This window comes from Chionomys nivalis, chromosome 2 (assembly GCF_950005125.1).
Source record: "Chionomys nivalis chromosome 2, mChiNiv1.1, whole genome shotgun sequence".
NCBI classification, from domain to species: domain Eukaryota; kingdom Metazoa; phylum Chordata; class Mammalia; order Rodentia; family Cricetidae; genus Chionomys; species Chionomys nivalis.
In genome coordinates this window covers 78,753,405-78,821,321 of record NC_080087.1, presented here as the reverse complement: position 1 = coordinate 78,821,321, position 67,917 = coordinate 78,753,405, and the positions used below count along the sequence as shown (strand labels likewise).

Below are 67,917 nucleotides of genomic sequence, written 5' to 3'. Positions count from 1 at the left end.
GCCCATGTGACTGGAAATAGAAAGGATTCTTGGGGCTGGGGAGATGATGGCTCGGTGGTTGAAAGCGCCCGTTCTTAGAGAGGACCAAGATTCAGTTCCCAGCACCCTCATGGTGGCTTACAGCCTCGTCCAGTCTCTCGGGGCACCACCGTGCACATAGTGTACATGCAGGTAGAACACTTATTCACATAAAATAAAATAAAGCTTTTTTTAAATTTTTATTTATTTATTTTTTTAAATAAAGCTTTAAGGATATTTTTTACAAAGATTCTGGAAGGGGGCTGGAGAGATAGCTCAGCAGTGAGGACAACCTGAGCTCGGTTCCCAACACTCGCTCACACCCACCAGTAACTCCAATTCCAGGGGATCCAATGCTCTCTTCTCACCACCTCTGGGTGCCCACAGTCATGCAACACACACACACAAGAACACATGAACATTGTTGTGTGTGCAATCATGCACATGTGTGCACACATGTGTTTGCACACACATACACTCATGTATACATACACATGCAAATAGCACACTCGCACGTGCATGCGCGCATACACACACATACACTCATGCACACAGTAAGGCTACAGGCCCCTGCTTTCTTGCACCCACTGTTCTCTCCACCCTGCTCTGCTCCAATCTTTTCATAACAGTGAGATAAGCCGTATTTCGTAAAGATTCCTTCTTTCTACGCAGGATGTGTGCGCCTCTCGCAATTGGGCATCTTCCTGTGGTTTGTGTGACTAACCGTGCTACCACAAAGAACTCTGTGTCCAGTTGTTGCAGTCTAAACCATAACCCAGCATTGAGGAGTCTGAGGCAGAAAGATCGGGAGCAGGAGATCCTCAGGATTACACGATGAGAACACCCCTGCTTTTCTTCACCCTTGGTTTTCAGTTCGGGGAGAGAACGCCTCTCCACTCTACCTCACTGGCCAACCGTTTCTGCACCCTGGAGCCTGTTGACCCAGTTGTGGGACCACCCCAGCAAGCCCTGAGAATGAGAGACCTCTCACGGAATCTCCTCACAGCTGGTCATGGTCCCCCTCTCTTGGTTGTTGGGACTCTCTCTCTCTTCTTTCCGGAACCAATGTCTCTAAATTGGTAAGATAAGATGGATGAGTTGAGTACCCAGACTTCTGCTTCCTAATGCTCTCTGCAAAAAACCACCAGATCCCTATAACAAACACTCCTGTCTGAGTCTGCTCAAGGGCTGGGTGACCTGGATCTCACAGTTGAGGGGCCAATCTTAGCCCGCCCATTTACTGGTCCTCATCTTTATTGCTAAGATGATGATGGTAACACTATTAGCAGCATCTGTAGGCTGCTGTTTGCTTTTGTTTAGTGCTGGGGATGGAACGTAGGCCCTGAGTGAACTGCTGAGAACTTTACCACTCCTGGGTGGTGGTGCACGCCTTTAATCACAGGGCTCGGGAGGCAAACGTGGGTAGATCTCTGTAAGTTTGAAGCCAATTGGTCTACAAAGTGAGTTCCAGCATGGAGAAACCCTGTCTCAAAACAACAACCACAAAAGAAAAATAACACAACAGAAGAACTCTACCACTGAGTTACTAGTCCTAATTTTCTCATTCATAGCCCCTCCCCCCCGCCCCAACAGTTTTCTCACATAGCCTAGGCTGGCTTTGAACTCCTACTTCGACTTCCTAAGTGCTGGGATTGCAGGCAAGACCCATTCCCTTTGGTTTTATAAAGATAGAATTCAGGGCAATCTGTGTGTTAGGCATACACTCTACTGAATAGTACCACCATCCCCTTGACCTCCCAAATAGTGTTGTTATTGTTACCATTTTGAGACAGGGTCTCACTTAATGTAGCCCTGGCTGGCCTAGAACTCGTTATGTAGACCAGAATGACCTTGAACTCAGAGACCTGCCTGCTTCTGCCTTCTGAGTGCTGGGATTGAAGATGAGTACCACCGTGTCCAGCCATTATTATTATTATTTGTGTGTGTGTGTGTGTGTGTGTGTGTGTGTGTGTATGTGTTCCAGATAGGTTTTTCTGTGTAGCCCTGGCTGTCCTGGAACTCACTCTGTAGACCAGGCTGGCCTCAAACTCAGAAATCAGCCTACCTCTGTCTCTCCAGCGGGTGTCACCACACCCAGCTACTACCACCATCATTATAAACATGAGCTTCTCTCTCTCAGGTAGGGTCTCACTGTTACAGGTAGCCCACCAGAGATGACCCTCACACACAGTTTCTAGCCCGAGGGAAAGTAGGTCACTGGCATGTCACTTGACAGTTGCATGGGGGCTTCACTCTATGAATCTAGTATTACAGATGTGGACCACCTGCATCACTCTATGGATCCAATATCACAAATGTGGACCACCTGCTTCACTCTATGGATCCAGTATTACAGATGTGGACCACCTCTTCACTCTATGGATCCAGTTTTGCAGATGTGGACCACCTGCATCACTCTATGGATGCAGTATTACAGATGTGGACCACCTGCATCACAGATGTGGACCACCTGCATCACTCTATGGATCCAGTGTTACAGGTGTGGACCACCTGCATCACTCTATGGATCCAGTGGGTTGACACCTGCGCGGAGTCATGAAGCAAACCCTTAATAATAATCACAATGAGGACTGGGTCACTTCCAAGTCACCCACATGTCTCTAGACTCAGTTTCCCCATCTAGATGTTTCCTGCGCCCTTCCCCAGCATCTCCTTATCACTCCCTGCTATTTGCTCACTCTCTCTGTGGCACTGCTGGCCTGGACCCAGGGTACCTTCTCCCGCTTCCTCCTAGGTGGCCGAAGTCCTGGTGTTCCTCAGAGCCCTATGCAGGTGAGCATTATGGTCTGTCTGCCACATAGGGAAAGAGTCCAGTTCAAACTCTGCTGTGTGACCTCCCTGAGCTGGTCCCTTAACCTCTCTGGACTTCAGTTTCCCAGCCCCTGAAAGGGGGGTGGGGTGATAATGGACTTGGTATTGTTGTTTGTTTTTTGAGATAAAGTCTCGCCCTGTAGCCCAGGCTGGCAGTCTGAAACTTACACCAATCCTCCTGTCCTGTCCTTTGAAGACTGTGTGCAGCTGCCTGGTTGAGGGCTGCAATTCAAGGGCAATTCATAGGGTTTTGCCTGCCGTGTCTACTTCCCTTTGGTTCTGATTCTCCCAGCTCTGTCCTGGGTTAAGAATTAAGAGGTCTGCACACAGAATCAGCTGACCTGAGCTGGTGGGAGCTCACTGACTCCGGACTGACAACTGGGGAACCTGCACAGCACTGAACTCCCTGAATGCAGGTGACAACGGTGTGGCTTGGACAGTGTGTGGAGACACTGGCAGTGGGACCAGGATCTAACCTAAAGCATGAGCTGACTTTGCGGAGCCCGTTCTCTATGGGGAGAGAACTTGCTCAGCCTAGGCATGAGGTGGGGGGGGGGGGGGGCTTGGTCCTTCCTCAACGAAGAACCAAGTCTGTGATGAGAGAGACTTGGCTGACTTCCCAGGGGAGGCCTTACCCTCTCTGAGGAGTGGACGGGGGATAGTGTGGGGGAAAGGTGGAGGGAGGCAGGAAGAAAGGAGAGAGGGGAACTGGGATTGGTATGTTAAAAAAAAAAAAAGTTAAGTGGCCTGGACTTCAGTGAGGAAGTCAGTGTTTGACCTTGATTGAGACCCTAAGCCCTGGACTCGATTCTTCATCTAGAATGGGAAGGTGTGTATGGAGGGGCTGCACATCTCCCAGGCTCTCAGGGGTCTCTCTGGAGGTCAAGTTGGAGGTTGGCTGGGGTTCTCTCAGCTTGGCCTTTGGGGCCAACTCTATCTCCACAGCTTAGTCTGGGCAGACAGTGGAGCGCCATGACTTTGCCTGGAGACTGCCACTGTGGGAAGTGAGGTGGGAAGTGAGGTGGCTCTGAGAGCAATCCCCACCAGTGCCTTTGCCTCGTATCCCTGCAGGAATGTGGTTCCTCTCCTTCAGGAAGACATCCCCTGTTTATGCGGGATAAAGGGAGAGGTTCAGCACCAGATGTATAGAATGATAACATGATTGTTCTAAAGTGTGATTGAGGGGAAGGTTTTTATTGCAGATATGAGGGAGAGACAGCCGGAAGCATCTGGAAGAGTCCGGAGCAGGAAGCAGGGAGAAAAAAAAGTAAACTGAATGCGGCCAGCAGATTGGGGGGGGGGAGTGCAGGGGGGTAAGAGAGGGCAAGAGAAAGGACTGAGTGAAAGATCTGGGTAAATCCAGACCTCCCCAACAGGAAGAAAATAGCCAAAAATCCAAGCAAGAAGAGAAAAATCAAAAATCTAGGACTAGCCGGTTCGTGACTGTGTTTCAGGAACTAGCTGAAGATAAAGTTAGATTGTGATCTTGAGAATAATTTTGAGAAGCAGGGGGTTTCCCCCTGTGATTGTCATTGTACTGTGTTTTAGGAACTAGCTGATTATGACCTTGGGAGTGGTCCTGAGAGGCAGGGGGTTGCCCCCTTGTGATCTTCACTGGTATTTTCAGAATTTTCTGTGACACACTCCCTGCCGATTCCGGACCACTGGGCTGTGGGTTTTTTCCCTTAAAAATCGGTTCTCCCGGTCACTCGGGGTCGAACTCTCCCCCTGCGTGGGTTCTGAGTCTCGGCCCCAGTGCACTGGTCCCCGTCTCATCATTAAAGCCTCGTGTGACTGCAGCAAGGACGGTCTCTCGTGAGTTACTGGGGGGGTCGTGTTATCCCGAGACTTGAGTGAGAGTCTCCCCAGCACTGGGGGTCTTTCATTTGGGGGCTCGTCCCGGGGATTAGCGACCACCCTCGTCTCCGAAGACCCACTTGGGGGCTTGGAGATGAGACATTGTCTGTATGTCTTTGTCTGTGTGCCGGCAGGTCCTTTATGTTTTTGTGCCAGATTGTGCCAGTTGAATTCAGGTTCAGGTTCTGTACATTCGAGTTTACAGTCGTGCCTTTGTGTTTCCGTGCGGTTGAATCCAGGTTCAGGTTCATGTTCTGTGCTTTCGGGTTTACAGTTGTGACTTATTTTGTGTTTCCGTGCTGTTTGAATTCAGGTTCAGGTTCTGTACTTTGAGGTTACAGCCGTGTCTGTGTCTTTGTGTTTCAGTGCGAGCTGAGTTCAGGTTCTGTATTTTTGGTTTTGCAGTCACTCGTGTCTCGGGAGGAGACGAAGGAGTGATCAGCAGACATGCTAGATCACCGACTGCTTCCCTGGGAGACGTCTTGGGAGGTGAGAAGGGACCCAGGGATGCCTGGGAGATTCCCGTCTGGGTGCTGGTGAGGATACGGAAGTTCTCCTGGATTGGAAGAACTATGTCCTCTCAGCCGTCTGTATTTCTGTATTTCTGGAATGGTTTTGTTGTAATACGAGCGGTGGCCTTCGTTACTGGCATCCGGCCGCCCGCATGGCTAGCTTATGCCCCGAAATAATTACACGGAAACTGTATTCTTTTAAACACTGCTTGGTCCATTAGTTCCAGCCTCTTATTGGCTAGCTCTTACATATTGATCTAACCCATTTCTAATATTCTGTGTAGCACCACGAGCTGGCTTACCAGGAAAGATCTTAACCTGCGTCTGTCTGGAGTGGGAGAATCATGGTGACTCCTGACTTGGCTTCTTTCTCCCAGCATTCTGTTCTGTTTACTCCGCCTATCTAAATTCTACCCTATCAGAGGCCAAGCAGTTTCTTTATTAATTAACCAATGAAAGCAACAGATAGAAAGATGACCCTCCTCCATCATTTCCCCTTTTCCTGTTTAAACAAAAAAGGCTTCATTTTAACATAGTAAAATTACATATAACAAAACAGTTATCAAGCAAGAATTACAGTTACAATATTTATGTCTATTTTTTATCATAACTAAGGAAAACTATAACTATAACTAACCATTCTTCAACTCCATCAAAGACTCCAGAAGGATATAATATTACCTAAGCAAACAAGAAATAAGAAAATTCTAGAAATGACAGAGACATCTCGCTGCCTGTACAGTCACCCAAAGTTCTTTTGTACCGTTGGGGCATCCATCTTGGGCCTACAGGCCCATAGTATACAGCAGACATTTCCATGAAGCAGGAAATTCCAAAGACAGTTCAGTCACTTTCTGCTGTGTCCTGCAGAATGTCTCGTAGACTCTTTTATATGTCAGGAACCCCGAAAGACCATCTCACTTTTAGGCAAGTTCAACAGTCCTCTCTCTGTGGGTTCTTCACGTCCAGTTTATGCAACAGTCCAGGCAAGTGCAGTTTCTTGCCCAAATGGCTATCAAACTCCATAAGGAGCCCCTTCGATGCCCATCTTCCTCTTGAAGTAGATTGGTGCTGCCAGGAGCAGATGTGTCTCATTGTCATGAAAAGCCCTAAGTTATTGAAATATTTTAAATGCCATATTCTGCAGTCTTTGAAAGATATGAAGAATGCCTATCTGAAATATATCTCTATATATCTAGAAAATCTAACTAACATGACTACAAGCTTGACTATTATCAATGATTATCCATTAACAAACTATATTTCCTAATTAAACATTACATTTTTAAATAAACTACACAATCACAATACCTTAATCAAGATCAGAAATACATATACTTATAACAAAATTGACCTTAAAATCCACACCAATGCAAATTATTCATATCTATATCATATCCCCCTTTAAATGTAAAAAAGAACATTTTTAAACAATGTTTGGGAACATGGGTGCAGTTTTTTTCTTTCCAAACTGCTTCCTGCTGAATGGGGGCATCATTAATTAGGTCTTTTATGGTATAACCTGTGTGCCAGGTTCATCTCAGTTGGCAGTTGAGCGAAGTAACTTTTTGAGGGTGTTCACAGCAACCTTTCAGGAGGACGTGGTCTATCATACCATATTGGGATAGAAACAATCCACAGAGTCTCATCCTCTGTGAAAACAAAAGAAGACCCTCTCCAAAGCATCATATCCTTAGATCCAAATTCTGAAGTCATAATACCCTTATGATATCCATTCTTGGCAGCCCATATAATGAAATGTCTCTCTGTACTTAGCTCTTTTACAGTCAAAAAATTTAAAGAAAACACAATGTACATAATCCAGACTCTCTGTGAATTTTCCATTGTTACGTGGCTTATTTTTCTTTATTTCTTTTAATCTATAACTATTTGTACTCTGTCTCTTTAAAGACTTTACCCCCTTTTTTTAAGACTTTAACTTTATTCTTTATATTCTTTTTCTTCTCTCTCCCAAGCCTATGTACACTTACCAACACTGTGGTCTTTTATGTCTGAATCTGTTTTATTGTGAATCTGTAATTTCTTTACTCTCCAGGAGCATTTCTTAAAATGTTAAGCACTTCTTAAAAACTTAAGTTGCACCATGTAGGGGTAATATGGTACTGCCTGTTTACTGCCAGTCTAAACCTTAACTTCGCTGTTGTTATGGTAATTACAGTAGTTCCTGCCTGAGACCAGCACAGTTCAGCATGGCAGAGCTGAGCCTCTCCTGCCTCAGAGCCATTTGGTGTCCCTGAGCCACTCACAGCTCCAGACACATAGCAGTTCACATTGCCATCAAGCAAGCCATAGCACTTTACTCCAAATGCTCCATTCAAAAGCTCTGTCTCCCGCAGGAGCCAGACAGAGATAGCAATGTCAGCACAGCCCAGAAAGCCGGCATTTTAAAACAGCCAGTTTTTTTTTTTCTGCTGCTGAGTCAGGAAAATTTCTTTGTGGCAAGCCACCCACAAACAGCCAAAAGCTGTGTTAAACTCTCTCTCCCTTTCTTTTTAAAGCCCTCTCTGGTTTTTAAGTGGATTTAGTCCTTCACGTTGGGTGCCACTCTGTTGTAATACGAGCGGTGGGCTTCGTTCCTGGCATCCGGCCGCCCACATGGCTAGCTTATGCCCCGAAATAATTACACGGAAACTGTATTCTTTTAAACACTGCTTGGCCCATTAGTTCCAGCCTCTTACTGGCTAGCTCTTACATATTGATCTAACCCATTTCTAATATTCTGTGTAGCACCACGAGCTGGCTTACCAGGAAAGATCTTAACCTGCGTCTGTCTGGAGTGGGAGAATCATGGTGACTCCTGACTTGGCTTCTTTCTCCCAGCATTCTGTTCTGTTTACTCCGCCTATCTAAATTCTACCCTATCAGAGGCCAAGCAGTTTCTTTATTAATTAACCAATGAAAGCAACAGATAGAAAAATGACCCTCCTCCATCATGGTTTTGTCTGTCTCGGTGGAGACGTGACTTGTGTGTCTTCAGTCTTTTGTTTTCTTACTTGTGACGTTGACCCTGGATCAATGGTTTTGTATTTTTAAGTTTTGTTAGCCTTTGTATATCTTCGGTCTCTGTTTTGTCTTACATGCAGGTAGTGTATTCAGTTTTCTGGTGAGATACACAGGTGGCGTTTCTCAGTTCTGTGGTATGACACATGAGTGGCGTGGTCAGTTCTCTGTAGAGACATGCTTGGATAGCGGTCTCATTTGGAAACCGGGGCTGGTCACACCCGCGAAATAGCTTGAAGCTGTGTCTTTGGTTTGTTTGGCGCCTTTGTCCTGTATGTCTGTATAATGTGTGTTGTGCTTTTGTCCTGACTTAGACTGACGCTGACGTGCTCAAATCATGACTTCTTTGACTTTGGTGACCACTTACAAGACTTTAGAGATAGGGCCATAAGCATAGGGGTATATTTCATTAAAAATGTCAGCCTCGGCCCCAAGCACATGGCTGCGTGGCAGGATGCTTGTATGGATGGCTGGGCTATTCAGCTTTCCTGTTACAAGGTATCGAGGCTGCCAGGTATCGAGGCTACCAGACACAGTTGTAAAAGGTGGATATACCCCAATAGGATTTCAAACACTAAACAAAAAATCTGAGAGTAATCGCTATGGCCTAAAGAGGTTAACAATCTTTTTTCCCCAGTGCTGGATACTACCCTGCCCCCCCCCCATGCTGATGGACAAGTTCCCTCTGCCTGCCCTGGGAGCTGCACACCTCAAACCTTTGGTCAAAGCTGACCAAGGGTTGGCTCCGCAGGTGAAGAACTCTTTCAGATCCTATGGATTATAAGTATCTGTCATCATTTATAGGGGCTGGTCAAATGTTTCACACTGGTACAGGATTTTATATGCTGTTCTTGTTTACAAATTATTGTTGGTTAATGTTAAAAAAACCTATTGCTGGTCTCAAATGTTTCACATTGGTACAGGATTTTTATATGCTGTTCTTGTTTAAAATGTAGCCATAGATTCCCACTGAGAAAAACCACAAGAAAGACTTTGGTAAGAGTTTTTATGCTGTCTAAAAATCAAGAGAGGTGTTTGGTATGTTGTCTAAAAAGCAAGAGAAATTTTTGGTGTGTTGTCTCGAGATTTTGGTTTAAAAAATGTGTAAACAGTTATGGGCCTTATCTAGTTCCCCGTGTCTGTTTTCAAGGTCAAACTTAAAGCAGGTAAGGTGCAGCTGACAGTCTATCACTGCAGGGCTCTGCCATCTGTGTTTCTTAAATGTTTAAAGGAGGCTTACAGGCGTTATACTCCCTTTGACCCAACCTCTGAGGGTCAGCGGTAGCTATGGCCTTCATAGGACAGTCAACATCAGATATTAAGAAAAGTTACAGTGCTTAGAAGGGTTGCAGGATTATATCTTGCAGGATTTGGTTAAGAAGGCAGAGAAAATGTTTCATAAGCGAGAGACTGAGGAAGAGAAGCAAGAGAGAGAGGTGGGGCGTGGGAGGCAGAAGACGAGAGAGGACCAGAGGGATCATAAACAAGAGAGACAGAGACATTTTGGCCACAGTGGTAGAAAAGAAAGGAAAGACAGGGCCTAGACAGGTAAGGAACCTGGGCAACAGAAGACCAAAGATGAATGAAGAAGACAGGCAGAGGCACCCCTTGGACAAAGATCAATGTACTTATTGCAAAGAAAAAAGGACATTGGGCAAGAGAATGCCCAAAGGAGAAAAGAAGGGCCTCTAAGGTACTGGCCCTAGAAGAAGATGGATTAGAGGGGACGGGGCTCGGACCCCCCCCCCGTGCCTAGGGTAACCCTGACTGGAGGGGACCCCTATGGACTTTCTAGTGCACAAAGGGGCTGAGCACTCTGTGCTGAAACAACCATTGGGGAAGCTAAAGAATAAAAAGACTATAGTAATTGGAACAACTGGACAGAACCAATATCTGTGAACCACCTTACGAACTGTAGATTTGGGGAAGAACAAGTGGCTCATTCCTTCCTGGTTTTCCCTGAGCGTCCCATGCCTTTATTAGAAAGAGACCCAAACTGGCTGGAGTTGTTGATTGAACCTTCGCTCCCCTGCTGTCCTCAATCCAGCTACCCTACTGCCTGAGACAGATGACAACTCATCTACCCATCACTGCACTGACATTTTGGCAGAGAGAAGCTGGTACCCGAAATGATCCGAGGGATCAGCCTTGCCTGGAAGTCCAAGCTGGTATACAGACGGCAGCTGTTTCGCGGTTGAAGGTAAGCGGAAGGCGGGGGCAGCAGTGGCGGATGGGAAGCAAGTAGTCTGGGCCATAGCCTCCCTGAAGGACGAAGGCGCAGAAAGCCAAACTTGTGGCTTTGATACCAGCTCTATGAATGGCAGAGGGAAAGGTCTCAACTGACAGCAGGTATGCTTTTGCCACTGCCCATATACACAGAGCAATATACAAAGAGAACTGTTAACATCTGCAGGAAAAAATAAAGAATTTTTTTTTTTTTTTTTTTTTTGGTTTTTTCGAGACAGGGTTTCTCTGTAGCTTTGGAGTCTGTCCTGGAACTAGCTCTGTAGACCAGGCTGGTCTCGAACTCACAGAGATCCGCCTGCTTCTACCTCCCGAGGGCTGGGATTAAAGGCGTGCGCCACCACCGCCCGGCCTAAAGAAAAAATTTTGAGCCTCCTCGAGGCCATACATTTGCCAAAGAAGGTAGCCATCATACATTGTCCAGGACACCAAAAAGCTTGGGATGCTGTGGCTAAAGGAAATCAGATGGCAGACCTAACTGCTAACCAGGCGGCCCAGGGAACAATGATCCTGGCAGTAAAAGAGCCTAAAGATTATCATGACATCAGTGAAACCAACTTTAGATACATCCCCGAGGACCATCAAGTTATGGACAAATTGGGACTGGTAAAGAAAACCCCAGGGGCTGGAGAGATGGCTCAGTGGTTAAGAGCATTGCCTGCCCTTCCAAAGGTCCTGAGCTCAATTCCCAGCAACCACATGGTGGCTCACAACCATCTGTAATGAGGTCTGATGCCCTCTTCTGGCCTGCAGAGATACACACAGACAGAATATTGTATACATAATAAATAAATAAATATTAAAAAAAAAAAAAGGAAACAAAAGAAAACCCCATACGGGACAGTAGAGACAGAAGGAGGGAAACTAGTTCTTCCACAAAAAGGACACAAATATGTTACCAACTTACATCAATTGATCCACTTAGGGGCCAAGAAACTAAAAGATGTTGTTAGGGCCTCCGACTATTATGTTATAGGACTCTCTGATTTGGCAGAAGAAGTAGTCAGAAGCTGCAAGGCCTGTGCTATGACTAATGCAGGACGCTCCATATATACGCCTGGGAAGAGGCTCAGAGGCGACGGGCCTGGGGCCTACTGGGAAGTAGATTTTACAGAAATTAAACCAGCCAAATATGGTAACAAGTACTTATTAGTTTTTATAGATACTTTTTCAGGCTGGGTAGAAGCTTTTCCTACCAAGACTGAGATGGCCAATGTGGTGGCTAAGAAGATCATAGAAGAAATCTTCCCGAAGTTTGGGATACCCAAGGTAATCGGGTCTGATAAGGGACCTGCCTTTGTTGCCCAGGTAAGTCAGGGCTCTAACCACCAGAATTTGGACCTGCCCGTAGGTAATATGTATCCCTAGTGTGCCTCAAACCCTGGGTTCAATCCCCAGTACCCCATAAAACTGGAAATGGGGGTGCATATCTCCAATCCTAGCACTTGGGAGTTGGAGGCAGGAGGTTCAGGAGTCTGAGGTAATCCTCAACTGCAAAGCAAGTTCTAGGTCAGCCTGGCAGTGTAAGATTGTTAAAAAGACGATAGCTCAACTCTGTAATCCCAGCGCTGTGTGCTGGAGGATCTGGAGCTCATGATCTTCAGCTACGTGACAAGTTCAAAGTCAGCCTGGGCACACAAGACTCTATCTGGAAACCAAACCAAACCAAAACCAAACAATTCAGGCGTGGAGGTGCACACCTTTAACCCCAGCCCTCAGGAAGCAGAGGAAGGTGGATCTCCGGAGCCTGAGGCCAGCCTGGTCTACAGAGTGAGTTTCAGACTAATCAGGGCTATCTCAGAAATAAAGGAAGGAACGAACACAACTAAACAGAATAAAACTCTCCCAAAGTCGGTTACTAAAAAGCAAAATAACACCCCCAAACCCAAAATCTAAACTAGTAAAACATGTTCCTCATTGACACTCAACACTGGTGTGGGTAGGTGGTTTCTGTTCTCTCCACAGCCCACAAGGGACTCCTAGCCTGATCTCTGAGGCACAGTGTTGTGACAACCCTCAACCTTGCGTGCAAGGCTCTTTTTTGCTCAGCCAGCTGAGGTTGGGTGGGGACCCGATGGGGCAGATCAAGGAAAAGGATAAGGTTTGGGGTAAGAAAGGAAGGGCCTTGCGGTGAACCCTGAGGTTACACAGGTTAGGGTTAGGGTGGCTAACGCCGGGCCCTGTGGTGACATCTGTGTTTTCTAGAGAGGAATAGAGGGCTCACAGGAGCTTGGGAAGGGGACTAGAAAATGAGACGGTCTTGGGAACTGTCTAGCAGGTGTTTGTGTCTCCTCCCTGGTCTCTGTGACAACCGTGGTTGACTACTACCAGGACCTGGGAGTGTCTCACACATAGGAGAGAGAGGGCCAGGGGCTGACTAGCTGGGTCAAGAAGGAGGAAGCTTGTTTTTTCCATCTGGAAAATGGGTCTGAGGCTTGGAATTATAGTCCAGTTGGTAGAGCACCTGTATAGCAGGGCTCCATTCTCAGAACCCCACAAACTCAGTGTGGGGGTGCATGCTGCTAATCCCAGCATCCCAAAGGTACAGGCAGGAGGATCATGTTCAGCCACCTTTCAAGGTAAGGGCTACCTGAAGTCCAATATGAAAACAAAGCGGGGCATTAGAACTTCAGGTCCAAATGGAAGGTTTCTTCAGGACAAATGAGAAGAAGGTAGGTGGGCACAAGGACATGCACCCCTCATTCCCAGTCTGGAAGAAGGCAACTGAGGCCAGGCTAGTCAGATTGTGGAGGAACATGACCCGGATTGGCCTGGGGAATAGATGTGTGCGTCAGGGGGGTAGTCTGGGATGGGGGCCCCTAGCTCCTGCCTTCCTCTGGTCACACCCACTCTCTGTAGAGTGAGAGCCAGCTCTGGGAAGTGCCACTACTGTTCCAGGAACTCTTCAGCCCCACGTTGCTCCTGTTAGTCATGAACCGTTCCGAGGAAGCAGAGTGTGTGTCACCCTCAACAGGACGATGCAGTGTGGAGCAGGGATCGTGCAGGAGGGCATTGGCAAGCAGGGTGCTCTGTCACCTGCATGTGTGTCTTGGTTTCTCTCTTGTTAACAAACAAATCACCTGCAGATGTGGGGGCTTCAGGCGACAACGATTTTCTCGCACCTGTGGTTTCTGGGGATGGGGAATGGAGGAAGCGGTCCACAGAGCACTGGTTCTCTCTAGTGTCTGCGGTGAGAGCGGAATTAGTGGCCGAGCACATTGCAGGTGGGGCCTCAGGACTTTTGCCTTTGATCGCTAAGAACGAGACTAAGCTTCCTCCCATTGTGACTGCCTCAGGAGCTCACCCAGCTGCCTATGCTTTTGTGACCTAGCCTCAGAGGCCACACCGGGTCACTTTCATTTGCTCGGTTAGCTGAAATGATCCTCGAAGTCTGTCTGGGGAGGCTGGGGCTCGTACCTGTAATTCCAGCAACTGGGAGGGCCTTGAGGTGGGAGGAGCCCAAATCTAAGGCCAGCTGGGCTACATAGCAAGACCCTGTATCAAACAACAGCAAATAAATAAATAAATAAATAAATAAATAAATAAATATCTAAGCTGGGCAGTGGAGGCACACACCTTTAATTCCAGCACTTGGAAGGCTAACCTGGTCCCCAGAGTGAGTTCCAGGACAGCCAGGGCTACAGAGAGAAATCGTCTCAAAAACACGAAAACAAGATCTTGCTGGCTTTGGAAGGAGGACATGGATGATTAGAACTATGGCTGTTCTTCAGTCAGACACAGGGGCTGTATTTATTTATTCACTTTCATTTATCTATAAATTTTATTATTACCATGTTTTAAAATTGTGGTTGCACACAGATATCAGCGGTCAGAGGACAACTCGAGGGACCCAGTCCTCCCCTTCCACCCTGGGGTTCCCGGGGTCAGAATTCAGGTTGTCAGGCTCAGCTGCCCCCGTACTCATCGAGCCATTGCTCCAGCGCCCACATCTTGCATTTTTGGGACAGCGTTGGTATATTAATCAGACTGGTCTTGAACTCTCGATTCTCCTTCCTCTGCTTCCCAAGTTCTGGGATCACAGGCCCATGCTCAGCTTTATTAGCTTTGACTCAAGGTCTCACTGTGTATTCTAAGCTGCTCAAAACATCTGGGCTCAATGGATCCTCCTGCCTCAGCCTCCCAAACAGCTGTAAGGACTGGTGGGCATCGCTGTTGCCTGGTTACAGACATATTGTTGAGACAGAAGCATTGTGGGGAGATGTTGGCTCAAGGGAGAATATTTCAAAATTTAAAACCCCTAGTAGAGAGGACAAGATGGCTCACAGGGAAAAGGCGCTTGATGCCAAGCCTGATGACCTGAGTTCAATGCCCACGCTCTACAAGGTGGAAGGAGAGTGCCAACTCCCACAGGCTGTCTTCTGACCTCCACACACACATTGCAGTATAGACGTGCCCACTCTCCAATAAATAAATGCCAAACAAACAAACAAACAAAACAAAAACCAGCAGACAAAGAACGGTTGTTAAACGGTAAGGCTATATAGAACTGTTGAGACAAGAGCAGGAAATGGCTCAAGTGGTTTCAGAAAGAGGAAGACAGAAATCAAAACTGGAGGCTCTGCCTCTGAATCGCTCCTGTCACCTCCCCCTCTTTTGCAAGGCCCTTCTAAATCCCAGAGGAGGGCTGCTGCCTTACACTTGAAGTCAGACCTACAGGAGAACAATACCCAGGGTCCAGAGGATGCCTGGTCCATCTCACTGCTCAGGCTGGTTGAACCTGAGGCTCCTCCCACCCAGCCCGGAGCTCTGAACCTCGCTACCATTCAGAACCCATCCTCTCAACCTTTCCAGGTTCACATTCGCTCTTCCCAAAAGTATGTGTCCCCAGGGCACTCAGCGCCCTGCCACAGTGCTTTCAAGAGAAACCTCTTACACAGCGCCTCACACATTCAAAAGCAGAAGAACGCCATTGGCACTCACTACAGACTCGCAGGCTTCTATCCCAACACCCACTGCGAATCTCCACAGCTGCAGAAATTTTAAGCTCCAGCATCCTGAGCTGTGAGATTGGAGACCAAGGTTCTATTTAAGGAAGAAAAATCGCATGGTCTACTTCTTTCTTTTTCCACTTCCCTGCCTGTGTAGGAAGGTAGATTTGCTAATAGTCCTCTTTGACACCACCCAAGAGCATTCACCACTATTTTTGTGAATTATCCTTCGTCACCATTATCCTTTGGGGAAGGAATGCTGATTAAAAACAGTTTATAAGATGGAAACTCTATGCAAGGTAGAACATTTACCTAGAATCCCCCAGTGAGGGTCTGGGGTTGTGGCTCAGTGGTAGAACCCCTGCCTAGAATCCCCAGTGAGGGGCTGGGGTGTGGCTCAGTGGTAGGGTACCTGTCTAGGATCCCCCAGTGAGGGGCTGGGGTGTGGCTCAGTGGCATAGAAAGACAGAGACAGACTTAGAGATTCACTGGGCAACTATTAAGTGAATTCAGCCTGACAGAATTGTAGATATTCTAGACATGTGAACGATATTTTACTTGGGCAGAACAGCATTCTCTGCGCTTGAAGGATGCACAAGATGCCTTTGTTAGATTCTGTACAGCAAGGCCCATTCTGAGATGCAAAAAAATGTTCCATGTGCCGGATCTGTAGGCAACGCCAGAATGTTCTCACCTTCACATCCTCAAATTCCCAGCTGCTAACGCTTTACTTTCAAAACTAAGCAGCACATTAAATTAATTATCACAATGAAGAGAAAGAGGCAGATGTGGGAGCTTGGAATTTACAATAGGAAAGGAAGAGGACAAAAGAAGATTGCTAGAGGAGAGATGGGGATGTGGAAATTTTGCATATATAGTCCCTATGAATATGGGCATAAGGTGTCCATATGCCCGTGTGTTCAGTCCCAGCTCCATTCTCAGAGGGCTGAGGGTGTAACTCAGCAGTGGAAGGCTTGTCTACAATTTACCACTGAAGGACTATGACTGTGGCTCAGTGGTAGAGCCCCTGCCTAGAATCCCCAGTGAGGGGTTGGGATGTGGCTCAGTGGTAGATCTCTTAGGAAACATCCTTAAAACCTTGGGTTCTATCTCTAGTTGATGGAGGGGAGAATTACTAGCTCCCCCAGTTTAACATCCTTCTATCTCCCTCCCGCTTTCCTCCAGCCCGGATATCCATCCATCTACTTTCTGTTTCCATGCTTTGCTGACTGCCCTAGATGTCTCAAGTAAGTGAAACCACACCTTGTCCTCTGTGCTCCAAGCTTTGAGCTGGTGATTATTCATCAATAAGTCAGACGAACACAGTGCTGGGCTTGCAGTCTACACTTCCGTCTGCAGAAGCCTCTGCCTAGGTGACCACTTAAAGCTGAGGCCTCAAGCATGGGAGGACAAGGAGAGGTCCCCCTGAGCCGCAGGCCACATTCCTGTCACGGTGTTCACGCACACGCAGTGCCCTCTGTCTGAGGACAGTAACTTCTATTCTTCGGGCAGGAAGAGGGCTACAGCGGGGGAGGTCTGAGCAGGTAAAACATGGTGGCTTTGGTCATGCATCACAGTGTGCCTGTGTGGGCTGTGTATGTGTGTGTACATGCATGCGTGTGCAAGTTTTCAGGCACCTTGGTATATTCCATCAAGCACACAATGTTCTTTTTAAAAAGGTGCATTTTACTTTTATTTATGTGTATGCATGTCTGTGCACATGTGTGCAGTGCCAGAAGAGGCCAGAAGAGGGCGTTCCTGGAATGGATTCCTGGAACTGCAGTTACGGGTGGTTGTAAGCTGACTGACCTACATGGATGCTGGGAACTGAACTCAGGTCCTCTGCCATAGCTGCAAGAACCACTGAGCCCTCATCTCCTCAGACTCTTGAAAAGTACTTCTGTGTGTTTATTTCTGCAGTACTGATGTTTGCAAGGCAGACTTTGCAGGGCTGTTTCTCATGCTGCCCATCAGGCCCCTGTGGTGATGTAGAACTGTCTCAGGGAGGGTGAGGGCCCATGTGAGTAGGGTATCCACATGTCTGAACAGCTAGACTTAGGTGCTTACTGATTTCTGGCTTTGTGTAGTTCTCTAGCTGGCTGTGGCTGTGTTTTCAGCAAGATGTGGGGTGCTTGGCTGAACTGACGTGCGGCTGAGAGTGTTTAAGGGTCTCGGGGATTCCTCTCAGTAGCCTGTGTAGACTTGGTGCTTCTGTATACTGATTGGGTTTTGCCTACTTACATGAACTAGAGCTCCCTTGGAAGAGGGAATCTCAGTTGAGGGGTAGCCTCCACCAAACTGGCCTATGGACATTTTCTTGATTGCTATTGATGTAGAAGGGTTCAGCTCACTGTGGGTGGTGGCATCCCTAGCCAGGTGCCATCTGGGATGTATAAGAGAAGGAGCTGAGCAAGGTCTGAGGAGCAAGCCAGTGAGCAGTGTTCCTCCATGACCTCTGCTCCAGTTCCTGCTTGAGCACTGGGCAGCCTTGATAGTGAATTCTACCTTGTAAGATGCAATGACTGGTGGGCACCATGAGACATGCACATGTTAGGGAACGTGCTACCACCCAGTCACACACCCCTAGCCCCTCACTGAGGGATTCTAGGTAGGGTCTCTACCCCTGAGCCACACCCCCAGCCCCTCATTGGGAGATTCTAGGCAGAGGCTCTACCACTGAGCCACACCCTAGCTCCTCACTGGGGGACTCTAGGCAGGGGCTCTACCACTGAGCCATGTCCCCAGCCCCTCACTGGGGGATTCTAGGCAGGGGCTCTATCACTGAGCCACACCCCCAGCCCCTCTCTGGGGGATTCTAGGCAGGGGCTCTACCACTGAGCCACACCCCAACCCCTCACTGGGGGATTCTAGGCAGAGAGCTACTGGAGACCAGCCCAAGAGAGGGAGGAGTTATAATATGAGCCCACAGAAACAGCTGACCTGAGCTAGTGAGAGCTCACTGACTCTGGACTGATAGCGGGGTAACCTGCATAGGACCAAACAAGGCCCACAAAGGGTCAGTTGTGAGGCTTGGGCAGTCTGTGAGCCACTTGTAGTGGGACCAGGATTTATCCCTAGTGCTTGAATTGGTGTTTGGAGGGATACCTTGCTCAGCCTAGATATAGGAGGGAGGGCCTTAGTCTTGTCTTGAAGGGAAGTGTCAGACTTTGTTGACTCTGCATGGGAAGTCTACCTTTTCTGAGAAATGGATGGGGGTGGGGTGGGGTCGGGGAAAGGTTGGAGTGGGTGGAGGGGAGGCAGTGAGAAAGGGGATAGCTATTTACAATGAGAAAAGATTGTATTAAAAAACATTCTTAATTTAAAAATGGCAAAAGGCAAAAACAAGACAAAATAAGATAAAATACAAAAGAAGGAGGAGGAAAAAGTATGAGCCGCACTTGAAGTTCTCTTGAGAGTCGGCTGTTGGTTTTACACGATGCGTGTTGATGCAGACTGACTAGCGACATCCCCAGTGCTTGGAAAGTGCCTGTGGTTCCCCGTGTCCACCCTGAGTGGCATTGCTCTGGAACACAGCAGGAGCTATGGACGGAACTGCAGGGATCCTACGCTGACACTGGTGGGAAGCAGGAAGACGCCCTGCTCAGAAGTGTCCGAATGTATTCCTGTGCATGTTCTACACATGGTGCTGCACACCTACTACCTTTGGGAGGTGGAAGCGGGAGGACTGTGAATTAGGGGTTAGCCTGAGCTCATTTGTATGTCTATATATATGTGAGTGTGTTTTTATAAATGTACATACACATATGTGATAAGGATTTGTATAATCTACAGTTGTGTGAGATTCCCTATTTTCCATCCTGGGGTTAGAACCAAGGGACTTATGAGTGCTAGAGAATCACTCTACCATTGAACCATGGCCCCAGCCCCTCACTGGGGGATTCTAGGCAGGGGCTCTACCACTGAGCTGCACCCCAGCCCCTCACTGGGGGATTCTGGGTAGTTTCTCTACTTCTTGATTACAACTTGACCCCGAGGTTGTTTTGGTTGTGTTTTTGGGCAGGGTCTCACTGTGCAGGCCCAGCTGGCCTCTGACTCATGAATACCCACCGGCTTCTGCCTCCTGAGCGCTGGGATCAAAGGCCTGTGCTGCCACACCTGGCCTCGTCTCAGGGTTTCTGCATTAGACAAATAAAAACATTTTGCTTTCATGTCGTCCATCCAATCCTCTACAAACTCGTGGCTTGTTTTGAGGCATCAATCCAGGCCGTCATGTCATGAGCTCATCCACAGCTCCAAGGAAGCACAGGAGGAAGATGGAGCTGTAAAGCTGAGGTGTGAAACAGCAGTCTGGGCCTGGGAGGAGGGGTGGCCATCGATTTTTGTCAGTATTGAATAAGGGAAAGCAGGTAAGGGAGAAAAATCACAGTGAAGGAGCGAGCTGAGAGTAGCCCCTTGGTCAGTGAGTTCTCACCAAGGACAAGGGTGCTGTTCGTGTGTATACAGGTGTGCAAAGTGAGTCTGTGAGAGGGCTGTGTGTGTGCGTGCAAGGTATGCACACATGCTGGTGTGAACCTCTGCCTAGTATGGCCCTAATTCCCTTCCTTACCATCTCCTCAGGCCACCAGAGCACCTCTCTGCATGGTTGTGGCTTCTGCACCCTGCACAGGGAACTGGAGGTGACCCAGAGGCTCCAGAGCTCCCAGGCTCTCCGCTGGCCTGCCAGACACATTACAGAATCCATTCACCACCCAGGCTAGGCACAGCACCATTCAAGTGTGGTTCTGGTCATGCTTGTGATGTTCTATAGAGTCTCCTGGGTCCTCCTTGGCAGGAAGACTCCTCATCCCTTCCTGTCTCTATGGAGAACTGCTGAGACCGGGTAGCACCTGGGGACAGAGGGGTCACCAGGCTGACTTCCTCTCTGGGACTACGGCTTCCTTCTGGAAAGCTAAGCCCTCTTTCCTGACCTCATGTCGCCAACAGCTGCCTTTTTCCTTTGGACCCCCTTATATCTGAGCCGTGGGAAGCCTGCGCCTCCCACATCCAGGATGGGTTTCCCCACATCAGCTAATTTAATCAAGCAAATCCATCACTGTTCCCCAGAGGCTGCCACCTCTTAGCTGAGCTCAGATCCAGTGAAGTTAGCAAGCAGAGGGAGACTGTGGGATAGTGGGGGAGACCGAGGACAAAGGAAAGCAGACAATATGCCAGGGGAAGGGCGTTAGGGAGAAGCAGTGCGGTCAAGAGGAACGGAGCTGTTGCCAAAGACAGACAGGTTTATAGGGGTTTGGTTTATTATTATTATTATTATTATTATTATTATTATTATTATTATTATTTATTTCTTTGAGACAGGGACTTACTATGTAACCCTGGCTGGCCTCCAACTCGTGGAAGTCCACCCTGCCTCTGCCCTCAAGTGCTGGGACTAAAGGTGTTCACCACCACCAGCAGCTCAGAGTGGGACGTTCCCAGGCAGAGGGAACTATGCACTCAAAGGCCATGAGGTAGGTTGAACAGGACAGCTAATATTACATAATGAGAGGACAGAGATGAGGCGTCCCATTGACCCCGTAATTGGAAGGAGCCATAGGGAACCTTTCTCCCTGCTCTGCTGTCCTCAGCATGTTGACATTGCCTCACGAGGGCTACAGCCTCCAAACTGGGCTCTGGTGCCACCATATCCAAACCTGGAAGAAAGAACCTTCATTCTTGCCTTTCCATAAGCCCCCACAGTTGTGCAGATTTCCCCCTGAGCCTCCCTGGCTAGACTTGAGCCAGCAAGTACCTGGCAAGATGGTAGAGTTATCCTTCTTAGCATCATTTAGGTCCATTCTCAGAACATGGCTCAGTGGGTAAAGCCCGAGGATCAGATTTCAATTCCCAAGACCCGCATAGCCCCAGGACTTCTATGGTGAGGTGGGGGTGGGAGAACCTTCTTGAAGCTTGTGGACCAGCTAGCCTGGAGCATGAAGCTCCACTGCAGAAACAGACAGACCCTGCTCAATAAGGTGGAAGGTGAAAACCCACTCCTGAAAGTGGTGGTCCTCCACACAGGAACCATGACCTGAGTGTGCTTGCACTCACCCACACATACACACATCAAATGTAAACCTATCTTCATTTTATGTGTATGGCCGTCTTGTCTGTATGTCTGTTCACCATGTGTGTGCAGTACCCTTGGAGGCCAGAAGGGGGCCGTGGGTCTCCGGGAACTGGAGTTACAGAGGGCTGTTATATGCTGTATAGGTGCTGGGAATTGTATCCTGGTCCTCTGGAAGAGCAACCAGGGCTGGTAACTGCTGAGTCATTTTCTCCAGCCCTCTCTCAACCTCCCACACACACAAACATGTGTGTGTGTGGGGGGGGACACACGACTGGTGAGATGGTCCCATATAACCCATGGCTCCTGTTGCCAAACCGGATGACCTGACTTTATTTCCTGAAACCTACAATGTGAAAGGAAAGAACTCCTGGAGTTAAGTCTTCTAACTTCCATACACAGACAGACCGACAGACAGATACAGGTACATAGTGGGAGGCCAAAGCAACATACCTTGCAAGTTAGAGTCCATTGTGTTAGGCCCTATACCCTACAAAAAAAAGTATAGATTTCTATTTAAGAATAAGTCTCTGTTTCTTAAATCTGTTGTAACCTGCAAAACACGTGACCTCATTTACATGAGGCATATCCTTGCCTTCCTCTTTCATTGTATCTTTTAACAAACTCTAACAGCCAGTTCTCACACCCCTGTAAACATACTTACAGCTGTTAACCTTTTACCTCACCCCATAAAAGGGACCTCAAAAGGCCAGAGGACACTGCAAGGCAACAGTCAACCAGTCCTGGGTGCACCTATAAAATAAAGCTTGCTTTATTGGATAATTTGATAATTCTGGGACTGGTCTTTTCTTGTGGTTTTCAGGTTTAACGACATAGCCAGGCAGTGGTGGCGCATGTCTTAATCCCAGCACTTGGGAGGCAGAGGCAGGCAGATCTCTGAGTTCAAGGCCAGCCTCGTCTACAGAGCAGCCAGAACAGCCAGGGCAACACAGAGAAACTCTGTCTTGAATACAAAACAAAGCAAAACAAACAAACAAAAACCAAAAGCTAGCTAGATGGATAGACAGATAGACAGATGGAGATATGATAGATGATCAATAGATAGACAGATGGAGATATGATAGATGATCAATAGATAGACAGATGGAGATATGATAGATAAATGATAAATAGATTGATAATAGAGACAGACAGACAAACAGATAGACAGATGATACAGAAAGAATCCCTCCTCTAATCTTTCAGGAAGTCCCCACTTGTTTGTTAGCAGAAGATTCTCTTAGCAAGGGACAAAGGGGACACCAGCAGGAACCACAGGCTTTCCCAGTGCTGAGATTAGTGTACACCACCACAACTGATTGGTTCACCATCTTCCTTTTTCTCAGCTTTAGTACCTCATGGGAATCTTCCAACTCTTCAGTTCCTCCCCGGTCCTCGGTTGTATGGTGTGAGCCTCATGACCATGCATGGATGTCCTGATTCTCACTCTGTCATCTCCTTATCAAGGGAGGGAGGTTCACAGGGCTTCCTCTTCCCGCCTACCTTTGGTAAGGATTCATGCAATTTCCTCTCATCTTCCTCTGACGAGGAGAGACAGGAGTTAACATCCTGTTGACAGGACACGGACTCATGTCTGTTCCGTTTCTGCAAGTCACAAATAATTTGCAATAAATCTTAGACACTGGGATGACATACCTCTCCTGTGCACTGAAAGAAAATTCTAGCTGGGTGTGGTTGAGAGCACCTGTCATTCTGGGAGCTGGAGGCACGAGGATCAGGAGGAGGGAGAGAAGAAGAAAGAGACAGGGAGGCAGTGAGGGAGGGAGACAAAGAAGTCCTAAAGTGTACAGAAGAGGATTGGAGAGATGGCTCAGTGGTTAAGAGTGCTTGCTGCTTTCCAGAGGACACACACTTGATTTCCAGAACCCACAGAGGCTATTATGCCCTCTTTTAGCCTCCTCCGGCATTGCACAGAGGCTGCGTTCATCTGGTGTCCCCTAGTGGCTGGAGTGTGCTAGCCAGCTTTGGGTCATGCAGCAGCTGCTGTCCCTGCCCGACATTTGTCCACAAAGGCAGGTCAGGATGCCAAGAAAGTAATAAAATATGGAGCCAGCACCACTCACAGGCTAGCACTGAAGTCCCAATTTCATATAAAGGATCCTCCATGTCTCCTGAGAAGCGTGGCGTTTGCCCAGGGAGGAAGGGAGTCACGTGTGGCGGTCCACCACATCCACGTCCTTGTGATTTCCTTCTCTTCCCTTTTCTCACCCTTTGGCCTCATCGTCATTGTTTTTGTTATCTATATCTTTCAAAAATGTAAGCTCCACAAAAGCAAGAGCTAACCCGCGCTACATAGCGAGTTTCGGGACAGCCTGAGATATAGAATTTTATTCACTACTGTGTCCTCTGCATCTATATGGCAGCCAATGTTTGAACGAACGAATGAATGAGAGAATGAGTGAAACCCTGGAGGCTAATTCCATGTACACACACACGCACACACACGCATGCATGCACATGCACGCATGCACGGACACACACACGCATGCACGCACACACGGGTGCACGCACACGCATACATACACACACACAAACACACACACATACCTGTAATTCCAACCCCCAGAAGATGCCAGCAGGAGGATCAGAGTTCAAAGTCCTTTAGCTACAGGACTCAAGGTCAGTCTAGGCTACAAGAGATTTTGTCAAAAAAGAAAGAAAGGAAGAAGGGAGGAGGATGTGGGGGCTCCAAAGAAACCAAAGAATAAAAAGATGTTCTATACAGTGAACACCTGGGAAGGGTAGAGCATGCAAGGTTGGGTCGCTGGGAACGAGGGACAATGACACATGTTGTACAGATGTGCTTAAGGAAGTGTTCTAGGATTTTTTGTTGTTGTTGTTGGCTTTTGTTTTATTATACATAAGTGTGTATGTGTGTGTGTATGTGTGTGTGTGTCTGTGTTAACAGGGTCTCTTACATCCCAGGCTGGCCCCTACTCACTATATGGTCTTGAGTTTCTGCCTCCCTTCATTTCTCAAGTGCTGCGATTACAGGCGCTATTTTAAAGTATTATTATGATGATGATGATTATGCATTGCACAGTGATGTGTGTGTACATGTGGAGGTCGAAAGGACACCGGGGAGAGTGGGTTCTCTCCTAGGGATCCAACTCAGGTCTCCATGCTTGCTTGGCAAATGCCTTTAGCTACTGAGCTATCCCACCCTCTCATTGTTCCTCTGCTTTGTTTTCAGAAGGGGTCTGTGTAGCCCTGGCTGTCCTGGAACTTGCACTGCAGACCAGGCTGGCCTCGAACTCACAGAGATCCCCTTGTCTCTGCCTCCCGAGTGCTGGGATTAAAGGCGTGTGCCACCACTGCCCAGCCAGATGCTATTATTTTCTGATACAGGGCTCACTGGGTAGCCCAGGCTGGCATTCTATTAAAACTCATTCCTCCCATCTCTGCCTCCCGAGTGCTCGCATGGCCGACGAGCACCAATCTATTCTCTGTACACAGGACTGCTGCGTGATAAGATCTGTGTTTTCTAAATAAACTCCCGAGAGCTCTTTCAGCTGTCTTGGAATAAATATTTGAAGTGATAAGGAAATGTCATGTTGTGGTTTTATTGGCAGCATTATTTTTTCCTTTGTCAGCGGGATCAGAAAAGGACATGTCTGACAACCACAGGCGTCTTAGGTTTGATTATGTGTGGAAGGAAGGAGTGAGTAACCGTGACACTCTCATCTGTCTCAATCACCTCCTCTGGACCCAGTTCCTCCTCCTCCTCCCCCCACCTCTCTCCCCTCTCTCTTCTCTCTGGTGCCAAGAATGGAACCCAAGACCCCCTGCTAACCATGTACTCTAATCCTGAGCTCTTAAAATATTAAATTAGAAATAGTTTAAATGTGGGCTGGGGAGATGACTAAGTAAGAGTCCTTGCTATACAGATGAGAGGACCTGAGTTTAAATCTCAACACCCGTGGATGAAATGGGCATGGCTACCTGAGTTCGACCCGTGGGCTAGAGTGGCCGACCAGTAGCCCCAGGGATCCTCTTCCTCCACCTCCCGAACACTTGGATGACAGGTGGGAATGCCAGGCTGACCTCGTTTCCTCACGTGTGAGTGTGCATGTGTTCGTATGTGGGAGCGTGTGTTTGTTCCCAAGGTGTACATGTGGAAGTCGGAGGATAGGTTGTGAGAATCGGTTTTCTCTGTCTACCTTGTGGTCAAATCCAGGTTATCTGCCATGTCAGCAAACACCTTTATCCAGTTTTTTGTTTTTTTGAGGCAGGGTTTCTCTGTAGCTTTGGAGCCTATCCTGGAACTAACTGTTGTAGACCAGGCTGGCCTCGAACTCACAGAGGTCTGCCTGCCTCTGCCTCCCGAGTGCTGGGATTAAAGGCAGGCACCACCATGTCCAGTGCCACTAAGCCATCTTGAAAGTCCCTTTTCTTTTTTACATGTGTATGTGGTGTGTTTGTGTGTGCATATATGGTTTCTAGTGCTAGATTTCACACTTACTAAGTCAGCGTCTATCACTCCTGTTTACCTTTTAAAAATTTATTTTTATAAGATTTTTAAAAAATGTCTGTGGGTATTTTGCCTGCATCCATGTATGTGCTCCATGTGTTTGTGTGATGTTTGTGGTGTCAGAAGATCCACGGGAGCTGGAGATACAAACGTTAGCAAGTTGCCATGAGGATGCTGGGAACCAAAGGGGAGTCCTCTGCAAGAGTCACCAGTGCTCTTGACCGCAGAGCCGTCTCTCCAGCCCCATGGCTCGCTGTGCCTGCGGATCTGTTTGACGATTCTGTGTTTGCTGGTCTTCTAGAGTCCCTCCTTCCCCTCATGGGCCTCACACGTGTCTGTGAGTTTCAGGAAAGAGTCGGGGACGTGCCACAGTCTGCTCAGTGTTGGGGAACGTCCGAGACTATTTTTGACTCCATCTCTGCAGTTTGCCAGTCAGCAGGATCCCACGGAGCACGCAGCTGCTGCCCGAGGTTTGGAAATGTTGGACACCGTGGGCAGCAGTCACTCCTGCCCTAGCTCCAGCCAATGTGTCCCTTCTGGGACCTCTGTCCTCAGCCCTGGAGGCTCCTCAGATGGCCAGAACAAATCTTTGAGCTGCAGAAGCTTGAGGCACATCCTAGAAACTGCACGGGGGAAGGAAAGCCCTTGGAGCCTGGTTGAGGAGATGTTAGGAGGAGGACAGGCAGACAGGCATCCATGAGCCGGAGGGGAGAGGAGCTTCAGCTTGACAACAGGGTCCTGAGAGCGGCTGGAATCCTGAGGTTCCCTGCACTGGGTGCCTCAACCTTCACCTGTGGGCGTCTTGGCCCCACCTATTTTTTATGGTATCGAGAACTGAACCTAGGGGTTTGTGCATGTTGGGCAAGCACCCTACCACTGCACTATATCCCACCCCTCTCTTTAATTTTTGTTTTAATTAATTATTGATTTTTTTTCATTTGAAGTAGGACCTCATGTTTGCCCCGCCTGACCATGAACTTGCCCTGTAGCCGAGGCTGGCTTTGGATACGTGGTGGATATCCACCACGTGGTGGATAGGTGGCTATCCTTACCTTTCACATCTCCCCTTGATTCACAGTCCGCTAGCTCTGAGCCTGTTCACTCTGTGCCTGGCGTCTATGTCTGTTCCGTCTCACCTTGACTTTTCCTTTCCTGGCGCCCTCTACTCCCCTGGGCCCCCTCCCACCAAAGTGGGCCTTGCCTCAGCCCATCTGCTGGTTCAGGGCTCTCCACTTGCTCTTAGCTCTCACGGGACCCAGACTGGCCTCAAACTCAGCTAAGTAGCTGAGGATGCCTTTGTACGCACAATCCTCCTGCCCCCACCTCTGAAGTGCTGGGGTCACAAGCATGGGCTACCACCACCAACTCATGTCTACTTTCATTTCCCTCTTCGTAGCCTGGATGCGGCTTCCCAGCGTAACGAGGAAGCAGAGGGGACAGAATGAAGCAAGGCGTGATAGACACACGGGCCCTGAGCAAAGACTGACAGGTGGCAAAGGGGCGGGTAGGTAGAGAAGGGAGGAGGAAAGCGAGGGTCAGTGCCCTGTCTGCTATGGTCTGCAGGTGGTACAGCTAGACCACGTGTCAGGATTTGTTTATGGTGCATGTGTGACCCAGAGCACAACCTCGGGTGCCATCCACTTGCCTCCTTTGAGACAAAGACCACCCGTGGGTCTGTGGGACACTAATTAGGTGAGACTTGCTGGCCAGGGAACCCCAGCGATTTTCTGTCTCCACGTCTCCAGTGCTAGGGTCACCAGTGCCCACCACCACACCCAGCATTTTGTACACGGGTTCTGAGGATTGAACTCGGGTCCTTGGGCTTGTGAGACTGGCCTCCAGTTCACTATATAGAGGAGGCTGTCCTTGAACATGGAATCACATGGAGCTGGGATCACAGGCACGAACCACCAACCACCAGGGAAACCGGGTCCTTCCGTCCCATTGCCTGTTTCCTCCTGTCCCAGCCGGTGCTAGCCAAGCTCACCCCCACCCCCACCCTGGCCCTCATGTCCCAGAGCACATGGGACACCTGAGAGCTACATAGAGACACGAGTGACTATGACAGGCTGGCAAGCAGCCCGCTGAAGAGTTCCCTCGATTGCAGAGTGGTGAGCGAGACCAGAGCCTCAAATGTCCAAGTTATTCATGTAGGACTTTGTCCTGGGGGTGATGGAGACCACAGAGAGTTTCTCTTATTGATTTGGGGCAGCTTGTTTGTTTGTTTATATTTGTTTGTTTGTTTGTGATAGGGTTTCCTGAGACCCAGGCTGGCCTCAGAACTTGCTATGTGGCCATGGATGGCCTTGACCTCTGATCCTTCTGCCTCCAACTACTGAGTGCTGGTTTACCAACCGAGCGCCACCACGCTGGGCGTGACTGGTGCTGAGGATGAAACCCAGGGCTTTGCTGTGTTAGCCAAACCCTCTATGCACCCTCCATCCTCAGCCAACAGGGGACTCTGAACAAATCTGTTAGAAAAGACCCCTTGAAAGGCCAAAAGTGAGCCCATATGACGGCTCTAGGGGCACCTGGGGTTGGAGTCTCTGCTCCCTGGGACCCTGCCCTCTGATGTCACTGCCTCATTATTACATGGCGCCCGACTGACCAATGAACTGACACTCACTGTTATAATGGGCCCTAGCAACAGGTTGTGATCTTGGGCTAGCTGGGGAGGAGACGCCACCAGCGGGGAGAGTGTGGAGGGGAGAGGGAGAGCCTGCAGGCAGGTGAGTCCCTGAGGGGCCGGGCTTTCCAGCTGGGCCCTTTGGGTCTGTGCACAGAAACCCGAGCTTCCCAAAGTTCCCATCCGAACCCCATCACCACTGACGACTGTTCTGCCTCGGGCTGCTGGGACCTGTCCCAGATCACACCTGAGGTAGGTGAGGTAGGTAAGGGAGGGGCCTGGGAAGGGGAGGCTGAAGCTGGGGAAAGAGGGTCAGAGAGTGGGGAGGGCAGTGGAGGAGGAGGTGGGGGTACAGGAGGGCTAAGGGGAAGGGGGATGTGGCAGAGGGGGAGGTGGCTAAAGGAGCCCATGGACCTGGACTAGAGTTCTGACTGCATCTCTGAGCAGGGAGATATCCCTTGTGTTATCTGAGCCTAGATTCCTCTCCTTGCCAGATGAAGTGGGCCCTGATTCTAAGGGAGTCTCTCTATAAGCAAGAGATTTCATTACTTATTTGGAGGGGTTTTTTTTTTTGGGCCGGTGGGGGGGATTGCTTGTTTGTTTGAGACAGGACCTCAGTATGTAGCACAGGCTGGCCTTGAACTTATGCTAATTTCCCTAACTCAGCCTTCCCTGCTAAGATTACAGGTGTGTACCACCACAACTGGGTGAGTGGCTGCATTTTCGAGGCTTTGGGTCACATGGCTCACAAATGAGAAGAGGGGGAGCTGGGTGTTGTCAGGGCTACAGGGAGGGGTATGGAGAGACCATCAGCAAGGAGATCTGAGGAGGCAAGAGAGTGGGCCTGGCAAGGCCACCATGGCCTGGGTGGGGGTTGACGGGAGCCTACAGGCTGAATGAAGAATGCCTCCACTGTTGACTGGGGTGACTTGGTAACATAGGTGGGCCTAAGGGGGCCCAAGAGGCCTTTGAAGGTGGCTCAGAGCAGGCAGGTAGGCAGGGCTCAGGAGGACACAGGCTCAAAGTTACAAGCCTAGCCAGGCACGGGGACATTCCTGCCTCTCACGAGGCTAAGGTGAGAACCCTGCTCTGGATTAGAGGCTAGACACAGCCAGACCCTGTCTTTAGAAAAGAAAGTTGTAGGTCACAGATTGTAATCACAACGCTGGTGGCTAATAGCGCCTGCTGCGTGTCTGTCATTGTTTCATGAATGTCATAGTTCATGGGAGTCTTCCACTCTTAGGAGGCATTGTGGTGAGGATGGTCACAGCCACATCTCACAGGTGAGGAAAGCAAGGCAGTTCTGGGCCAGTATGTGGCAGAGCCACCTCTTACTGGCTCCTGGTGACCGCAGTAGTTGAAAAGTAGTGACTCTCCAGCTTGGCCAGAGCCACAGGCAGGTCCTGCTACCCAGGATGGGAGGCCTGGCCACCGTAAGACCGGGCAGCTTTGGTTCAAATATTTGGAAGCGTCAGTTGGGCATCGTAGCTCATGCCTGTAATGCCAGCACTCAGGAGAACTGCTGTGACTACAGGGCAGCCTGGGCTACACAGTGAGTTTTGGGCCAGCCTGAGCTATATAAAGATACCCTGTCTCAACCCAGATATTGTAAGATTTTGGTCTCAGCAGGCCACCCAGCCTCGCTCTGGGCACAAAGCATCCCTCGCAAAGTTGGGTCCTTCCTAGGTTACTCACAGACCCCGACAGTGTCTCGGTACGTTGCTTGGTTATTATGCCCACTGACCGTAGAGACAAACAGGCCCAGCGTGGTGCCTGTCCATTTTGTCCCAGGTCACATGGCAAGCCAAGTGGCCCCAAATCCTTTAACTCATGTTGAATAGACCTGGATTCCTATTTTGAGACAGGGTTAGCCTTGAACCCTCCCTGTATTGCTGAGGGTGGCCTTCAAATGATCCTCTACCTCCAGTTCCCAAGTACAAGGAATGCAGGTGTGAGGAACTAGACCTGAATTGTTGTTATAGTTTTTTTGAGATAGAGTTTCACTATGAAACCCTGGCCAGCCTGGAACTCTCTGTGTAGATCAGGCTGACCTTGAACTCATGTAGACCTGTCTGCCTCAGCCTCCCGCTATTAGAACTAGAAGCGAGTGTCACCACACCCGGGCATTGTTGTTTTGAGACTGTGTAGCCCAAGCTGCCCTGGAACTCATGCTGATCCTCCTGCCTCACCCTCCCCAGTGATGAATTGCAGGTGAGAGCTAGAGTACCCCAGTTCTTGAGGAAGAGAAAGCTGGTGGTAAAGAGACTCTAAAGAGAGTCCTTTCACCTCCCCCTGTCATATGAACGTCTCCCCTTTTCCTCTGCAGACGCTGAGAGGTCACACGTCCCGTGACTGTCCCCCATCTTCCTGTCCAGCTCTGAACCATGGCAGCTTCCAAGTTGCCCGGAGTGCCTGAGGACGAGACCACCATCCTCATGGCCAAAGAAGAGCTGGAGGCCCTGCGCACTGCCTTTGAGTCTGGAGACATCCCTCAAGCCGCCTCTCGCCTCCGGGAGCTGCTGGCCAACTCAGAGAGTACCCGGCTGGAGGTGGGCGTCACGGGCGAGTCGGGAGCCGGCAAGTCCTCCCTCATCAATGCCCTGCGTGGCCTGGGGGCCGAGGATCCTGGCGCAGCTCTCACAGGGGTCGTGGAGACCACCATGCAGCCTTCGCCTTACCCGCACCCACAGTTTCCCGACGTGACCCTGTGGGACCTGCCGGGGGCCGGCTCTCCAGGCTGCTCAGCAGACAAGTACCTGAAGCAGGTGGACTTCGGCCGCTATGACTTCTTCTTGCTCGTCTCCCCGCGCCGCTGCGGCGCCGTGGAGACCCGCCTGGCCTCCGAGATCCTGCGCCAGGGGAAGAAGTTCTACTTCGTGCGCACCAAGGTGGACGAGGATCTGGCGGCCACCCGCAGCCAGCGGCCTTCGGGCTTCAGCGAGGCCGCTGTCCTCCAGGAGATCCGGGATCACTGCGCGGAGCGGCTGCGGGCAGCCGGCCTAAACGACCCACGCATCTTCCTGGTGTCCAACCTGTCGCCAACCCGCTATGACTTCCCGATGCTTATGTCCACCTGGGAGCATGACCTGCCCGCCCACCGTCGCCACGCTGGCCTGCTCTCCCTGCCTGACATCTCGCTGGAGGCTCTGCAAAGGAAGAAGGACATGCTACAAGAGCAGGTGCTTAAGACAGCCCTGGTGTCCGGGGTCATCCAGGCCCTGCCTGTCCCTGGACTGGCAGCCGCCTACGACGACGCCCTGCTCATCCGCTCTCTGCGTGGCTACCACCGCAGCTTCGGTCTAGACGACGACTCGTTGGCCAAATTGGCCGAGCAGGTGGGCAAGCAGGCAGGGGACCTGCGCTCTGTCATCCGTTCCCCTCTGGCCAATGAGGTCTCACCAGAAACTGTCCTGCGACTGTACTCGCAGTCCTCGGATGGTGCCATGCGTGTGGCCCGTGCCTTCGAGCGGGGCATCCCTGTGTTCGGAACGCTGGTGGCCGGGGGCATCAGCTTCGGCACGGTCTACACCATGCTCCAGGGCTGTCTCAATGAGATGGCTGAGGACGCCCAACGCGTCCGCATCAAGGCCCTGGAGGAAGATGAGCCCCAGGCCGAGGTGAGCTTGGAGGCGTCTGGTGACTGCGGTGTGGAAAAGCGGGTGTCCGCGGAGGGAACCAGCGAGGAAGCCCCGCTGTCCACTCGCAGGAAGCTCGGTCTCCTCCTCAAGTACATTCTTGACAGCTGGAAGAGGCGCGATTTGTCAGAAGACAAATGAAAGTGCAGCTCCCCCAACCCCCGCCCCAGTCTGCCTCCTCCACCTCACCCTCCAGCCAAGCCCTTAAACAAAACCAACATCAACCAAACATGGCTACTGTGATCAAACTGAGCACTGCAGTTGCTGGGCGGGAGGTGGGTGGGACAGGGGGGTGGGTGTTATGGAAGCACACAGACAGCCCTGGATCTAGCGGGTAAATACTGAATATGGTCACACTTGACCCCCCAGGGCAGGGAGGTTGAGGGGTGGAGGGGTGGCCAGGACTGTTGAGTGGTCTCTCTCCCTGCTCCCCACGAGGCTAAGGCGGAAGTAGTAAAATGCCTGGGAGGCTGTGTGCTTTCATGTGTGGTGTGTGTGTGTATGCGTGTGTGTGTGGGTGTACGTGTGTGTGTGCGTGTGTGTGTGGGTGTGTGTGGGTGTATGTGTGTGTGTGCGTGTATGTGGTTGGATGTGTGTGTGTGTGTGTGTGAAAGAGAGGACCTCTTGAGGTGCTCTATATTATAATTTGGTGTTGGGCATCGACCAACATTGTCTCTAAGCATTGTCTACCCCTGAGCTGCACACCCACTCCTTGTACTAAACTTTCATTCTTGTCCCATTCTGACAGCCCTAGAGTCATATGGCCAAGGCGACTTCTGGAAAGAGAGAGAGAACAGACACAGAGATTGGGGGGAACGACACAGGGCACCCTGGGCCTGCTCTGGTAGCAGGGAACAATGGTGGGCACGGGTTGCAAGAAAGAGGGGGCCAGAAAGCCTGGGGCTTCCCCCGGTGTGGGGCATGGGAGACTGGCAGAATGAGAGGCCGTGCAATGTTCATGGGGCATGTGAGGAGAAGAAAGGCAGATGAACCCCTCAATAGTCTAGACTGAGCCTTTTAAGCTTCAGCTGTCTTGGAATCTACGAGTGGGAGGGCTATTGTTCTCCCCAGTGGACCATATCTAGAGCTTCATGCTAGACAAGTCCTCTAGTCACTGAGCCATGGGGGATTCTAGGCAGGGGCTCTACCACTGAGCCACACCCCAGCCCCTCACTGGAGGATTCAGGACAGGTACATCCCCATGTAGAATCCTATAAGTCTCCATGACTCTGAGATAGTGGATCTACACAAAATCTAAGCAAATCAGTTTGAAGATTTAAGAGGCTTCCTTTTGGCTCAGTTTCCAAGGCTTCAGCCCATGATGCTTGGCATCATAGCTATAGGCCTGTGCTTAGAATTTCTTGGCTCCGGGAATACACGACAGGTGAGGCTGCTTACCTCATGGTTCCCAAGCAGCCACACACAGACTGGCCATGGCGTACACATGCGCGTGCGCGCGCACACACACACACCCCACAGAGGAAGAGGCCAGACATAAGATCAAAACCACACATCCCCAGCTACTCACTTCCTCCCCAGGTTCTATAAGCTATGTCTCCCACTCCTACCCCTACGTCATATTATGAACCCATTAATGGAGCAATCTACTGATGCCTTCAGGCTCTTATGACCCAATTCTGTCCTAAAAGCTTTCTGTAGAGACAAGGCCTCACACAGCCTGCCTTGACGTTGAACTACATCTTGAAGAATCTCACACTTCCGATCCTCCTGCCTCCACCTCCTGGGTGATGGGATTACAGGTGTATACCACCACATCTGGTTAACGGGTGCTGGGGATGGAGCCAAGGCTTCCTGGGTGAGCACGGTTACTAGGATTAGGCTGAAAGGCTGGAGGGTGTGTCTGGTGTTGGGTGGGGGGGATCCGATCACACATGGTTGTGACTGGTACGTATGCCACAAGGGGTGGGACTACTGGGCTTAGTCTCCTAGTCACTTTTGAGGGCCTTCCTCTGTGTGTGGTTCTTGGTGGTGGTCCCACGAATGGTGGTACACAGGAGTGATCAGGACTCTGGCCTGGACTCAAGCCTGAACTCCCTATTAAGGGTCACAAGTGTTCAACCTAAGAGAAAGCCAGGGGGTGGTGGTGCATACCTTTAATCCCAACACTCAGAAGACAGAGGCAAGTGGATCTCTGTGAGTTCAAGGCCAGGCTGGTCTACAGAGTGCGTTCTAGGGCATTCAGAGTTATTCAGAGTAAACCTGTATTAAAAATAAATGAGTTGTTGGGAGTGCAGAAGAATCACTGAGGCCTACAGGTTGTGGGGAAGCCGATTTGCAGCTTGCTGCCCAGTGTGGCCAACTTAGAATGACCTGGAAATAACTGAAAGACGGGTATTTCTGAGCTGTGGAGTCAGAGGTGTGAACACAGCAGTGAGATGAGAAGTCAAATTTGTGGTTCCCGAGAGGCAGAGAGGCAGGGGCAGGTGAACGGTTGGGATCAGTCACACACCCATGACCTGTGGTTCTGGAAGAGACTCTGAGTCCTGGGCGGGCTGGGAAACTCGCAATAGAAACAGCCTGGCCGCCTTTTGGAGAGTCGCCTGCAGGGGAGGCAGCAAAGGAAGTGTTCTCCGGCTCTGCCTCATGCTCTATGCAGAGGAGGCTGGGCTGAGATCCAGCTTGGCAGTTACGCACTGTGAAACCTTCCAAGCTTCGTGAAGCTCCCAAGAAGGTTCTGGAGACTGCACAAAGCAGGTGGCAGACGAGGATGTGGGACAAGCGAGTTGGGCTCACCCAAGTCGGACCCATCTGCTTCTTGAGGATTCCCAGATCTGAGGATACCTCTAGCCTTGGGTGACCTGGCCCTAGCAAACAGCCCCAGACTGAAGGTTCCCTTTCCCTGGGAAGATTATTGGGGGGAGGCGGTGAACTCTCTTTGCTTTGTAAAAGGACTTTCTCTCCCCTCGTGTGTGTGTGTGTGTGTGTGTAAGCACGGAAGTCACAGGATAACTTGAATTAATTCTCTCCTCCCATCTTTGTCGGTTCTGGGGATTGAACTCAGGGCACCAGGCTTGTATGCAAGTAACTTTACCCAGAACTCCCTTTCCCAGGAGGCCTCTCTCCCTTGTTTTGTCTCTATCAGAATTACTTAGGGAGCCGGGCGGTGGTGGCGCACGCCTTTAATCCCAGCACTTGGGAGGCAGAGGCAGGTGAATCTCTGTGAGTTCGAGACCAGCCCGGTCTACAAGACCTAGTTCCAGGACAGGCTCCAAAGCCACAGAGAAACCCTGTCTCCAAAAACCAAAAAAAAAAAAAAAAAAAAAAAAAAAAAAAGAAAAAAGAATTACTTAGGGGTACTCATGGCCCTACCTGCACCAAAGGGGCTGCAGGGGTAGAAAAAGCCCAGACCTGGCTGTGTGTGGTAGGGAATACCTGAAATTGCAGCAGTTGGGAGGCAGAAGCAGGATCTGGGTTCAGGGCTGTCCTCAGCTACATAGAGGCTCAGCTGGGACTGTACTGGGGGAGGGGTAGAAGCACTTGCCTTGCATGCTTGAGGCCCCGTGTTTAACCCCTAGAACTAGAAAGAAACCTTTGAGGACAGCCCCGACAGCTCAAAAAAAAAAAAATCAAGAGAAAACAAACAAAAGCACCCACTACAATAAAAGCTCCAGCTCAGGGCCGGAGAGATGACTCAGTGGTTAAGAGCATTGGGTGTTCTTGCAGAGGACCTGGGTTCAATTCCCAGCACCCACATGGTGGCTCACAACCACCTGTAACTTCAGTTCCAGGGAATGCAGCGCCCTCTACTGGTCTCTGTGGGCACAAGCCCTGTGTGTGATGCACAGATAGACACACAGGCGCTCACACATACTAAAGAAGCACAAACCTTCAGCAGGTCCCTTCTAAATCTATGCTCTAAATTAGCTCATGACCCTGTACCCTATGGATTGCTAACATCCCAAACTCAGGGCATCCTGGCTTCGTGTGGGGCTGCGATGGGAGGTTAGGAACTGGGAGCCGGCGAGTCTCACCACAAGTCTTAAGGTCAAGAGGGATGCAGTAGGCTCTTTATCACCTCTCCTCTACTCCCTCAGCCAATGGGTCCCCACTTCCTGCCTCCCTTCTCCACTCCATACCCTCGGTTTCTTGGAGTTCAGACTTGTTCTGTACCTGCAGCTCTGGCTCTGCTCTGCTGGGTCAGGCCCAGCCCCATTCCCCACAGAACCACAGAAGAGAGAGAGAGAGAGAGAGAGAGAGAGAGAGAGAGAGAGAGAGAGAGAGAGAGAGAGAGAGAGAGAGAGAGAGAGAGAGAGAGCACGCACTGTTGCTCAAACTTTTCCGCGGCTCCCCAGGCCCTTCCTTTGCCCAAACCTCATCCATAGTTCATGTCTGAGACAGCACAGCTGAGGCTCCTGGGAACGTCCTCTCCACTGAACAAGAGAACAGGCCCCTCCTTCCAGCCCAGTTCCTTGGAGAAAGGCGGAACAAAGCCTGCAAGGGGTGGGCAAGCATGTAGCCCAGTTGTAGAAGGCTTGCCTACTAGGTGCAAAGACATCCACCGAAAGTCTAACACTGAAAAAGGAAGTTGAGGCTGAGGGAGGGAGTAGCAGTGGGTAGAGCACTTGCCTGGAACACACAAAGCTCTAAGTTCATCCATCCATCCATCCATCCACCCCACGAACTGAATGGCGGTGTGTGCCTATAACCCCAGTACTCAGCAGGCCAATCAGAAGCTCAAGGTCATCCTTGGCTACATAGTGAGCCCAAGGTCAGCCTGACTCAAAGTCACAATAAAACAGAGGACCTGTAATTCCAGTGATGATGAGGTGGGGGAGAGATGGGGGGGGGTCTCTGGGAGTTTGAGGGCAGCTAGCATGGGCTACATGGCAAAGTTCCCAGCCATTGAAGAGTCCTGTCTCAAACAGGTGATGAAAAGTACCATCCCTGAGGTTATCCTCTGACCTCTACACACCAGCGCTGTGTGTGCCTGCTCCTGCACACACTGACCTCTACACGCCAGCGCTGTGTGTGCCTGCTCCTGCACACACTGACCTCTACACGCCAGCGCTGTGTGTGCCTGCTCCTGCACACACTGACCTCTACACGCCAGCGCTGTGTGTGCCTGCTCCTGCACACACTGACCTCTACACGCCAGCGCTGTGTGTGCCTGCTCCTGCACACACTGACCTCTACACACCAGCGCTGTGTGTGCCTGCTCCTGCACACACTGACGTACCTACAAGAACACATGGAGCACCTGCCTTAGTGTCATTGCTGGGGATGCACATGGTCACGCAGTGACAGAATGTCTACACCAGCTGTCCCTGCCCACCATATTCATCAGGACAGCAAGGCCCGGACACAGGACAGGATTTGCTGATGTCGTCATTCCTGAGCAGGCACCGGTACTCTGAAGGCAGGAGGCCAGGGTGGTCATTGCTCACACACCAGCCCCATCAGGTCTCTTCCCTCAGGCCTGTGCCGACAGGAGGTCTGGCCATGCCAAGTTGAGTATGCAGCAGTGAAGCCATCGAGGGGCTTTATGCCAAAGGAGACCCGTGAGTGCTGGACCACGTCCTGCCTCTGAAGCAGGCTGAAGGTCTTAACGAAATGACTTTTAACTTCCTGGGCCTCACTTCCCTGAACTCGGAGATGGCTGGATGTGGTGGCGCACGCCGGGAATACCAGCATGTGGAGGTTGAGGCGGGACTTCAGGTTCCACTCCTAACACCCTGTGTGCTAGCTGGCAACCCCCAGCACATTATTCCTCCTCTCAAAGCCAGTACAAGTGGGTGAAGAATCTCGTTCCCCAGCTGCTGAGACAGGACTATCAGTGAATACACATTAATTAGTCAGTCATATTGTTCTTTCTCAGGCCTACAGTGGCAAAGTCTCTGTCACTTTAGCTTTTATGATTTTTTTTTTTTTGAGAAAGGAAGCATAGTGTCTCTCAAATGGTAAGTGCTCTACCACTGAGCCACGCCCCAACCCCTCACTGGGGGACTCTAGGCAGGGGTTTCACCACTGAGCCACACACCAGCCCCTCACTGGGGGATTCTAGGCAGGGGTTCTACCACTGAGCCATGCCCATAGCCCCTCACTGGGGGATTCTAGGCAGGGGCTCTACCTCTGAGCCACACCCCATCCCCTCACCGGGGATTCTAGGTAAATGTTCTACAGATAAACTTTATTTCCAATTGTCTTTTTTATTTTCTAATCTAAGATAGGGACTCACTAACTAGCTCAAGTTCCCTCTGTGGCCCAGGCAGGCCTTGAACTTGCAATCTTCTTTCCTCAGGCTCTCAAGCAGCTAGAATTACAGGTCTGGGCATCAAACTCAGTCTTTTGATTTCTTTCTATTTGGAAAAGGCAATAGTGAGAAGGGAGTGGGAGGGACAGACACATGTCGGGCTATGGTTTTCTTAAGTTCCACTGGCAGTATCCCCTGGGTAAAACCTGCTTGGAATGAAAGCTCTTTATGAGATGCTGACACTGTTTTACTGTGGTCAACCGCTATGACACATGCTAGGCTTGGGTCACCGATTGTATCTCAAGTCACCACAGGGCAGGGCGAGGTGACGAGTTACATCTGGGCTTCAGACAACTTATGACAGACCTCAGGATGGAAGCCAAGGCAGCAAGATTAATTTGTCATTGATATTAAACAACCTATGACAGTGGTGACGCACAGCCACTGCTGAAGGCTACATTCTGATGCCGAGATCATGGGCTCTGGCAGCCCTAGCAGCCCTAGGCTATCAAGTTCAGATTGCTGTTGGTGCCTAGGGCTGTGGCGGGGGCCATCAGGGCAGGACTGTAGGGTAGAAAGGTCAGCCAAAGAAACCCATCCTGGCCCTGAAACCAGAACCAGTGAAAGAAAGACTTCAGCCCTGAACCCAGAACCAAAGAAAAGCACCCTGACTCTGAAACCAGTGCTAAAGAAACAAACCTTGGCCCCAGAATTAGAGCCAGTGAAAGATATATGACCTGGCCCCAAAACTAGAGGCAAAAGGCTAAAAAAAGGTCAGTGAAAGAAACGTAGTTTGGATCTGAAACCAGAGCCAACTCTGCCAATGATCAACTAAGCATAAAACCAACCAATCCCTGAGCAGGTATCTAGCCAATCTGAACTCAATCCGGCCAATTCACACCCTGAAAATCTCCCTAGAAAAACTCCGCCCCTAAGAAGCTCTATATAAGCTCTGTGTCTGTTCCATTTGCTGCTGTTGTCTTCTACCCTTATAGAGGCAGTCACTTCCAGTAAGTCTCCTGAATGAGGCTTGGATGAAGACCTTCTTTTGCTGGAGCTGAGATGGAGCCAGCGGAGTGGGGCTGTAACACTTTCCCTGGGGGATCCTTCCCCTAGCAGAGAGCAGTTGTTATACTCCAGGCACCAGAACCGAACTGCAACAACTTCACTGCGAAAGCCCTCTCCTGCCAGAGTAGACCTGTTACATGGGGAAGCCTTTCCCTAGAGCAGGGCTGTAAGCTGCTATGCGTACTGCGTACTGTGACCTGTGTTATTCTCTGGCCCCCGAATGCCAGAACACTAATCTACCTGAGCTATACACTCAGTATCCCCTGGCCCACACTGCCAGAATACTCTTCTACCCGAGCTGGAACACTCAGTGTTTCCTGGACCCTGACTGCCAGAACTTTTCCATCCAAACTGTGGCACTCAGTATACCTTGGCTCCTGACTCCCTTTCCATTTGAGCTGCAATGCTTACAAGGACACCTGCCAATAGCAGCTGTCCAGGTGTGGGCCATACTTCACTTGCTAGAGTCAGGTGCACTGACTTTTTTCTTTTCTTTTTTTAACATTTACTTATCAATATGTGTGTGTATGTGTGTGCGCGCGCGCGCGTGTGTGTGCCATAGTGTGTATTTGGAGGTCAATGAACAAGTCCAAAGAGTCAGTTCTCCCCTTCTACCATGGGTTCCAGGGGATCGAACCATGTCATATTGTCAGCAAACACCTTTACTAATTCTCTCAGCTCCTCCCTGGCCTCTGCTTTTTAAGATATGGCCTGACTGTAGCTCAGACTGACCTAGAACTCATAGCAATGCTTCTGCCTCAGCTTCCCAAGTACTGGAAGTACAGCACAATGCCTTCCAGGGCAATTGTGCCAAGCAGACTTCCCTGCCTCTTGGATCTGGGATGGTGTTGGCAGGTGTGGGCTGTGTGAAATACTGCCACCTTCCAGTGGTGGTCCAGAGTGGGCAGAGGTTGTTCAAGGTCACATCGTGTGACTGTACCAAACCCCACAGTCAAGGGGTGCTCACAGACACTGCTTCCCGACAGGTGGCTCTCCTTGCAGCAGTGGCAGAGGGACAGCCACACGTGCCGAGGAAAACGGCAGAGACATGCCCGTTATTTTGGAAAGCCAGGGCTCTGTTGAGCCTGCATTTTTAGCTCAGATCCACTGGTCAAAAAACCTTCATAGACGGGAAAGCAGACCCCCAGAGTGGTTCGGTCACTGGGCTGGGGTCTGAACAGATGCTGTGCTCGGTCAGGGTGTAAGCGTGAGCCAGGCAGCGCCAGTGGGACAGGAGAGAAGTGGGTGGCGCTTCCTTTAGTGGACACCAAGCCCCTGCTGGCTGTGGCTAAGTCTGTCTTCCACTGGCTGAGAGTAATAAGTTGCAGAAGCCTGGGTGATATTTCTGGCCTGGTTGTTGGCCAGTTTCTCTTGCCCTACTCTGGGGCAAACTCCCGGACAGATGAACCCTCTCACAACCTGGATGAGCAGAGGTTGGTTTGTTCATGCATCTGTGATTTGGTCTAATCTTTATATAGCCAAGGCTGGCCTGGCATTTGTGACCCTGTTGTTGTTGTCTCTTCAGAGCTGGGAATACAGACATGTGCACCTTGTCTGACATGAGATACAAGTTTGGACAGGGAAGGGCAGCAGGAGGGTTTCTGCCAGTTGGGGGCATGGCATAAGGCTTTGGAAGCTCCATGTGAGGGCATAGCCCCCAGAGGGCCTTAAGATCATATGGAAGTGCATATCCCATTTTCCTTGGACTTCCTTCCTTATTGATTTTCTAGGTACTCAAGATGTCAAAACCAGAACGTGGTGGGCCCTCCAGGGCAAAATTCTGGATTTCCCTGGGTCTTCCAGTAGGAACTGTGATCAACTGTGCTGACAATACAGAAGACAAAATTCTGTATATTGGGGACTGGAGAGATGGTTCAGTGGTTAAAAGCACCAGTTGCTCTTTCAGAGGACCCTGGTTCAATTTCCAGCACCAACATGGCAGCTCACAACCGTCTGTAACTCCAGTTCAAGGGAATCCAACACCCTTAAACAGACACACATGTAGGAAAAAACACTAATGAACATAAAATAAAAATAAGCTATAAAAAATTCTGTATATCAGAGTTGGAGAGGTGGCTCAGAGGTTAAGAGCACTGGCTGCTCTTCCGGAGGTCCTGAGTTCAATTCCTAGAAAACACATGGTGGCTCACAACCATCTGTAATGAGATCTGGTGCCCTCTTCTGGCCTGCAGACATACATGCAGGCAGAATGCTGAATACATTAACAAATAAATCTTAAAAAAAAAAACCTGTCTATCTTGTCTGTGAAGGGAATCAAGGGATGACCGAACAGACTTCCTGCTGTTTGTGTGGGTTCTGCAGTGATGGCCAGTTAAGAAAGGCAAACCAGAACTAAGAAAAACATCCATCGGCAGTGGTAATTCTATGACAAAAGTCAGATCAAAGAGAAGACGGAGGAAGTTCCTTTATTTTGAAAATAATGCAGGGGTCACAGTAAACAACGAAGGTGAGAAGAAAGATTCTGCTATCAGATCCAGCAGCAAAGGAGCGTGCAGACTTGTGGCCCAGAACTGCACCCAGTGCAGGCAGCACTGCAGGACTCCCCCGTGTGTTTGTAAAAGATTCATTAGAAGGCCTCTGCTCAAGACAAACGGACAAACTCTGCATGGGGCCACAACTCCAGAGTGAGTCTGGGAGCCATGGGCCACAGGGTGCCTCCCAGTCTGTAAGCTCCACTGTCTGTGAGCAGAAGGATGTGTGAACTGCTGGGCATTTCAAGGCCAAGAGTCAGTGGGTCCAAAGGGTGAGAGAAGAGCCGGGTAAGGGCAAACAGTTTGTTACAGGATGATCCTATTACTCCTTTATTTATTTCTTGATTGATTGATTTTTCGAGGGAAGATTTTTCTGTGTGGCAGCTCTGGCACTTGCTCTGTAGATAGACCAGGCTGGCCTCAAATTCACAGAGATCCTCCCATCCCACCCCCCAACCAATGCTGGGCTTACAGGCATGTGCCACCACGCCTGCATTTGTTTATTTTTATGACAGGATCTCCAGGCCAGGCTGCTCTCTTTACACAGCTGTGGCTGGCCTTGAACTCTTGGTCCTCCTGTTTCTATCTCCTGATGGGATTATAGGCCAAACCACACAGACAATTCTACCTTTTCAGTCTAAACAGACATTGTGTTGCTCTAGTGACAAGATCAGCTGTCCTGTTCCTGGAGCGGGTGATGGGTCGGGGAAAGAACAAACCCAGAGCAGCCTCCTGTGACCAGGTTTATTTGAACCATCAGATTTCCCTCCCCCACTCCCCCCACAAAGAGCTCTCCAACCCCAGCCCCAATTCTAGGGAAGGCTTCCTGGGGACCGCTCTGACTCCTGCTGCCTGTCTCTATGGGGATTTGGAAAGGGCTGCTCATCCCAGGCTGGGGGTGGGATCTCTTGGTCACGCCGAACAGCACCCCATTTGAAGGAGGGGCTGGCCTCAGACACCTCATGTCTCTGGGAGGGAGCCATGATCCCTCTGCCAGGCCTCTGTCGCTCTCTTCCCCTGCTGGGGGAAGGCTTTGTGCCCTTACTGTCCACAGAACAGGGGTTCCCTGTGTGCTACCCCCTCGGTCTCAGGCCAGTAGGCGGCTGTACTCTGCCAGGGCTGAGGACTTCTTCACCCCGTCCCAGATCCGGGCAGCATAGTGGAACCTGTGGGTGGAGGGCTGCAGTCAGGGGTGGAAACTGAGGCCCAGTAAGTTTCCACATACAAAGGAGCTTCCCAGACCTGGAGTGATGGTGCCACCCTGACTGAGTGGCCCTGCTTCCATGCCCTCCTCCTGGGGGCTGAGGGGCTGGGCTTGGATGAAGGCCCAAGGGAAAAGGTGTCTCCACTCCCCCCCCCCCCCCAGCATCATGATGGACAAAACATTCAACAGCAGCTGCACAGCCCAGGTCTTCCCCTCCCCTCAGGCCCTGGTTTAGCAATGACAGGAACCTGAGCTGTGCCCTAAGTGCTCAGTGAGAAGCACCCTGCCATGGCCTGCGCTCTCTACTCTTCAGTGACTGCAGCAGCAGAGTAAGAGGCTGCACCAGGCCCTGCTCATATTCAACTTTCTCCTAGACAGGGCAGGCTGGAGGCAGGGCTCCTCTGAGGGTGAAGGAGGGTGGGACAGAGCGCCTGTAGGCAGGGAGCATGAAAAGAAAGAGTCTCATGACCGTGAACAGATCTCTGCCTAACCAGGGTCCCTGGTCCTTCTCCTGGCATCATACCATAAGTGTGTGACTTCGCTATGCTATGTGACATTTCTTTGAACCTAAACTTTTGTTTTTGAGATAAGGAAGGCTTTGTTGATCAGGCTGGTCTGGAACTCAGCTGGCCTTGAACTCATAAAGATCCCCGCCCCCCTGCCTTAGTCTCCAATGCTGGAACTACAGGCTTTCAAAAACAAACAAACAAACAAAAACAACAACACACAAACAAAAACCCGTAGTGAGCTTGAGGCCCATGAGTTAGTCACACAAAACTCCCTGCTGCTGGCCCTAGGGAAGTGCTGTTTAGCAAGGACTGGAGAGAAAGGGCTTACTGAGGTCCCCCTGCAAGAGTGCCCTCCAGGCACTCGAATGCACCCCAAACAACTCTTACCAGTTCTTCTCGGTGAGGATGGTGTGCGACAGCTGAGGCCGTGCCATGGACATCACCTGACTGCGGAGCTTGCTAACCAAGGACTGGAAGCTGGGGTGGCCTCGGTACCCAGGCAGCAGCGAGAAAAGAGGACTAGAACCAGGCCCTAAAACGGGGGATGGGTCTTCAGAGTTCTGCCTCGGACCAGCTGTTCCTGAACCTCTCTGATGCTGAACGCTGAACGTGATCCCAGAAAGGCCCCAGCCCCAGTGTCAGGCCGGCGAGTTCTCCCGGCCCCAGGGCAGGTTGTCTCCCCATGGCCAGATGTCCCTAAGGGTAACTACCTGCTCGAGGTGGGTTCTCGCTCTCGGCTTCACTGTCCATGAAGGGCACGAGGAACAAGTTGACCTCTGAGTCCAGGAAGTCGGGTGGCAGCCCTGGGAAGATGTTGCACTGCAGCATGGACAGCGTCCCTGGGAACAGACACCAGTCCGCAGCCTGAGCTGTGGTCTATGGTGGGGGACTGGCGGCCAGAAGGCTCATCTGGGGGTCTTTGCCTGAGAGGGAGTGGCACAAGGATCTAGGCAACTGGCCAGCCTGGGGGGGGCAGTGGGCTGGGGATGCTCACCCTTGTAGCGCAGGTGGGAGTGTGCCATGAGCTGATCAATCATCAGGTGCATCTGCCGTAACTTCCGGGGACAGAAGTCCTCCCTGCGTGCCTTGTTCTGCAGGAAGACTTGGGGGGGAGGGGGCGCGCGGAAGGTACAGCCATGCAGTAGACAATGCTTAGCCTCGCCCTACACTCTTTCCCCACTAGTTCAAGTCATTCAGTATTTGTGAGCAGGGAGGTGCTGGGGACAGACAGTCAGACCCAATTTCCAGCATCAAGGATCCCTAGCCCGATGACAAGACAGACAAGGACAGCTGTGTGATCAGGAAGAGGAGGCTAGTGTGTACACGTGTGTCTAGAAACACAACCATCGAAGCGCACAGGGAGGACACAACAGGCAGAGAGCAGGCGGTGAGCAGGCCCCTCCCCCTGGGACGTCAAGGACACAGAAACAGCAGGCCAATTCCTCTCCCGTTCTGACCTGGAGCCAGACCCAGGCTTGGCCCCAGGGTTGGACTGAGACAGTGGGGACCAGAGAGGGAGCTCCAGAGACTCCCCTCTTGCAGGCACAAAAGTGTTCCCCAAGTCTTCATGCCTGCCCACCCTCTGGCCCCAGAGCAGCTCTCACCGAGGTGCGGGTAGTACTCAGTGCCCTCATCCGAGCCTGCAGAACTGCTGGACTCATGGCTGGGGGACGGGGTGGACGGCTTCACCATCTCCGCCGTTTGCAGGAACCTGCAGGTGTGGAATGAGGGGCTGATGGCCATGCATGTGCACCCCCTTTCCACATCCTGGGGAGGATGTCCCTTGAGATTCTGGTCAAAGTCAGACAACCTCCTCGTGCACTTTTAGGGTTCTGACACCAGCTCATGGCACCTGGGTCAACTGCGCTGTCTTTGAGTTTTGGCGTGTGTCTGTAATCCCAGCCACCTGGAGTTTGAGGCCAGTATGAACTACATAGAAAGCGAGTCCCTCAAAAACAAACAAAACTCCAACAAACCAAGAATAAAACCAACCAAGACCTCTCAAGACAGTTTCTGGCCCACGCTCCTGCATGCACAGCAGGCATCTGTGACAATGGCAGACCAAACCATGATCATCACCATCCCCCAGTTTACCCTACACACAGCGCTCAGTCTTGGTGCAGACACTCTAGTCTGGAGACACGCACTGGGCAAGAAGTCCCCTGTGCTATGCTAGTTCACCCTCGTACCCCTCCTGTCCCAGGCCTTGCCTCCTCTAGGCTGTCACATGGCCGGAACCATACATGCTGCAGCCTTCCCACACTGGCTTCTTAACAATATGCATTTAAGGTTCCTCCGTTCCTTTCATAGCTTGACAGCTCATTTCTTCCTAGTGCTGAACAACACCCTATTGTCTGGATGGACCCATTTCTTCATCCATTCACCCACTCAAAGCATGCTGGCTGCTTCTGAGCGGCCATTATGAACAGAGGTGCTATAAATATCTGCACACAGGTCTTTATGTGGATGTTCTCACTCTGTGCTGTTTTCCAACACATTTTCCAAGTGTGTAACAGTAAATAAAACAAACCCGTTATCTAATGGGGAAATGAGACCTGTTAAGTACATGGGCTTTCTCTACATGTTTACCCATGATTCCCAGGGTCCAGCTGCAGACCATGGCTTCACAACAAAACTCTGCCGAGGGTCTCAGCAGAACACAACCCCCACAGGAGCCACCTGTTCTGTGTTTTTCACACCTGTGCGCCCAGAGCCTGGGACAGGGCTCCTTCATTTACTTGTATGAACGAATCACGGTGGATGGTGGTAGGCGAATGCTCCAGAATTACATCACTCAGGTGTGGCCACACCCTTCTGCTTCCTGGCAAGACCTTCTACTGCTGGGGAGACCGACCACTCAGCCCCACCTCTAGAGTTATCCAGGAGCAACCCCCACCAAACACGTGCTTCTCTGAACCAGGAACTGTGCTGTACCCACTACTGTGCCGTTCAGGGCACAACACTGCCACAGTGGGTCTGTGCCAGTACTATGCTGTTGTGGGCGCTGCACCGGATGCTTGGAGCTCCTTGATTTACTCGGTCTGCACAAAATGAGGAACACAGGCAGATACCCACTCAACATAGCTGGTATTCAAACTTTGGAAACACCTAATTTTGGGCAGAACTCTGCTCCCCACAGCCCACCGCCTTATTCCTGCTGCCCAAGGGACCAGACAGTACGCACACTTGCTGGAAAACTAAACTCCAAGGACTGAAGAAACCCACCCCTGTGCACTCTGCACCCGCCTGTGTTAGACCCTGCATGTAGTGCCGGGAACCTGCACCAAGGGAGGTCATCAGAACAGTGGTGTCACTTCAGAGTGGCAGGCACCATGGTGGGGGTGTGGGAAGGGAGGGGAGGGGAGGACTGAAGCTGGCCTCACGCCATGAGGGCATCAGAGAAGATATACAGGCCAAGTGCTTCCAGCCAGGGACAAGAGGCATAACGAGGAGCACTTTGGCACTGAGCTGCAGGAGGGATGGCTAGCCAGTTCCCAGGCTGTCTTCCTCACAGTGTGGGCCCTAGGCTAGCCAGATCCCAGGCTGTCTTCCTCACGGTGTGGGCCCTAGGCTAGCCAGATCCCCGGGGTGTCTTCCTCACGGTGTGGGCCCTAGGCTAGCCAGATCCCCGGGCTGTCTTCCTCACGGTGTGGGCCCTAGGCTAGCCAGATGCCCGGGGTGTCTTCCTCACGGTGTGGGCCCTAGGCTAGCCAGATCCCAGGCTGTCTTCCTCACGGTGTGGGCCCTAGGCTAGTCAGATGCCCAGGGTGTCTTCCTCACGGTGTGGGCCCTAGGCTAGTCAGATCCCCGGGGTGTCTTCCTCACGGTGTGGGCCCTAGGCTAGCCAGATCCCCGGGGTGTCTTCCTCACGGTGTGGGCCCTAGGCTAGCCAGATCCCAGGCTGTCTTCCTCACAGTGTGGGCCCTAGGCTAGCCAGATCCCAGGCTGTCTTCCTCATGGTGTTGGCCCTAGGCTAGTCAGATCCCAGGCTGTCTTCCTCACAGTGTGGGCCCTAGGCTAGCCAGATGCCCGGGGTGTCTTCCTCACGGTGTGGGCCCTAGGCTAGCCAGATCCCTGGGGTGTCTTCCTCACAGTGTGGGCCCTAGGCTAGTCAGATCCCAGGCTGCCTTCCTCATGGTGTGGGCCCTAGGCTAGCCAGATCCCCGGGCTGTCTTCCTCACGGTGTGGGCCCTAGGCTAGCCAGATGCCCTCACGGTGTGGGCCCTAGGCTAGCCAGATCCCCGGGCTGTCTTCCTCACGGTGTGGGCCCTAGGCTAGCCAGATGCCCAGGCTGTCTTCCTCACGGTGTGGGCCCTAGGCTAGCCAGATGCCTGGGGTGTCTTCCTCACGGTGTGGGCCCTAGGCTAGCCAGATCCCTGGGGTGTCTTCCTCACGGTGTGGGCCCTAGACTGGCCAGATGCCCGGGGTGTCTTCCTCATGGTGTGGGCCCTAGACTGGCCAGATGCCTGGGGTGTCTTCCTCATGGTGTGGGCGCTATCAGGCAGCACAGAAAGGGCTGTGCTCACCACACTGAGGTGAGGTCCGTGGAGGGGTAAGCGCTTTGCAGGGTTGTTGCACTGCATGAGTTCAGTTGTGCCCACTGGCTAAAGACCACCATGTCGGGCTTGTTGACCACTGACTTCCCTCACAGGAAAGGGTGAGGAAGGCATGAGACCCTTGCCTGAGTGTCCAGCCACTCCTCCCAAGTAGCTGTTTGCAGTTCTGCCCTAACTGCACCTGTGTCAGGGAGGGCACAAGCATGCAGACTGGGAAGGACTAGGGAGGGGCTCCATCCTGTAGCCACAGGGAAGCCATCATTCTTCCATGTGCAGGCCTTCCCATGGGGTGGCTTTAAGACTACTTACGCTCCTGCTGCAACCACTGCCCTGTAAGCAGTCTAATAGTGACCGAGAGAACTTGGTGAAGGTTTGTTACGGGGCCTTAGCAGAGGAGACAGGCATTACCTAGACCCCAGTGTGGAGAAGCCAGCAGAGGCCTTTGGACCTGTAGGAACGACCAATTACAACAAACACGCAACAGTACCCCCATGGGTACTGAGGGGACCGGTGGGGCCCTGGCCTGAGGCTGTCCTCTCTCCAGCCTGTCTTGCAGCTCACCTGTACAGACTGAGGTCCGTGAACCAGTCCTGCACAACGATCACCACGTGGCAGACCGTGAAGAGGAAGGCAGCTATCTGCAGTGACTGTTGGGAGGGATGGGGAGGGCAGAGGTCAGACACCAGCTCTTCTTCCCAGGATGCAGCTCAAGGAGCAGCACAAAGGGCTTCTTTCTGTGAGCGACACTGTTTGACCTGTTTCCTTACAGGCCAGCCCTAAATGTGGCCAGGTAGGAAGCAGCAGCCGCCTTATATAGAGGGGCACCAGACTGAGGGCAAGGGGTGGAAAGTGACTGCTGGAGACCAGGTCTGTCCTCAGCCAGAGCTGCCCCCTCTTCCCCAGTCCAGTCCCTGGTCCATCCCCCCTCCCCCGGCCCCCACCCAGACCTCAGCTCAGCCCCTACCAGACTCCCTCACCTGCATTTCCACATAGGTGTGAGGGAGGTTGTACTCTGGGGGCAGTTTACGGTCATTATTGATAAGGTGGTCCAAGATGGATGGGCTTAGGATGGGCTGCAAGAGATGGACCCAGAAGGTGAGGCAGTTACTGCAAGGCATGCTCTGAGAGTGCAGGCAAACACTGCTGAGGACAAAGTGAGGCCAGCAGCAGAGCAGGTCAGTCTAACTAGTGCAGCGCTGGTCAGCAAGAGGGGGTGAACCATGAACTCCCAGCCTTCCTGAGCCAAGCCTTGCTGTTTCCAAGAGCCTGGAGTCCCAAGAGCCCCTGGTGCTCCTAAGTTTCACAGAGCGTAAATAAGTCCTGGCTCCTTAAAGACTCTTTGTCGCTAGCTGTTTTATGTACTTCCAAAGCATTGCTGAAATAATTACTTAGGTCAAAAAATGATTAGTGTGAAACTTGGTGTGAATTTACAAATTGCATCAGTGCACATAGAAGAAACAGTGGTTAGCACACTGAACTTTTCTGAAAGTCACCTCAGGAAACCACTCTGGTGTCAGTCATACTGCCGCTTAGCAGGGTGTGAGCTGTTCTGGAAGGTGCTCTTGGCCAGGCTTGCTTGTGTTCAGGTCCCTGCAGACCCTACACAACAAGGCCTGGCACTCAGGGTTCCAAGGTTTTCCTGAAGCCTTTCCAGATAGCAGGCTTTCCACTCTGTGTCGTCAGTGTCTGGAGAGCAGAACCTCCCCAAGGGGGCGTAACAACACTGGGCCAGGCCCAGTGCCCAAAGGACTCCAGGCAGTTGGGGACTGGACACACACAGTAGTGATTCACACCACAGTGGAGGGGTGTGGAGAACGGAGGCATCAGAGGCCGCAAATGTCAAGAAGCATGCACCATGGGAGTCTTCGGAAGGGAGACACTGGCCAGGCAAACAGGTCAAAGTGTAGAGAGAGTCTGTTCTAGAGACCCCAGTGCTGAGAGCTGGGAGCATCCGGCTCAGGTCTACCTCTGTCACGGCTACTGTGAAACTTTAAAGCCCGGGGCAACTCCCAGGCAGACAGGCAGTATGACTCCCCTTTTCTGAAACTTGGGGTCAGAAATGGAAAAGGACCTGTGAAGGGCCTGAGGGTGAGGAGCTGAGGACCACTGCCTAGAGATCCATGGCAGGTCAGTCCCAATGATAGCGACAATTCTAAGCAAGAACCTGGTACCAGGTGTTGGTCAAACACTTTCCATAGACTAGAACGAGCTTCCAAGAGGCTGAGTAGAGCCTGCACCCCTACTGACAGGTGAAGGGGCAGAGTTCAACTTCAGGTCACATTCCTGATAAGGTTGAAGTTCAGGATCTAGACTGATACAGACCCGAGGTCACACCTGAAGGCATGGTGCTTGGAGATCCTCCAGGCCACAGTGCAAAAGTGAATGTCACACTCCAACAGGAGGATGCTAAGGGCCAGGGACAGGGGGCTGGGGCTGGGCTGGCACCTGTGTGTCGAGAAAGACGATCCGCTCCTGGGTAATGAAGAAGTCGATGCCGCTGGTCTGGTTGCCCCCTCGTTCCTTCATCTCGGCACTCTGAGCCCGGAAGACATACGCCCTATGAGGAGAACATATGGAGCACATGAGCTGTCTGGCACTGAGTCTCTCCAGCCACAGAATACCTGAGACATGGACCTTCCACCAGTCCCCAGGCCTTCCATCTCTTTCATCTGACGCCATGGCTAGGGAGTGACGACATGATTTTCAGCATGCAGCTTCATGCCCGCCCACAGGTACAGTCAGTGTAGCTAAGGGAGTCAGCAGACTCAAGTGTTTACAGGCAGAGACTGCCAGACTTCCAGGTTACAGATCTCAACTCTGTCTTCCTGGCCCTTAAGCCCTCTTCCTCAGTTTCCTTATCTGTAATATGGAGATGACAAGGGCAGGAAGCCATGGTGCACATCTTTAATGCCAGTACTGGAGGAACAAGGTAAACAAACCTATGAATTCCAGGCTAGTCAGGGTACACAGTGGGATTATGTCACAAAAAAATTATGAAAACTGCTAGGCATTGTGGGGGTATATTGTTAATTCCAGCACTTATGAGGCAAGGGCAGGAGGATCACTATGAGGCTAGCCTGGTCTACACAGTGAAGACACCGTTGCATTTTATTTTTTTTAAGAAGGGAATGATACTACTACCTAACCAAGTGTGTCCAATTTTTGGTATTTGTGGTGCAAATATCGCCTACAAAGTTCACACTCAAGAAGTGTGCAATTAGGCTGGAGAGACAGTTTGGTGGTTAGGAGTGTGCACTGCTCTTCTAGAGGACCTGGGTTTGATTCCCAACATTCATGTGAGAGTGCTCATGGGCAGAGTATCAGACGAAACAAAGCCGCTGGCTCCAAAGACTTCCATTTAGCTCAAAGATGCTCTGAAACTATGCGGCTAAGAAAAGACAATGATGGGACGGGTGGGGGTGGTGGATCTGCCCTGAGGAGGGCAAGGAAGATGCTCCAGGGAGCAAGTGAAGAGGGGCAGGCAGTACAGGTGAGGACGAGTGGATGCAGACTAGCGCTGTGTTAGACTGACGGGAGGCACAGAGGGCAAGACTGAGGAGAAAGGCAGTAACAGGCGAGGCTGAGGTAGGAGCATCAGCAGGCAGACATATAGGCCTTTCTTCATGGGACACAGGCAGGAGTTGGGGTGGGGGTGTATGAGTCCAGATGCCCTGAAGCAGACGAGTGACGAATAGATTTTGGTTTGGAAAATGCCCCTCTCTGCTGTGTGCAAGGACTGCAGGAAAGGCTGGAAGTGGCTCAGCAGACATGGGACCTCCCGGGGCCTCTCACTCTGCCCAGGTTTCTCTGCAGTGTGACTGAGACCCATGGGCCTCACTTGGCAAGCTGTCCCTGAGCTACTGACCCCCTTCTTGTTTGCTCTGCAACTCAGGCCCAAGTCCCAGGCCTCAGGCTTTGTGTCTGTATTCCCTCTCATGAGGGCACACTATCCCTTGAGTCCGTTCTTCCCTCAGTGCTGGATTTAAAAACTGTAATCTGGCCAATTGTTATAACTGGTTTTGTTGTCCTTGAACAAGGATAAGGTTGAGGATGACCTTGAACTGATTATGTAGCTGAGGATAACCTCAAATGCCTGATCCTCCTGCCTCCACCTCCTGAAAGCTGGGACCACAGGCATTCACCACATGCCTGGCTGTTATCATCCTCCAACATGCCAAATGGCTCTAACATGCCAGATGGACTCTCTTTACAAACTCCCCAGAAAACAAGCCCACATGGCAGGCTATGACAGTCACGCGTATTGTGGAACCCAGCACCAAGAACAGGGGCTGGCAATGCAAGGAGCATTTGGTACACATTTGCTGAATTGAGCGAAGGCACAAAGACTGACTGGGTAGATCTCAGCATCTGCCAGGGGAGATAATGGCTGGGAGCAGGGGTTGGGCATGAAGGAGGGGAAGCAGGCTGTAAATGAGGTGAAATCTATAGGAGTTGACAAAAAGAGACATGGGTAAAAATGCAAACTGAGACAGCGGTTTCTGGAGTCTGGACAGAGAGCACAGGGGTGTCCTGCTGCTAAGAGGGGTGTGCAAAGATGCCACCCAAGAGGCGAAACAGCACGACAGCTCAGGCAGCTGTGTATGCAACTGGGCAGAGAGGCCGGGGATGGAGAGGCAGTTGGACCTTTGAGCTCTAGGCTCAGGCAATGGTGCTCCCTAACCTTTTCTGGGTTTCCACCAGGCCAAGAAGACTTGGTAAGAAGTATGGGCCCTTTCCCCTAGAAGAAAAACCTGACACTGAGGCAGAGGGATTGTGGGACAGAGGCCAGCCTGGGCTATGTAGAGAGACCTTGTCTTAAAGAAACAAAACAAACCCCCATCTCCAATCACAGCAACAATAAAACTGTTCTTCAGATGCGAGACTCCAGAGCCCTTTGTACACTAAGGATAAGGCACCCTCTACAAAAGCCCAGCTCCAGCTTCTGGGAACAACCTGGCCCTCGTTCCTTACTGTGTCTGGTGTTGAGCAGTCTTATGTCAACTCCACACAAGCTGGCGTCATCTGAGAGGAGGGAGCCTCAATTGAGAAAATGCCTCGGTAAGATTGGGTTACAGACAAGCCTGTAGGACTTTTCCTAATTAGTGGTTGATGGGGGAGGGCCCAGACCATGATGGGTGGTACCATCCCTGGACTGGTGTCCTGGGTTCTATAATAAAGCAGGCTTAACAAGCCTGTAAGCAAGCCAGTAAGCAGCGCCTTCCATGGCCTCTGCATCAGCTCCTGCCTCCAGGTTCCTGCCCTGACTTCAATGGTGACAGCAATATGGAAAAGCAAGCTAAACAAGCCTTGCATTTTGACCATGGCGTTTCATCACAGCGATAGTGTTGTGTTGGCACCAGGACAGTGGAGTGTTGCTGTGTCAGACCTGACCATGTTGTTTTGGAGAGGACTGAGGAAGGGCCAGCATCACTGAGGTGAAGTCTTCTGGGAAGTGTATCCTGTGAGTCATCACAGAGAAGTTGTGTTCCAGAGGTGGCCAAGGTTGTACAAGTTGGCAACCGAACTTGGTAATGTAAGAGTCACCCAGAAAGTGCTGCTTTTGAAGGCAGGAAGGGGTCATGGAGAGAAGCTAAGGCTTGACACTGTGAGAGGCCAGGAGAGGCCACTGGGGAAGGTGCAGCCTCAGTGGCAGTTGAAGGCTCAGGACTGAAGGGGTCATGTAAAGAAGCTGAGACTTGACACCATGAAGAGAGCCTAGGGGAAGCTATTGGTGAAAGTACGGTCCAGTTGTAGCAGAAGACCCCAGTGTTTTGGCGATGCCAGTACCATGGTGTCTTAGTTAGGGTTGCTACTGCTGTGATGAAACCATGACCAAAGAGCAAGCTGGGAGCAAAGGGTTTATTAGGCTTACACTTCAGCATTGCTGTTCATCACCAAAGGAAGTCAGGTCAGGAACCTGGAAGCAGCAGCTGATGCAGAGGCCATAGAGGGGTGCTGCTCACTGGCCTGCTCCCCTGGCTTGCTCAGCCTGCTTTCTTATAGAATCCAGAACCAGCAGCAGAAAAATGGCAGCACCCACAATGGAAATGAACCCTGCCCCATTGATTGCTAATTGAGAAAATGCCTTACAGCTGGACCTCACCGAGGCATTTCCTTCCTCTGATCACCCTAACCTGTGTCAAGTTGGCACACAAAACCAGCCAGCATTCATGGGATAAGACCAAGAACAGCAGCTGTGGTGCAGTGAGCCGTCAGAACCCAGAAGACAAGTGTGTCAGCGGTAGACGGTGGAGCTGGAGAAGTGACGCAAGGCCCTTGGAGGAGTCCAGAAGATCGTGTGAATCCCAGACATTGGACGTTGAGCTATTTATACTGTTGGTTTTGCTTTGATCTGATTTTGACTGTACCCTGGTTCTTCCCTCTTGAAACAAGAAAGTATTTAACTTAATTTTGCTTTTTACGGGGGTCCACAGTAGAAGAGATTTTTGATTTTTAAAGAGACGGGTATTTTTAAAGGAACTTCTAATGTGTTTGAATCTGTAAAGACTGTGGGTCTTGGGCTGGAGAGATGGTTTAGAGGTAAAGAGCCTGCTCTTCCAAAGGTCCTGAGTTCAATTCCCAGCAACCACATGGTGGCTCACAATCATCTGTAATGAGGTCTGGTGCCCTTTTCTGGCCTGCAGGCATACACACAGACAGAATATTCTACACATAATAAATAAGTATTTTTTTAAAAAAAGACTGTAGGTCTTTTAAAGTTATTTATGTCTTTCACATGAAATCTTGGGATCATTGAGAAAGGAAAGGTTGTGGCTGAATGTGGTATGTGTGTCTGTCAAGCTGACAAGGAGTCAATGTGCTGCATGGTTTTATGTCAACTTGATACAAGCTAAAGTCATGAGAGAGGGAACCTCAATTAAGAAAATACCTTCACGGGCTGGGTGGTGGCAGCACACATCCTTAATTCCAGTATTTGAGAGGCAGAGGCAGGTGGATCTCTGTGAGTTCAAGGCAGGCTGGTCTACAGAGCAAGTTCCAGGTCAGCCAGGGCTACACAGAGAAACTGTCTTGAACCACCTGCCCCCCCTCAAAAAAGAAAGAAAGAGAATGCTTCAATAAGATCAGGCTGCAAGCAAAACTGTTCTCAACCTTTCTAATGCTGCAAACCTTTAATACAGTCTCTCAGGCTGTGGTGACCCCCAACTGTAGAGAGCCACGTGGAGTCACACCTGATGGCTATGTGTAGAGAGCTGCGTGGAGCCGCACCTGATGGTGCTGGCTCCCGGCCTCCGCGATCCCGAAAGCGAGTGCTCTCTGTGATAATCAACTCCTAATATCAACTAGGCCTGACTTATGCTATTATCACACAATGATTGTCAGCTGCTTGCATATGCGTGGACCTATGGGCAATGCCCAGCTGGCAATCCGGGGTTGGCGGCCCAGGCCTACTTAAGGGCTGGGAGAGGTTTGCCCAGAGAGAGAGGTAGATAGAGAGGAGAGAGAGGGAGAGAGAGAGAGAGAGAAAGGGAAAGAGAAAGAAGTTGTGAATAAAGTCCTGAATAAACTGCAGTAGGAAGAGCTCCGGTGTTGCGTCTTCCTTGCTGGACGAGGGGGGCCGCGACACCCAACCATAAAATTATTTTTGTTTCTTCTTCATAACTGTAATTTTGTTACTGTTATGAATCGTAATGTAAATACCTGTGTCTTCCAATAGTATTAGGTGACCTGTGAAAGGGTCAAGACCCACAGGTTGAGAACCACTGCTGTAGCGTATTATCTCATGGCCTAGACCACGGCAGGTGGTGCCATCCTTGGGCTGCTGGTCCTAGGTGGATTCTATAAGAAAGCAGGCTAAGCGAGCCATGACAGCAAGCCAGTGAGCAGCTCTCCTCCACGGTCTCTGCATCAGCTCCAGCCTCCAGGTTCCTGCCCTATTTGAGTTCCTGCCTTGACTTCCTTCAGTGATGTACAGTGATGCGGAGTGGAAGTCAAATAAACCCTTTCCTCCCCAAATTGCTTTGGGTCATGATGTTTCATTACAGCAATAGTAACCCTAACTAAGACACTGCCCATCCCTATTTTGAGTCTTCCTTTGGTCTTCTCAAGCTCCTCTAGTCCCCCGTCCCTGCCTTCCCTGCTCCCGCTCGGTTGTGTAGATAGAGAGGGGAAGTTCCAGTGAGGCATTGAGTGGAATCAACTTTAGGAAAGAGGCTAATTAATGCCAACAGTATGGTGGCGCCTGAAGTAGTAAGTCCCAAGACACTGCAAGCCAGATGTCTTGTGTTAAGAGGTGCCTTAGGAGACAGTAGGGAGAACCTAGCGGATGTGTGTGTGTGAGCATGTACACATGAGAGAGGGGGAGAAGGCAGGCACATGTAATGTGGGACATGTGGCAGGTCACTCTCCATGTAGGGTAGGGCTTGGTTAACTTATGACTCGCTTATGTGGACAGGTTATTTCTAGGAGGGCCTTAAGGTCCCCTTCCAAATCCTCTCTTCTACTACCACCATGTATCTTCATCTCATGTCCCCTCAGGGAAGACCCATGTGCAGGTCAGAGGCACCTCAGGCCTCGCCGTCCCTGTGCAGAGGAACATAACACAGGAGGACCAAGGCTAGCGCAGAATCCGCTCTTTCCCTGTCCTATCTCCCAGATCACCAGGTACCCTTAACTCTTGGGCTCTGTGCCAGCCGCTTCATCCGTCACTAATTCACTTGAGGGGCTGGAGGGATGACTCAGCAGTTGAGAACACTGGTTCAGTTTCCAGCGCCAACATGGGAGGCTCACACTGCCTGTAGCCACCATTCCAGGTGATCTGAAACCTTTCCTGGCTTCCAGTGGGCACCATGAAGCAAGCAGTACATAGACATATACACAGGCACAACACTCAAACGCATAAAAGTTAAATTAAAAAACTACTTGAGTAAGAGGAGAGTCTGAGGCGCCACCACCTTCTGGAAGCCTTGGTGAGCCTCACTCCACAGACAGCCCACACTCATCCTCATCCATGACATGAGCCAGGACAGGAAGCCACTTTGAAGCCTTTCGTTACAATCCCAGTCCCCCTCCCCATGGATGACCTTCCCTTGGTCTTCAACACTGTTCCGTGCCTCACCTCTGGTCTTCTTCTGGAGTGTTTGCCGACAACAGTGACATGACCATGGACTTGCCTGTCCCCTGGAGGCCCAGGACACCGACCACTAACACGTCAGTCTGATCCAGCAGGTACTAAGGGGCAATGGAAGACATGAGCCTCACAAGCCTAGTAGCTGGCAGGGGCAGCTAGGGAGGGTTGAGAACCAGTGGGGAAAGGCCAGTGTACTTCAGGGGAGGAGTGGAGAGGCAGGAAGACAGGACCACCCAGGTCAGGCCCCTGCTTTGGGTAGTCTCTGCAGATCAGAGTGTGATTAGATCAGAACAAGGAGCTAAGTCTGTAAACACCTGAGACCTTTGCCTCCAGTCACCAGCTTTGCCGATCTTTACCACCTGGGGGCAGAAGAACCTCTTCAAAAGGCCGACTGGAGTCTAATGAGCCAAACTACCCAGGACTGGGGTTCACTGTGGCAGCAGGATCACATGTGGCTATTTCAATTCATTAAATAGGGGTCACAATGTCAAGTGCTCAGTAGCCCTGACAATGCACAAAGAATGGCTTATCACTACAAAAAGGCCGTGGAGCCAGCAGGCACAGCCAGGCTAACAAACAGCCCTGGCATGCTGTACGAACAGGCTCAGGCTACAGGGTGGGAAGGGGCGGCCCTTCCAGTCTGCTGAACAGTGGAAGAGGTACAAAAGCAGAGAGGCACAGGCACATTGGCCTGATAACACGATGCCCTCGCTAGAGCAGGAGCTACAGGGAAGGAGCCTCTGGCTGGCACTGTGAAGACAGCATGCGGCTGGACCCCGGAGGAGTGAGGGAGCAGGATCAGGACCTTCCTCTGCTGTGCCATGGCACAGAGGTTCTGGTATTAGGGCAGCAGGGATGTCTAGCAAGAGACATCAGAGCATGTCAGGGTTTCAACTAGCCCTGGTGTCACAGGAGGCTAAGGCAGGAAAATTGGACAGTTCAAGAGTAGCTTGGGCAACTTAGCACCCTACTTCTGAACCAAAAAAGTTCAAAGCAGCCTGGAGCTGGAGCTTGGGAACAGAGAAGTTGTTAGCGTGCAGGAGACCCTGGGTCCAATCTCCACTGTTTCTCACCTAACATCAGCAAACCCAGTCTTTCAACTGCAGCCCCTAAGTTTGATGGGAGCTCCTTGCATGTCCTGAGGGCTGTTCTGGAGGGGTATGGACAGACGTGTGGGACTTAGGGAGGCCGTACCTCAATGGCGCTGTCACACCAGTTCATCTGGTCATCCACCAGCTTGATGCTGTGCTTCATGCGCTCCGGGGGCAGGAGCTTGGCCTGGCCCACCACAGCTGGACAGAAAGAGAGAGGATTCATATAGAGATGAATACTTTGCATTGGTATGGATTTTGGTCCATACAGATTTAAGGTCGATATGTATTTCTGCTCTTGTTTAAGGTATTATGTTTGCAGCTCATTTAAAAATGTAATGTATAATCAAGAAATACAGGTTATAGATAGTCATCTATAATAATCAAACTTTTAGTCATGTTAGTTTCTAGATATACAGAGATATATTTCAGTTAGACAATCTTCAACATTCCAAAGACCTACAGAATATGGCATTTAAAATGGTTTAAGAACTTAGACTTGCCGGGCGATGGTGGCGCACGCCTTTAATCCCAGCACTTGGGAGGCAGAGGCAGGTGGATCTCTGTGAGTTCGAGACCAGCCTGGTCTACAGAGCTAGTTCCAGGACAGGCTCCAAAGCCACAGAGAAACCCTGTCTCGAAAAACCAAAAAAAAAAAAAAAAAAAAAAAAGAACTTAGACTTTTCTTGACAATGAGACATGCCTGCTTCTGGCAGCACCAATTCAGAGAGGTTGATGGGCATTGAAGAAACTTGTTATGGCATTTGTCTTCAATACAAGGCTAGCCATTTGGGCAAGAAATTGCTCTTTCCTGGACTGCTTAATGGTATGCTGTATGAACTGGACATACAGGACCCACAGAAAAGTGACTACTAAACTTTCCAAAAGATGGGCTGGTCCTTCAGGGCTCCTGCTTCACAGAAGAAACCACCAGACATTCTGCAGGACACAGAAGAAAGGAACTGACAAACTTTGCCATTACAAGGCAGAAAAAAAACCTTCAAATTTCCTGCTTCATGGAAAAGACTGCTGCATACTATGGGCCTGAAGGCTGAAGATGGATGCCCCAACGTTATAAAAGAACTTTGGGTGACTGTCCAGGCAGCAAAATGTCTCTATCAATTCTAGAACTTTGGAAGTTGCTTACAATGCACTTCTGTTTATTTAGGTAATATTATATCCTTCTGGGGTCTTTGCTGGAGTTGAAGACAGTTATAGTTTTCCTTAGTTATGATGAAAGATAAATTATTAGATATAAAACTGTAGACTCACAAATACAGGATAAAGTATTTTCCTTAATCTGCCAAATGTAAATGGACTAAATATTATAACTATAATTTTTGTTTGATAACTGTTTTGCTATGTGTAATTTTACTATGTTAAAGTTAAAACCTTCCTTTTTTAATTAGATAGAAAAGGGGAAATGATGTGGGAAGTCCTTCTGTATATGTGTTGCTTTTATTGGTTAATGAATAAAAAAGCTGTTTTGGCCAATGGCTTAGCAGAGTAAAGTCAGGTGGAAAATCTGAACAGAGATAGAGAGTAGGCAGAGTCAAGGAGAAAGATGCTGCGGCCGGAACCTTTTCGGTAAACCATGGCCTCGTGGCAATCACAGATTAATAGATATGAATTAATTTAAGATATAAGAGTTAACTAGAAAGATGCCTAAGATATTGGTCAAACAGTATTATAATTAATATGGTTTCTGTGTGATTATTTGGGTCTGAGTGTCTGGGAAACGAAAGTACAGTTGCCATCTACACTGGGCAGTGAGGGTCTGAGTGGGCCAGGAAGGCAGGAGCTTGGCCTGGCCCACCACGGCTGGATGCAAAGAGGGGACAGGACGGAGAGGAACTAAGACAGCTAGGAACTGGTCCCTGCCTAGGCTGTGGGGCCACTCACGGTCCATGGCAGTTGGTGCTGCAGTGCCCATGCCCCGGTTTTGAATCTGGTACACAGGCTGCGTGGGTCTCTGCCCCTCCTTCTCTCCTTTGGGTGGCGCAGGGGCTGTGGGGGGTGGCGGGGCAGTGCCCTCAGGGGTGGTAGCCCCTGTTCCAGCCACAGGCCCCTTCCCCTCCTCACGTGGCTTCATGAGCACAATGGGTTTCTCCAGTGGGGCTGGGGCTGGTGGTGCAGCAGGGGCTGTGGTTGGTGGCGGCTGCTTTGACTGTGGGAGTGAAAAGGTTGCAGATCACCGTGGAGACCTCCCATCACCCCTCTTCCCACCTCCCTCCTGAGCTCCTCAATGCTCACCCGCTCTGCTGGGGGCTTTGAGAGGATGATGGGGGTTTTTTGCATGACATTAGTGCTGGGGTCTTCGCTGCCATCCTGAGGAGAGAGAATGCAGTTATTAATCCAGACAACCTCCACGATGCCTCCCAACCCTACCCAGGTGCTGATACTACGCCCATGAGACTGGAAACCCATGCAGAATGTGGCTGAGCATGGGAACACGCTCTTAACTGTTCATCCGGCTTCAGAGTCACATCTTCGCCACCCCCGACAGCGTCCTCTGCAGCCCCCTGGGAAGGAGGGAGAGCGGGGTGTGGGAACCCAAGTAAGAGCTACACCTACTCCTACCTGGTCAACCTTGGGGGCAGGGCAGGAGCTCCACCTTCACAGGACAGTATAGGACAGAGGGAAACTACCTGTGTGTTGCCTAGTGGGACCCCTGATACATGGCAGGTGCCTGCTCTGTGAGAGCCACTGGGATCCTTACTACCCTGACTGCCAAGCCCTTGGCTCTGTCCCTGTTCTCACAGGCAAATGCACTCCTTCCTATGTGTCATCCTCTTCTGCCTCCCCATCACCCTTAGTCTAGAGGGGAAGGTCCAAATTTCAGGCCTGCTCCTGGTTAAGGTCACTGTGGACCCTCACTGGGCCTGTTTCTCTGTAAGTCCTACTCATTCTGCTGGCTCAGAGGCCCGCTGGAACCCCAGGATGACCCAGAACAAGAACAGCTCTGAGAAAAGACCTCCAGCACCGAGGCTGGGGCAGGGGGTGACAGACAGGTGTGCTCACGAGCAGGGGTGTCTAACAAGGAGGATGGGAAGGGCAGGGGATCCAGAACAAGCCCAGCAGGAGAAGAACACACATGAGCAGAATGACAAGAAGGGGTTGTGGTCAGATGGGTAAGGTGGATGTACAAAGGTCAGGGAGCAGCCTCGCCTGAGACAAAGGTAAGATTTTCAGCAGCTTCTTCAGGGACTATGGCTGACAAGCTGTGGGAAGACCTGGACACTCCCCCAAGGGTTGTGCATGAAACAGAGTCCATGGGCTCACATGACACCTGTGAGGGTTCGGGAAGCCCCACAAAGACAGGACACTCTGCAAACAGTGGCATACATGCCCTGCTAGTGGGGCACGTGACTCTGAAACAGGAGCCGGTATCAGCTCTGGCTCAATCCTCTCTGTGAAACGTCGTCATGCCAGTGGGATCTGAGCTCACCTCCTCTTAGGTCCCTCTCCTGCTGCAGCCTCACCAGTCACCACACAGGTCACCACGACCCCTGCCCATGGTGTTCTGTCCACAGTGCTCTTCATCTAGGGTCTGGAATGGCTTGTCCCTTCACCTCCTTCAGGCCCCAACTCAAAGTCACCTCTTGGTGCTGCAGACATGGCTCTGTGGTTAAGAGCACTTGCTGCTCTTCCAAAGGACCTGAGTTCAGTTCCCAGCACCCACAGCACGTGGCTCACAACAGTCTGTAACTCCAGTTCCCAAGGAATCTGATGCCTCCAAGGGTACCTGTACTCATGTGAACATTCCCCTTCCACATAACAATAATAAAATAAACCTTAAAAAAGGAATAATAAAAAAAACAAAATCACAAAGTCACCTCTTCAAAGGTCTTCTTAGCCACATCATCAAAAATAGCCCCTTTATTATTCTCCCTCCTTGCTTCTTGAGGGCAGTTTTGGACATGGATATGTCCACTGGCCCTGTATTGAGCCTGGTTGATGGCAGGAGTTCAACCAAACAAGAGCCCTGGATTTCTGCATGCCATCTTTGGGGTCACTCACCCGTCTCTCTCTCTCCCAGGGTGCAATGTAGTCTCTCTCCCGACCTCCAGGCCCAGAGAGATTCTGGGGGCCACTGGAGCCCGGCTCCTTCCACCGCCGCCGCCGCTCTACCCCATAGAGCCCAGGCTGACTGTGCCCAGACTCTGACATGGTCACCTGGAGGGAACAAGGAGATTTTAGCGCAAAGGAGTCCTCCCTCTCCATGGTGCTCATCTGACTATATGAAGGCTCCTCCTTATAAAAGGAACCACTGGACCAGAGAGATGTGGCTCAGTGGGTAAAGATGTTTGCCACTAACACTGATGACCTGAGTTCAATCCCCAGGACCCACATGGTGGGAGAGAACTGACGCCACACACCAAGTTACCAATGCTTCTGGCATCCACACATACCTGCACCCATTACACCCACCCACCCACTGTTATAAATGAATCCTCACAAAAACAACCCAAACCAAACCCCACAAACAAACCACAGTCTGGAGAGATGGCTCAGCAGTTAAGAGTACATACTGTTCTTGCAGAAGATGGAATCCCATTTCCAGCATCTACATCAGATGGCTCACAATCACCTCGAACTCCAGCTCTGGGGCCCACCGCCCTCTTCTGGCTTCCTTGGGTACTACACGCATGTGCATGTAACCACATACATGCATATGCACAGAGAACAACCCAAAGGGAGATCTGTGACTGAGGGAGCAGGTGGCCGTCAGTGTCCTGTATCTTTCTTGACTTCTTCCATTTGGTGAGGTAAACACACAGCTATCCAGAAAATACTTCTTTAATTTTTTTTTTTTTTGGCAATTAGGTGTGGTAAGTGGTGTGCTATCAGAAGCATGGTTTGGGAGTACTTGAAAATGTCCCCTTACAGAAACAGGCACAGTCTTTTGTCTTTCCCTCCTCTTGACTAAAAGAAATGTGAGTGCGGAGGCTAGAGCTCAGGCAGCCAGTCTGATCACCAAGGCAACTTAATGGCAACCATGGTAAAACAAGACACGAGTACCCACAGTCTACCCCTGAGGGCAGTGAGAAATATATCTATTCACAACTGCTGAAATGTTCCAGCACAAACACAACGTACAGGAGCAGAGCCACACAAAAACAAGAGTCTCTTTCCCAAGTCATTTTCTTACAAATCAGTCGAAAGACTGCTGACCTGTGAGTGTGGTGAGAGCGGCAGGGGCTGGCTCCCCCAGGCCCAGTGGGTTCCCATGGACTACCTTCTGCTGGTCAGCCCTCCCACTCTGAACTTCACAGGTCTCTCCATTGTCTAATCCTCAAGATGTTCCAGAACTAAGGCCATGTGACCTACTCTCCACCACTAGTGTCTCTTTACAGTGGAATGTGTTGTGGAACAGCCCTGAGTCCTCCCCTGTCCACAGGACTGTATGGACGGCCTGAGTCCTCCCCTGTGTTCACAGGACTGTATGGATGGCCTGAGTCCTCCCTCCCCTGTCCACAGGACTGTATGGACAGCCTGAGTCCTCCCCTGTGTTCACAGGACTGTATGGATGGCCTGAGTCCTCCCCTGTTCACAGGACTGTATGGACAGCCCTGAGTCCTCCCGTCCACAGGACTGTATGGACAGCCTGAGTCCTTCCCTGTTCACAGGACTGTATGGACAGCCTGAGTCCTCCCCTGTTCACAGGACTGTATGGACGGCCTGAGTCCTCCCCTGTTCACAGGACTGTATGGACAGCCCTGAGTCCTCCCGTCCACAGGACTGTATGGACAGCCTGAGTCCTCCCCTGTCCACAGGACTGTATGGACAGCCCTGAGTCCTCCCCTGTCCACAGGACTGTATGGACGGCCTGAGTCCTCCCCTGTCCACAGGACTGTATGGACGGCCTGAGTCCTCCCCTGTTCACGGGACTGTATGGACGCCCTGAGTCCTCCCCTGTTCACAGGACTGTATGGACGGCCTGAGTCCTCCCCTGTCCACAGGACTGTATGGACGCCCTGAGTCCTCCCCTGTTCACAGGACTGTATGGACAGCCCTGAGTCCTCCCCTGTCCACAGGACTGTATGGACAGCCTGAGTCCTCCCCTGTTCACAGGACTGTATGGACGGCCTGAGTCCTCCCCTGTCCACAGGACTGTATGGACGGCCTGAGTCCTCCCCTGTTCACGGGACTGTATGGACGCCCTGAGTCCTCCCCTGTTCACGGGACTGTATGGACGGCCTGAGTCCTCCCCTGTCCACAGGACTGTATGGACGCCCTGAGTCCTCCCCTGTTCACAGGACTGTATGGACGGCCTGAGTCCTCCCCTGTGTTCACAGGACTGTATGGACAGCCTGAGTCCTCCCCTGTTCACAGGACTGTATGACGGCCTGAGTCCTCCCCTGTTCACAGGACTGTATGGACAGCCCTGAGTCCTCCCCTGTTCACAGGACTGTATGGACGGCCTGCTCTAGCTCAAGAGGTCAGACTGGCAAACCATGGCCCGTAGATCGAATCTACATTGTCTTGAGTTTCCAAACATACAATGTCATTGGAACCTAGCCCCAACCAATTTACAGAGTGGCTATGGCTACCTTCCACAGATGGCAGAAGCAGTGGAGGTGGGGACAGTGTGGTCCCCAAGAACCTAGACACACAGCATCTGGCGCTTACACTGCATTCCTTCAAAACCCTCCCCATGTCCACCTCAGGCCTCGATGACATCAACAGGTCCCCGTGAAACACTCTAGAAATGAGGGGCAATCTTGCTAGCCGTGTAGGGGCTTGTCTAGGCCCCTCTACCCAGCCACAGACTGGACTGACCGAGGAGGGCAAGGGCTGATAACAGATGCTTATGGGAGTGATTCAGAGCGTAAATAACTGTTTACAGACCCAGGACCTCTCCACAACCTGGGGCTCCTTCCTCCCCTGCAATTAACTGTCTTCTCCCCTACTATTCTGAAAACCTTCCCGGTGCCCCACAGGGATCCTGCCCTCACACTAAAGGGCCTGTTTACTGTGACTATCCCCCTTTCAGGCAAATAAGTGTCCATTTGCACAGTGTTCTGGAATCAGTATTTGAGTCTACTTAACAGCTCTTGTGGGGAACAATCCAGAACCTAAGTGGCCATCGACCTGCTGTCTCCAGAGTTCTCTGGGAGCACTCTCCACAAACTATTACGTAATTGTTTATTTTCAGGGCTCACACTGACCTCACAGAGATGAAGCCTAATAAGCATATTCTTGGGGTGGGGACTTCCAGAGCTTCTTTGTCGTGTATGTGTGTGTGTACATGCCGAGGTCAGATGTCAGTCTCAGGTGTAGTGTGCATGTATGTGTGTGTGTGCACATGTAGAGACCAGGTGTCAATTTCAGGTGTAGTGTGCATGCATGTGTGTGTGCGCACATGTGGAGACCAGGTGTCAGTCTCAAGTATAGTTTGTCATGCATGTGTCTGTGCGCACATGTGGAGGCCAGGTGTCAATCTCAGGTGTAGTGTGCATGCATGTGTGTGTGCGTACATGTGGAGACCAGGTGTCAATCTCAGGTGTAGTGTGGCATGCATGTGTGTGTGTACATGTGAAGGCCAGGTGTCAATCTCAGGTGTAGTGTGCATGCATGTGTGTATGCACATGTGCAGGTCAAATGTCAATCTCAGGTGTAGTGTGGCATGCATGTGTCTGTTTGCATCCGCACGAGTGGTTTCGACTGATCTTTGGGTAGGGGGTCTCTCCAGAAAAAAGACATCCCCATTCGGGGGGGTCTTTCACCAGGAGCTTATCAACTAGGATATACTGCTGACCGAGGAACCCCAAACATCTGCCCGGCTCTGCGCCCCCAGCAGGGGGCTACAAATCCACGCCACCACACCCCACTTTTCATGTGGTTGCAGGGCTCAAACTCAGGTCCTTGTGCTTACAAACAACCACTTCACAGAGTGAGCCACGACCACCTCTGTTCTCAAGCGTCTCTTCTGGGGAATCTTCCAGAACTGACAAGTTGCTTTGCAAAATTTTCCTGGAGACCCCCAATTCCTAATTGTTCTAATGCTTGAGGCACGACACATTCCAGAACTTAATAGTTTCTCCTCCTTTCCTCTCCCTCCAGAACAGGGTCCTGTTCTGTGTAGCTCAGGATGGCCTCAAACTCAAGGCAATCCTGTCTCTGGCTCCACACTGGTGGTATTACAGTGTGAGCCACCGTGCCCAGCCCTACTTACTCATTTTTCTAAGTGTTCCCTAGTACTTAAAACTATTTATATTTGCAATTTTATTCGGGGCCTCCTCCCTATACTCAGGCATAGAGAACCCCCAAACCCGGGTCTCACGAATACATTTCTTGGGTATGTAAGAGTGTCGGGCTTCGGGCTTCTATGGGAGTATTTCCAGAAATATCCTCCTGATGTTATTAGGAGGGCCATATCGGTGCTACGGGGACACTTCACAAGAGCTCTAATTTATTTGTACCTCCAGCCTACGGCGTCGCCAATGCGAGACCTTCGGTTCCCACTCACTTGGGCCAGCTGCCCAGCAACCTCCTAACGGTAGAGCAGGGGGGCGCGGCTTGAGCACGCCCCACCCCCTCAAGCCCCGCCCCGCCGGCGCGCGTGCTTCTCGCAGACTCGCGGGGGCCCCCCCCTTACCTCCGGCGGCTGCTGATTGGTTCCTGGGGCGCGGCGCGCGCTCCGAGTGACAGGAGTGCAGCGTGGGCGGGGAGGGTCCTCCACCTGCCGAGTTAATGGCGCCGGAGGGTCACGAACGTAAGAGAGAGGCAGAGAAAGCGGGTGTCAGCTATTCCGGAACAGGCCTCGGCGTCCCGGAAGCGCCCAGAGGAGGAAGAAGAGGAAGACAGTGTGCAGTCCAAGTCAGGCCTCGCTCTGCTGGCTCTGCGCATGCGCTGCGGACTGGGTGCGCGCGCGGAGGTTCCTGGCTTCGGTACGCATGCGGATTACGGAAGAGGCGGGGAGCACGGTGCGGCTGAAAATGGCGCATGCGCATGGTTCCTCTGGGTGGGCCTGGTGTTTGGGTGGGCGGGCCGCTCCTTAGATTTCGAGTTCGAATCCCGGGTCTTCGGTGGTGTTGGCGGGACGCGGTAGGATGCAGCGGAGAGGAGTAATTCCAGTGTTCTGGGCCGACCAAATGCTGCAAATACAGGACTTATTAGGGACTGGCTGTGGGGCGCGATCTTGAAGGGCTTATGGGCAGGGCCCAGTTCAACAAGGGCAGCGAGAACACCTAGTTCAGTGGTTCTCAACCTTCTTAATGCTGTGACCCTTTAAAACAGCCCCTCAAACGGGCGGTGGTGGCGCATGCCTTTACTCCCAGGCATAAGCAAGTGGATCTCCGAGTTCGAGCCCAGACTGGTCTACAAAGGAAGTTCCAAGACAGCTAGGGCTGCACAGAGAAACCCTGTTTAGAAGAATCAAATAATAGTAATAATAATACAGTTCCTTGTGGTATGGTGACCAACCATAAAATTGTTTTCGTTA

The 67,917-nt window shown here is 50.9% G+C and overlaps 2 protein-coding genes and 1 pseudogene across 4 annotated transcripts; 2 read left to right on the top strand and 1 right to left on the bottom strand.

Annotated features, from left to right (window-relative positions):
• Positions 1-30,999: 30,999 nt before the first annotated feature.
• On the top strand, positions 31,000-32,391 carry Irgc (immunity related GTPase cinema). The gene has a single exon (XM_057763137.1). It carries the CDS (start codon positions 31,000-31,002, stop codon positions 32,389-32,391), a length of 1,392 nt encoding a protein of 463 aa, XP_057619120.1.
• An 8,877-nt stretch (positions 32,392-41,268) lies between these two features.
• On the top strand, positions 41,269-42,251 carry LOC130868882 (60S ribosomal protein L23-like; annotated as a pseudogene).
• Smg9 (SMG9 nonsense mediated mRNA decay factor) lies at positions 41,990-67,342 on the bottom strand. Of its 3 annotated transcripts, none has more exons than XM_057762829.1 (14): positions 67,072-67,341; positions 62,490-62,645; positions 60,723-60,797; positions 60,372-60,636; positions 58,573-58,670; positions 57,367-57,479; positions 50,736-50,847; positions 49,268-49,363; positions 48,852-48,937; positions 45,339-45,445; positions 44,729-44,836; positions 44,445-44,573; positions 44,122-44,266; positions 41,990-43,187 (listed from the first exon to the last, which is right to left on the bottom strand). In XM_057762829.1, the coding sequence occupies exons 2-14, from the start codon at positions 62,637-62,639 to the stop codon at positions 43,109-43,111; spliced, it is 1,563 nt and encodes a 520-aa protein (XP_057618812.1). In that variant the 5' UTR covers positions 62,640-62,645; positions 67,072-67,341; the 3' UTR covers positions 41,990-43,108. The 3 variants fall into 3 exon arrangements, with proteins under 3 accessions (XP_057618812.1, XP_057618813.1, XP_057618814.1); XM_057762830.1 differs by lacking the exon at positions 67,072-67,341 and adding an exon at positions 66,896-66,957; XM_057762831.1 differs by lacking the exon at positions 49,268-49,363 and having other exon boundaries at positions 67,072-67,342.
• Positions 67,343-67,917: the final 575 nt, after the last annotated feature.

Bases quoted from the DNA above. Each gene is read 5' to 3' on its own strand.
- Smg9 (XM_057762829.1), bottom strand. From the start codon at position 62,639: ATGTCAGAGTCTGGGCACAGTCAGCCTGGGCTCTATGGGGTAGAGCGG. The intron at 57,480-58,572 runs GTACGGCCTCCC...ATTGCCCCTTAG, and splicing joins GGTGTGACAGCGCCATTGAG to TACCTGCTGGATCAGACTGA. The intron at 44,837-45,338 runs GTGAGAGCTGCT...CTCCCCCCCAAG, and splicing joins TGAGTACTACCCGCACCTCG to TCTTCCTGCAGAACAAGGCA.
- Irgc (XM_057763137.1), top strand. From the start codon at position 31,000: ATGGCAGCTTCCAAGTTGCCCGGAGTGCCTGAGGACGAGACCACCATC.